The sequence below is a fragment of the Coptis chinensis genome, chromosome 9 (genome assembly GCF_015680905.1).
Source record: "Coptis chinensis isolate HL-2020 chromosome 9, ASM1568090v1, whole genome shotgun sequence".
NCBI lineage: Eukaryota > Viridiplantae > Streptophyta > Magnoliopsida > Ranunculales > Ranunculaceae > Coptis > Coptis chinensis.
Window position 1 is genome coordinate 37478450 of NC_141464.1, and position 63463 is coordinate 37541912.

The 63463-nt window shown below is 37.0% G+C and overlaps 3 long non-coding RNA genes across 5 annotated transcripts; 1 reads left to right on the forward strand and 2 right to left on the reverse strand.

Moving 5' to 3' along the window:
• The first annotated feature begins 25114 nt into the window (after positions 1-25114).
• On the forward strand, positions 25115-47648 carry LOC147475843 (uncharacterized). Its single transcript, XR_015209356.1, has 3 exons — positions 25115-25429; positions 25663-25757; positions 47149-47648. It is a non-coding gene; the product is annotated as an uncharacterized LOC147475843 (long non-coding RNA).
• LOC147475844 (uncharacterized) lies at positions 47487-49233 on the reverse strand. 2 transcript variants are annotated; one of them, XR_015209354.1, is made up of 3 exons: positions 49118-49233; positions 47789-47913; positions 47487-47718 (listed from the first exon to the last, which is right to left on the reverse strand). It is a non-coding gene; the product is annotated as an uncharacterized LOC147475844 (long non-coding RNA). The 2 variants fall into 2 exon arrangements; XR_015209355.1 differs by lacking the exon at positions 49118-49233 and adding an exon at positions 48037-48962.
• Positions 49234-52726: 3493 nt separating this feature from the next.
• On the reverse strand, positions 52727-56564 carry LOC147475845 (uncharacterized). Of its 2 annotated transcripts, XR_015209429.1 has the most exons (6): positions 56483-56564; positions 56329-56407; positions 55565-55793; positions 54438-54538; positions 53302-53409; positions 52727-53160 (listed from the first exon to the last, which is right to left on the reverse strand). It is a non-coding gene; the product is annotated as an uncharacterized LOC147475845 (long non-coding RNA). The 2 variants fall into 2 exon arrangements; XR_015209430.1 differs by lacking the exons at positions 56329-56407; positions 56483-56564 and adding an exon at positions 55899-55970.
• Between the last annotated feature and the right edge of the window lie 6899 nt (positions 56565-63463).

The following is a 63463-nucleotide window of genomic DNA, read 5'->3' on the forward strand; positions in this document are numbered from 1 at the left end:
CGCGCTTCTTTGTATGCGCGTTTTTTCTCGCGGATTTTTCCAAAACTGAAACGGCAAACTACAAGATGAATCAAACAAGGGTGGGTGGGTGAAATGGGACTTAAAATTACTAATTCTATTATGAAAACAATGATAAAGTGCAACTAAGACATAAGATGGCGCGCATTTGATAAGAGTGAAATGAGTAGTCTACCTACTTAAATGAACTATGAATTCACAACGTAAAGTAAACTAAACTTAGTCTTTTTTACGTTTCGAAGTTATCAAAGATTTATTTCTACTCTCAACCAATTGAGATATGGGGAGTAGATAGAGTTCGCTCCACTCCTAGTGCTCTAGCATGGATGTTTTCTAATCTAACTAGTCGCTTTTAAGTCTATGAGAGAGATTTACGGCGGTAATTAGACTACGATGCAACTACCCACAAGATGCAACTAGTCTATTCATCACCAACTAAGGGAATGCTACGTTGATTCTATGATAAGGAGTTAGAGGGGATTGATTCCACCTTAACTCAACTTAATCCACTAAATTTAATCGTCAGAATCCGAATTGAATCGCTTAAGCAGACAATTGGTTATTCCTAATTCCTAATTCCTAATCCGAAAAAATGACTAAGCTACCTACCTTAAATGCACTACTTAATCCAAAACGTAAGTAAACTAAACTTAGTCTTTACGCGGTTTCGAAGTTATCAAAGATTTATTTCTACTCTCAACCAATTGAGATATAGGGGAGTAGATAGAGTTCGCTCCACTCCTAGTACTCTAGCATGCTTGTTCTCTAATCTAACTAGTCGCTTTTAAGTCTATGAGAGGTTTATTTAAGGGAATTATACTATGATGCAACTACCCACAAGATGCAACTAGTCGGGTTATCGTAATACTAAGGGAATGCTACGTTGATTCTATGATAAGGAGTTGTTAGGGGATTGATTCCACCTTAACTCAACTTAATCCACTAACCAATTTAATCGTCAGAATCCGAATTGAATCGCCGCAGAACAATTGGTTATTCCTAATCCCTAATTATACATGGCATTTCTACCAATTCATAACTAGCATGTGAACAATTAAACCCATTCTCATGGTGAACTAATCATTTCTAGAGTGGAATGGAAAATTACGAATTTCTACGATAATCGAATCAAGCTTTCATCAAGGCTTCACAACCCCTCTAATGGAGGTTTAGCCTTGAATCATTCCAAGAATCATTTCCATTTATATTAAAACTAAACATAATATAAAGCATTGAAATTTATTTAATTAAACAATAATGAAATCTAATTTAATGACTAAATTGAACTAAGGACATGAATTGAAATGAGATCTAAAATTGGAATTGTCAAAATCGAAATGGATAAAGAATACTACTTTATTGATCTAATCAAATGAAGAACAAGATTCAAAGGTTTAATCTAATAAGGGATTTGAAACTAATTAAAGAAAAACAATTAAATCTAGATCTAGAAGCTATTTTAATGGCTACTTTCTATTCTAAGCTATGAACCCTAATTCTCTACTAATTAATCTACCATTAACAAAGACTTAAGCTTTTGTTCTTATACATTCAGATCCAAAATTCGTGCATGGGCTTGAGCCAGGGTTTGGGCCGAGAATCGTGCCCAAAACCCAATTTTTCAAATCCAAAAGGCCTCTTCAGCTGCAGTTGACTTCCACAGACTTTTCGTCCACTTCTGCTCCTCTGATTGGGTCAAGGCTTGACCATTGCAAAGCTCTTTCCGAGCCGGTCGTTTTGACATAAGGTATGCCCAATTCGAGGTCTGAGTCCAAAGATACGGCTTTCGAAGTTCCACTGACTTTTGCTCCTTTATCTCGCTAAAAGTTTGGTACATTTCTCGCACATAATGGACTTTGAAGCCCCGAAATGCATAAAAACGCGTAATCAGTGTTAACTCTTACTTATTATTCACATAATTGGTCTAACAAGATGATTATTAAGGGGTTAAAAACAGTTTTGGGCTCTTATCAAACCACCCCTAAACAAAGATTTTGCTTGTCCTCCAAGCAAAGATGAGAAATTAGAATGCTTTTGACCAAAAATGGAGTTCTACCTAATCTCGCTTTCATTGAGTGCGATTGCATTGACCATATGCAATATATCTTTAAACCACTAGGAATTCCCTAGTGGACGAAGTTATAGCCCCTGAGAGAGTTTTCCAGTGAAGGTACTCACAAACTTCATCTATATACTACAACGACTAAGAAAATAAAACTATTGTTTCCTTATTCATGCTCAACTATCTATACATCTCTCTAGCAATTATATAAGAATAACCAGTCAAAACCCTAAGTTAATATATGCATAATAATCAATCATCTACAATAAACATATATACAATGAGTAGTACTTATCAAATGTTTAGCGGTGTTTGTTTCGAGAACTCCTAATAAAGGCCCCCAAGAGGTTCTCACAATAATAGTCAAGAAACAACACTCTGATTTTTGCACTCAAGTTTCGCTACCAAAAACAAGTGGGCACACTTTACCTTACAACTTCAATGACAACAAGGAAGTCGGGTCAATCAAACACATCTGCCACTTACTATCACACTAACCTATTCCTAATCGAGCTAGAGGTCTTTATTAGGTGTTACAGGATTAGGAGATGGTTTAAGAAGGAAGGAAATGGATATTCAAAAGGACAAGTCCGAGATAATAGAGTCTTCAGATATGTAACTTAGAGAAAACCTTGTTATTTTCTTTTGCTTCTATACTTTGTTTCCATCCCTTAGCCATTTTTTTTTTTTTTTTTTTTGGCTTTTGACTCCTTTTATCTCATTTTTTTTGGAGTTTTTTATTTTATTTCTATTTTTCTTTTTCTTTGGATGGAAACTTTTTTTCTTTATTTTCTCAAGCAAGTAACAATTTTGTTTACACATGTTTTTTCTTCTTCTTCTTCACTCATTCTATTCCTCGAATTTATTCTAAATTGGGTAGGTTGATTTATTCTTTTTTTTTTTTTTTTTTTTTTTGTTTTTGTAAGGGTAAAGGAATCAGGTGGTGTATGGAAGGCTAAAGAAAAGGCTCGAGAGTGGTGACTAGCGGAAAATAATTCATAGGTTTGAATTTCTGGCTATATCGATCCAAAGAGATGCCTAAATTCTCTTAGGATATGGTATAGTGATCAAGCAAGTGGACGGTGATTTTCTATCCGATTTTACTTCTCCCTTGTGTCATTTCTCAACTTGTTTCACTCCATATAAGGCTTTTTAGGCTATATTCTCACAGGATTTGTAGAATAAGTACTCTAGCCTAGATTTCAAACTTATCGCCAAACAATCATAGATACTCATGTAATATATTTATAGATAGATGCAAAGATTATTACCTACGTGATAACCTAAGTTTCTAACAATTATTCCGATGCAACAGCCTATGTGAGACTTTTAGATTGTTAAGAGCATGGAGAAAGAACAATACCAATATTCCTAAGTGTATATAGCATAACTTATTTATTTATATTTTAAATTTTGAAATTTTTAACTAGAAACAAATGCATATTATATATTTATATCCTAGCAGATGTCTTAATTACACGCGGTTTCTATGCCCCCCAAAACAAAAGCATGCTTTGTCCTCAAAGCATTGTAAATAAAGAGGGTAGGAAAAATACCATCAAGCGCCAAGGAAATTCGTAAAACATCGCAAAACAATGTTAGAACGCACTAATATAGAAAATAAAAACTGACACAACTCTATAAGAGTTCCACCCATTATGGGGTTAACATAATTAAATTGCTTTGGGACATAAGGCACACAAACGAAACTAAAACTTACCTCCACTCCCCGCTGTTATTCGTCATCTTCGCCATCCTCTACTTCTATAAAGAAGTGAGGTTCCTTCAAGGCCCCGCCATGCTATGATAATTTGCCGTGCTTCACGCCATTTATCATCTATGGTTGCTAACCTATTAAGTGCCACTTGGTCCGATGGGGTGTGGTGCAACTCGGGTGAGGTCAGATCCGCCACCCATGCCAAGTCATTGCACGGAAAGATCGAATAATACTATTGGTGGGTCGACCGCGGTCTACCTTTAATCCAATCCGCGGAAACGCGGTACAAAAAAACAGGAAAGAAACATAGCATAATACGCGGAAATTAGAACAGGCATAAGAAGGTACTTATGCCTCATAAGATATAGGCTCGCTAAACTAGACATCAAAGTCCCGGGAAGGTCATAGAACCAAGGCGTCCGTTATTAAAGCAAGGAAAACGCCGCAAGTGGCGCCATTCACGTAAGAAAACGCCATTCCCCTAAAATGTTTAGCATTATCCAAAACATAACAGTCCTATGTTCATGGACAAAGCTACCAAGCGGCAACGCGTTATAGTCCCCTTGGTCCTCAACACGAAAATGCCTGCCCCATAAGCCTCGCGGCAAAGACTCATAAGTGTAGACATGCATATTATCGTAATCTAATAGCACCATGGGTCTTGTATCTCAAATGGGCATAGCAAGTCCAAGAACAAATGCTAGCAAGAACCGGTAATCTCCATTGGTTCATTGTCAATGTTGATGGAGAACACTTGTTCTCCATCCGTCTCTCAAAGAAAATGCAGTTATTATAAAAATAAGATGCAAGTCTTTGGAGAATAAAGTTCACCGGTCTTACCATAAGAGGTTCCCAACCAACATATGTGATCACTCACAAACCAAGCACCGTAGTAGTGCTTTTTGGAACAAATCTTCGAAAAGATCGTTCGTATCAATATTGAGATGTCATCTCTAAATTACGCTTTGGAATAGTCGCTAATGATTCGATACTACACGTAAAAAACCGGAAAATTTCTCGTCCAGAGAAGTCAGCGGGCTGGCGCCATTAACTTAAAAGGCGCTGGGCGCTTTTGTATTTTGATTTCCAAGAACTTAGCTGGTCGCGCAAATAGTAGGGCTGGCGCCTCGACCAAATTTTTCTCGAATTTTAGGGCTGAGGGGCCAACTAGAGGGCTGGCGGCCCGAAAGCTTAGAATCTGCGAAAATGAAGTCCTAAACGGGAATCGCGGGTTTGAAGGGTGAGTGATGGAGTTTAGGTGTAGTGTGAGTTGTGAGGATAGATTGTATCAAGTTTATATAGGCTTAAAGTTGCTAGAATGGATCGAAAGTTGCCAAAACTAATTTCGGCAGCTTTCGAAATCCTAAAATTTCCAAACTCGAAAAACGGAAACAACTCATCTCCCCGGATTCTAATTCAAACCCAGTATTCTTATTTGGATTTTATGACTGAATGTACCTATTTAATCTAGATTTCATCCTACAATGATTCTCAATCACAGATATGCCTAAACTTCCATATTTTCACCTTACTCCGCAGTAAATTCTAACACTAGGGTTTTTTATAAAAAATACAGCTTGAAATAATCAAACCACCCCCAAACAAGTTTGGAAGGTGTGGTCAATATGAAATAAGCACACAATATGAAAATAAACCCTTGTATTATAATTTCATTCGGAGTATTACTACAAAATTCAAATTACTGAAATAAAAGTTACATTACAATAAAGACAACAAAAGTAAATAAAACAACAACTACTAAAACATAAATAACAGGACTATCACTCCTCATCCTCTCTAAACTCCTCGCCAGTGGTGGCTGAGGGCACAGTCTCTAGTGGTGGCTCCTGGGCTCCAGAAGGTCCAGCAGCAGTCGTCCTCCGTCGACGACGCCATGCCATGCCTAGCAGCCTGTGGTCCTCGAGGCAGAGTCAGATGAGGTGGGAAGCGCATAGCATCTCTACTCTAAACCGACGATTGGCTTCCATCTCAGCCCCTCGCCGCTCCCATCTCTCATCCTCCCTCCGGCGGAGCTCGGTTGTGATGAATGGTCGCCGTCGAGTCCTGAGGTTCTGACAGAGTGTTGAGTGAACGATGCCCCAAACATAGGGGTCACCCGCGACAAAGGGAATACTCACCACTCATTTCACTCTTATCAAAATACCGCCATCTTAGTTGCACTTTATCATTGTTTTCATAATAGAATTAGTAATTTTTAAGTCCCATTTCACCCACCCACCCTTTGTTTGATTCATACCGTGGTTGCCGCTTTCAGTTTTGAAAAATCCTGCGAGAAAACGCGACTGAAGGCACGCTTCAAAGAGAGAGGCGACGCCGCTTATCTTTATCGACTTCTCGCTTTCAGACTGAAGGCCGCTGGCGCTTCAAAGAGAGCGCACCCGCCGCTTATCTTAATGGACTTCTCTTTCGCTTTTAATCGAAGCGCCAACAAGAGCCAATTCACCGCTTATCTTTATCGACCTCGACTTTGCCTTTGAAGCCGCCACGCTTCAAGATAGAGCCCGCTTCCCCGGAAAAATTCGGATTTCCACAGGTGATTCAAACTTCGAAGTTGTCAAGCTTTCAGTGTTCTATTCTCTTATAAACACCAACACGCTGCATCTCCAAGACGCTTATTCATAAGCGGGCAAGGACGAATCGTATTCCTTTCTTCCACACCTCGTGATCTCCCCGTTAGAGGTTTATACTAGTATATGAGAATTGTTTGGAGTGTTGCATGTGTAGTTAAGCTCGACTTAGTCTTGCATGAGATTAAGGTCCGGTCGCATAAAAACACCGAACGAAATACACAACAACATCAACAATCAAGTCTATCTAGTATACCACACACTACACCTCTAACTACTATCATCACACCATACCCGATATATAATGGGGAAGAAAAGAGACTCCTCTCTCGGACTTCTACAAAGCCTTGAGCGATAGCCCCAAATCTTGCATCGTTCTAGCAAACCCGGTGGGGATTTTAATCCCTCCAAATATTTTAATTTGTTACCCGCTTTTCATGGTTTAGACCATGAAAACCTTACAAAGATTACGCGTAGGGATTGAACAAGTCCTAACAACATTCCACCATCCTACGGTTGGTTCGAACAGATTAAATTAAGGGTATTCCCTTTCACCTTAGTCGATAAAGGCTGCCTTGGTGGTTAAAAGCCCCCAAGTTTAATTCTGTGGACTCGTGGGCTAAACTTGTTCAAATTGCTTATGGAACATTTTACCCACCCCTAAAGACGGATGAGATGCTTTCTAAGATTCATTTCTTTTCGACAAAATCCTCATGAAACATTTTCAGAGGCTTGGAATCGCTTTCACCGACCGCTTTATAGAGTGTCCACATCATAACTTAGCTTAAAAGACACGTTAGTTCGTGGTTTTTTCAAAGGACTTCAACATCACCATAAAGAAGTCCTTGACATAATGAATGGGGTAGTTTCTTAAACAAAGGAGCCCCTGAGGCTTATAAATTTTAGAGGACCAAACTAAGCGTAATAATAATGGGGGGGGTAGTGACGATTACTCCCGGCCCGCTAGTTAGTTTCTTCCACAGCTAAGGCTACCAAGATGTTTGAGGTTAAATCAGATCCCGAGCTTAAAACTCTAATTGAATCCCTCACAAAAAGGTAGATGCCATTTCTGTACAACAAAAGCCAATCCCCCGCTATGAATGTAAATTCAAATCCATGTAGTTTCGGTTGAGTCCCCGAGCATCCCTAATCCCATCGTCCTATTGCCTATGAACAAACTTGTTCCATTAATAGTGAACCTAACGCCTTTGGAGACAAAATCCCAACTTCGGGTTGGAGAAATAACCAAAACGCCACACCTCGCGGTACAATCATCAATATGATAGCCAACGCAGAGCTTTAACCAAGCTCCACTACGACAAGGATGTGGTCGGGTAATTTTAATAATTATAACAACCAAGTGCAACCCGACAAGGTCAAGCACAAGGTCAAGGTAATTATAATAATTATAATGCTAATAGAGGTATCGCTTAGGTAAATAATAACTATCAAAATCCACCAATAAATAATTCACGGAAATAGTTCCAAAGAACACCACCCGTGACCACTACACCCACACAAACGGATCGCCTAGACACCTTTATACAAGTGAGCCAAAAACTTTTTCCAAACCATGGCTCAATCCAACCAACAGCCTTCTACAATCCAGAACTAATTTAACCCAACAAAGTTGGCTCAAGATAAAGCCCAAACCAAAGGTGTGTTTCCTGTGTAACGCAATACCTAATCCTAAAACAACAAACACAACCTTTGAGGTAACGGATAATACTAGTAATGAATTTGAAAATGTAGGTGAGATAAATGCCATCACCACTTCTCCGCTCGGCAGAGTGGTTGATAACAAAGTAACTATGCCTATAGTTACCCCACCAAGAGTCCCCTACACCGCCGCTATATTACTAGATAATCGAAATAGAAACTCAAGAGCCTACCAATCGTAGAGGTACCCGCCACAACACAACCAAAGAAACGTAAAGCTACGGTAAAACATCCGTGTGATACAATTGCTAAATATAGACAGTAAAACCACCGCTTCCACAAAAAAATTAGCCATGTTAACTAAGGATACAAATTATGAGGAGATTAGGGATGTTTTTAAGAATTTAACTATAAACCTTCCCTTCCTCGAAGCTATTAAAAAGCTACCCAATCATGCTAAGTTTCTTAAGGAATTGTGTACTACTAGGCGTAAGACAAATATACCAAAAGACGCTTTTTTTGTAACAATTCCCAACCTTATCTGAACATAATGGAATTGTTAAGTACAAGGACCCCGGTCGCCCCATCGCACAATGCACCTTAGAGATTCCTATAATGACTACCAAGCGTTATTAGGACCGGGGCTAGTGTTAACTTACTCCCATTTTATTTGTATAGACAAATAGGTCTAGACAAAATGCAACCCACTAAAATGACGCTGCAATTAGTCGATCGGGTCTATTAAGTATCCTAAGGGTGTAGTCGAAAATGTGCTTGTAAAAGTGCGGATTTCTACTATCCCATTGATTTTGTAGTCCTCGATACGTAAGTCGCTAACCACTGGGTCTCCATCATTTTAGGGCGCCCTTTCTTGGCAACCGCCAATGCGCCATTAATTGCCGCGGATGGTTCAATGTCCATGTCTTTTGGCCATCTTGTTGTTGAAGTCAATGTTTTTAAAACAAGGACACGCCATCCGATTCGTCTATGGATGGAGAGGTTAGCATGATCGAGAGCTTTGCTCGAGATTATTTCAACAACACGTTCCCTGATAGTCATATGCCCAAAATTCTTTCCTTTGGAAAGTCAGACTCCAATATTTTCTTTCCTACACTAGTAGATACACATGTTATTGACGAGGATGGGATAGATGACTTTCTCAAAGACGTAGAGGACTACCATAGTAATGTGGATATGACCAATCTAGATGAGGAATTTGATGAGTTTCTTCGAGTAGGTGACAATTCACCCTATCAAGAACTAACTTGCACAACAACCACCTCGATGCCCCTCCTTCCACCCTTTCAAAGGAACCCCGAGTTTGCACTCGATCCTTTTGTTTCTTCAGGTTTCTATAATTTTTAAATCCTCCTAGCAAACAGATACTTCGTAAGGACAAACTTTGTGACACCTTCATTTTAGATTTGAGATACCCCTACACACACAATGAATGAAGTTCGGTGCTAAAACCACATCCCTCATTGTGGTAAGTCTGTCTTTCTAGAACTTATCCATATCTACCATATTTTCCACAACCATTCACTTTTCCACACTTATTTACAAGAACACCCACTCATTCAAAAATGAAAAATAAGGTGCATGATAGGTTACACAATAGGGTTGTCCGACTTCGCTTGATTCCACTAGGTCGTGGTCGAGGGAAATCTTGGTGTTTCATTGTGTTTGGATATGTTTCCTCCGATATTTATTTATGGAATGATCCACAACTATTTCGGGTTGTCGATATATGATCAACCGCATGTTCATACATATGTTTTAGATAAAGTCTTGAGTATCCGACTATAAACGACTCAAATTTCTGTGTTGGTGCATTTCCTTTCATTCCAATATATTGGTGAGTGCACCATTAAGGTAACCGGCCCTCCCTATGGAGTGTGGGTGTAAGTACCGGATCCTAAGTCCACGGTTCACATAGTTCACGCTTTTCCACTCTTGCATGTTTTTCTCGGATTTTGAGTCATGTTTCTCTATGGTGTGAATTATGTCTTTATTGCTTATTGTTTTTCCTTCTAAAACTAAAATAAAAAATAATAAAATAATAAAATAAACATAGTAATCTAGGAAGTCTCGAATCGACTTTAAAAGACCCATCGCTAAAACAAATTTTCTAAAGCTTTTTGTAAAAATTTGTTTTGGGGTGGGGTGTTCGTGGTTTCCATACTAAAATGTTTTATGTCCCATTAGAGTTGCTTAGGCCGCTTTTATTGTGTATTACGATCGGATTGACATAATCTATTAATTTAGATTTCATTCGCTCGCGATAACTTACGCCATGCACGCACTTCGAGGCGTTTTCCACTATCTCATATGTCATCCGAAGTCGGAATAGAGTGTTTTATGGATCATTGATAGGAAATTCTCTCCTGATCATTTCCATATCTCATTCGCAAATATCGGACCGGTAACGGCTGGAATTTTGATTTGAAATTCAAAAAAAAAAAAATCGAAAATATCGATTTTTGGGTTTGGGCCTAACTTAACGCCCACCAAGCGCTTCATGGAGAGAAGGCTTACATTTTACATTCTCACGACCAGTTCATCGCTTCATCTTCCATTAACGCCATTACCAAGCTCCAAACCTAAAAGAAAATCAAAATAAAAAGAAAATACAAACAACCCACGCCAAAAATCAAATCCAAACCTCAAATCGACTTCAAAACACCAACCATCACTACCACCACCGATTTCTATTATCAAAACCACCGAAATTAAAAAAAAAATTTTGGTGCTGCCGCCACCACGCCACCACCACCATTGTTCTTAAAGTCGGTCAAGCTAAACCACCACCACCACATCCTATATAAACCCCAATCGACATTTCAAAACTAGATGGCTCAACGCCAGATTATACCGAGCAGATTATCGCCGACCATTTTACCGCTTTACGGTGACGAAATGGCTAGTAGAGACCGGAATAGTCTCTCGGTACTCTAATCGAGGACTTCTATCATGAAGACTTGGTCGACGGTTCTACAACACCCGGAGTTGGAGGGGAGTAAGATTTTTGTGTTGGTGAGGAAGAAGAGGAGGAGTTGACTACGGGTTGGTTGGTTGAGATTCTAGGCATTCCGCCTAGAATCAACTGATGCAGAATACAGATCCCCAGTTTGATGGGGTTGAGCCGCTGATGGGCGCATCACATCAATGGGAGCTACAATCCAAACTCCCATTGTGTGCGCCAGTTTTTCGAGGACCAACCAACCGGGCTATGCCCAGTGGATTGGTCGGAATGTCCTTGGCAAGGACAAGGTCGCTGACATCGGTCCGACCTGCCTCCATCGCCCTATGGATACTCCAGAGAGGAAGCACGATTTCAGATCCCGGAGTTTTGCTCAACATAATCGAGGATCGGACGGCAGTTGCACCTCTTCCCCGCGGCTTATCACTAAGATCATGTGAAGATGAAGGCAACTCCCGCTTCCGAGAGGATTTACATTACCCCGCATCGGAACCCGCTGTGATCTATAGGAGTGTGTCCAACAAGTCTGGAAATTGCCGAGGATAGGAGCAGGAGGAAGAGGAGGAGCAGAGGGGGATGCCAGGATGAGTCGGAGGAGGATGAGGAGGATGGCACCGCTTTGATACGGATGCCTTCCAGAGGTGTTGGTCCGATGTCGAGCGCATGACTATGCTACATGGGCACGCTGCTCACTCAACACTCTTCGCAGACCTCCGGACTCGACAGCCACCATTCATCACAACTTCGAGCTCCCCGCACCGCAGAGGGAGGATGAGAGAGGGATAAAAGGGTCGAGATGGAAGCCCCGCCACCGCTTTAGAGAGAGATGCTAGCACGCTTCCCACCCTCATACGCATCGGCCCGGAGGACACAAATGCTAGGCATGAGCGCCGCCGACGGAGGACGACGCGTCGCCGGACCTTCCGAGCCCGTGAGCCACCACTAGAGATCAGGCTCCCTCACCACCACCGGGCGCAGGAGTTTAGAGAGGATGAGGAGTGATAGTCCAAGTTATTTATGTTTTAGTAGTTGTTGTTTTATTTACTTTTGTTGTCTTTATTGTAATGTAACTTTATTTCAAGAATTTGAATTTTGTAGTAATAATCAATGAAATTATAATACAAGGGTTTATTTTCATATTGTGTGCTTATTTCATATTGACCACACCTTCCAAACTTGTTGGGGGTGGTTTGATTATTTCAAGTCGTATTTTTTATAAAAACCCTAAAGTGTTAGAATTCATCATGAGTAAGGTGAAAATATGGAAGTTTAGGCATATATCCGTGATTGAGAATCATTGTAGGATGAAATCTAGATTAAATAGGTACATTCAGTCATAAAATCCAAATAAGAGATACCGGGTTTGAATTAGAATCCGTGAGATGAAGTTGTTTCCGCTGAAGTTTGAAATTTTAGGATTTCCTAAACTGCCAAATTAGTTTTGGCAACTTTCCATCCATTCTAGCAACTTTAAGCCTATATAAACTTGATACAATCTATCCTCACAACTCACACTACACCTAAACTCCATCACTCACCCTTCAAACCCGCTGATTCCCACGCTTCGACTTCATTTTCGCAATTTGCAACTCCCTGCCGCTACCAGCGCTCTAGTTGAGTCGACCGCGCGCTCTAAAAATTCTGTCGTAAATTTGGTCGAGCGCCCCGCTTCTATTTGAGCGATTACCGCGCTTAAGTTTACTGGAAATCAGAATACAAAGAGCGCCCGGCTGTTCTAAGTTGAGAAGCCCGCGCCTTCTCTCGACCAGAAATTTTCCAGTTTTTCAAAGTGTAGTATCCGAATCATTCGCAGCTATTCCAAAGCTGTAATTTAGAGATGACATCTCCAATATTGATACCGAACAGTCTTTCAAGATTTGTTCCAAAGCACTACTTTACGGTGCTTGGTTTCGCGAGGTGATCACATATGTTGGCGGGAACCTCTTATGGTAAGACCGGGCTGAACTTTATTCTCCAAAGACTTGCATCTTATTTTTATAATAACTGCATTTTCTTTTTGAGAGACCGGATGGAGAACAAGTGTTCTCCATCAACATTGACAATGAACCAATGGAGATTACCGTGTTCTTGCTAGCATTTGTTCTTCGACTTGCTATGCCCGCCGAGATACAAGACCCATGGTGCTATTGGGTCGATAATATGCATGTCTACACTTTACGAAGTCTTTGCACGAGGCTTATGGGGCGTGCATTTTTTCAGATTGAGGACCAAGGGGACTATAACGCTGCCCTTGGTAGCCCCGGGTCCATGAACATAGGAACTGTTATGTTTTGGATAATGCTAAACATTTTAGTGGGGAATGGCGCTTTTCTCGCGGAATGACGCCACTTGCAGCCGCTTTTCCTTGCTTTTAGCCAACGGACTTCGGTTCTATGACCTTCCCGTGACTTTGATGTCTAGTTTAGCACGAGCCTATACTTCATGAGGCATAAGTACCTTCTTATGCCCCGTTCTAATTTCAATGATTATGCTATGTTTCTTTCCTCGCTTTTTGTACACGCTTCACGGATTGGATTGGATTAAGGTAGACACGGCAACACTCCACCAATAGTATTATCCGATCTTTCCGTAAATGACTTGGCATGGGTGCGGATACAACCTCACCAGTTGCACCCTACACCCCATCGACCAAGTGGCACTTAATAGGTTAGCAACCATAGATGATAAATGGCGGAAGCCCGCAAATTATCATAGCATGGCAGACTGAAGGAACCTCACTCTTTTATGTAAGCAGAGGATGACCTAAGATGACTAATAACAACGGGAGTGGAGGTAAGTTTTAGTTTCGCTTGTGTGTCCGCTATGTCCCAAGCAATTTAATTATGTTAACCCCATAATGGGTGGAACTCTTATAGAGTTGTGTCGCTTTTATTTTCTATATTAGTACGCTCTAACATTGTTTTATAGATGTTTTCAATTTCACGCTTCAATGGTATTTTTCCTACCCTCTTTTATTTACAATGCTTTGAGGACAAAGCATGCTTTTTGTTTGGGGCATAGAAACACGGTAATTAAGACATCCGCTAGGATATAAATATATAATATGCATTTGTTTCTAGTTAAAAATTTCAAAAATTTAAAAATATAAATAAATAAGTTATGCTATACACTTAGGAATATTGGTATTGTTCTTTCTCCATGCTCTTAACAATCTAAAAGTCTCACACATAGTGCATCAGATCGTAATAATTGTTAGAAACTTAGGTTAATAATGAGGTAATAATCTTTGCATCTATCTATAAATATATTACATGAGTATCTATGATTGTTTGGCAAGAAGTTTCAAATCTAGGCTAGAGTAACTTATTCTACAAATCCTGTGGAGAATATAGCCTAAAGCCTTATATGAGTGAAACATTTGAGAAATGACACAAGGGAGAAGTAAAACCGGATAGAGAAATCACACGCCCACTTGCTTGATCACTATACCATATCCTAGCGAGAATTTAGCCGCTTCTTTGGATCGATATAGCCAGAAATTCAAACCTATGAATTATTTTCCGCTAGTCACCACTCGAGCCCGTTTTTAGCCTTCCATACACCACAATTCCTTTACCCCTTTACAAAACAAAAACAAAATAAAAAAAAAAAGAGAATAAATCAACCTACCCAATTTAGAATAAGTCCGAGAATAGAATGAGTGAAGAAAAGAAGAGAAAAAACGTGGTAAACAAAAAATTGTTACTTGCTTCCGAAAAATAAAGAAAAAAAGTTTCCATCCAAAGAAAAGAAAAATAGAAATAAAATAAAAACCAAAAAAAAAAAAATAGAATAAAAAGGAGTCAAAAGCCAAAGAAAAAAGAAAAAGAAAAATATGGCTAAGGATGGAAAAACAAAGTATAGAAGCAAAAAGAAAATAACAAGGTTTTTCTAAGTTACATAATAACTAAGACTCTATTATCTCGTGACTTGTCCTTTGAATATCCATTTCCTTCCTTCTTAAACCATCTCCTAATCCCCTCAGAACACCTAATAAAGACCTCTAGCTCAATTAGGAATAAAGTTAGTGTGATAGTAAGTGGCGATGTGTTTGATTGACCCGGCTTCCTTGTTGTCATTGAGATTGTAAGGTAAAGTGTGCCCACTGCATAACCGGAGTAGCTAAACTTGAGTGCAAAAATCGAGTGTTGTTTCTTGACTATTATTGTGAGAACCTACTTAAGGACGCTTATTCCGAGTTCTCTAAACAAAACCCGCTAAACATTTGATAGTACTACTCATCAGATATATATGTTTATTGTAGATGATTGATTATTATGCATATATTAACTTAGGGTTTTGACGGTTATTCTTATATAATTGCTAGAGATGTATAGATAGTTGAGCATGAATAAGGAAACAATAGTTTTATTTTCTTAGTCGCCAGAAGATATAGATGAAGTTTGGAAGTACCTTCATCGAAAAACTCTCACAGGTTATAACTCGGCCCACTAGGGAATTCCTAGTGGTTTAAGGCCTTGTTGCATATGGTCAATGCAATCGAATAGACAAATAAACGAGATTAGTTAGAACTCCATTTTGGTCACTTATTCTAATTCTCATATTTGCTTGAGGACAAGCAAAATGTCGCTTTTGGGGTGGTTTGATAAGAGCCCAAAACTGTAGTTTTAACCCCTTAATAATCATACTGTTAGACCAATTATGTGAATAATAAGTAAGAGTTAACACCGACACGCTGTTTTATGCATTTCAGCTTCAAAGTCCATTATGTGCGTAAATGTACCCATTTTAGCGAGATAAAGGAGCAAAAGTCACAGAACTTCCAAAGCCAGATCTTTGGACTCAGCACCTGAATTGGGCATACCTTATGTCAAAACGACCGCTCGGAAAGAGCTTTGTAATGGTCCAAGCCTTGACCCAATTAGAGGAGCAGAAGTGGACGAAAAGTCTGTGGAAGTCAACTGCAGCTGAAGAGGCCTTTTTGGATCGAAGAAACTGGGTTTGGGCCCGATTCTCCGCCCAAACCATGGCTCCAAGCCCATGCACGAATTTTGATCTGAATGTATAAGAACAAAAGCTTAAGTCTTTGTTAATGGTAGATTAATTAGTAGAGAATTAGGGTTCATAGCTTAGAATAGAAAGTAGCCATTAAAATAGCTTCTAGATCTAGATTTAATTGTTTTCTTTAATTAGTTTCAAATCTTTTTATTAGATTAAACCTTTGAATCTTGTTCTTCATTTGAATTAGATAATAAATTAGTTGTTCTTGATTCAATTTCGATTTGTCAATTACAATTCTAGATCTAATTTCAATTCATGTCCTTAGTTCAATTTAGTCATTAAATTAGATTTCATTATTGTTTAATTAAATAAATTTCAATGCTTTATATTATGTTTAGTTTTAATATAAATGGAAATGATTGCGGAATGATTCAAGGCTAAACTTCCATTAGAGGGGGTTGTGAAGCCTTGATGAAAGCTTGATTCCGATTATCGTAGAGTCGTCGTATTTTCTATTCCACTCTAGAAATGATTAGTTCACCATGAGAATGGGTTTAATTGTTCACATGCTAGTTATGAATTGGTAGAAATGCCATGTATAATTAGGGATTAGGAATAACCAAATTGTTTCAAGGGCTTTTCATTCGGATTACTTAATTTATTCGTCGTTAGTGGATTAAGTTGAGTTAAGGTGGAATCAATCCCCTCTAACTCCTTATCATAGAATCAACGAAGCATTCCCCTTAGTTGGATCGACAAACCGACTAGTCAGATCTTGTGGGTAGTTGCATCGTAGTCTAATTTCCCTTCGTGAAAACTCTCATAGACTTAAAACGACTAGTTAGATTAGAAAACATCCATGCTAGAGCACTAGGAGTGGAACGAACTTGTCTACTCCACTATATCTCAATTGGTTGAGAGTAGAAATAAATCTTTGATAACTCAAGCACGTAAAAGACTAAGTTTAGTTTACTTACGTTGTGAATTCATAGTTCATTTCGTAGGTAGACTACTCATTTCACTCTTATCAACAACCTTAAATAGAGTAATTCGTTAACGATGTTTCATCCAAGAGGGCATCGACACTCGCTCGATTGCCTAATTGTAGTCTACTTGTAAGAACAATCATGAAGCAAAAGGTCATAGATTAAAAGTATTTATGGATTCTAATATCTTGAATTCCCTCCCTTATAAATTCTCAATAGTTTAGTTAATTTAGTTTAGTTTAGCATTAGAATCTAAAATCTCTACAGTCATAGTTTTTAATCCCTTAAACCCCCTTTCCAGTCCTGTCTTTCACATAACATACACTTAAAAGTGGAACGATACCCTACTCATTCTTTACTCATTGAAGGATAATTAGGTTTTGATACGCTTCTATTTTGTTCAACCACCATCATCTATCTACATCATCCATATACCATCTCACACACAAAAGAGGCTTAGGTCAAAGCCCCAACTCTCTAAGCGATCAACAACTATCACAAACAAATAATAATAATGCAAAGAAAATAAAACATACTACAACAAAAGATGTAACGTGGTTCGGCCAATGATACCTAATCCATAAGAGCAAATCCTTTATAAGATTGGGAAGGAAGATTACAATCACTCCTCACAAGTATCTCCAACACTTAATAGATCTCTCTTCTACAAATCTCTCTCCCTTACAAGCTTTATCTCTTTGCAAGGGTTTTTCACAATTTTGGTTGCTCTCAAAATTGGTTTTCTCTCACTTCTGTGTTATACTAACATATGAGAATATATATAGACTCCCAAGTTCTAATTTAGTTTCCTAAAAGAATTAGAAACCCAAGTCCAATAGGCGACTCCAATTGGTTTCCAAACTAAACCAATTTCTAATACTCACGAGGTGAGGGACCCAACACCTACTACACATTCTATTCCCCGCCAAGTATTACAACCTATTATTCCTCAAATTTCTGACCAACCTATTCTTAATAACAATCCCCAATCTTCATTAAACCCCTCCTCCTCTACATCAAATGCATTAACTTCAAACTCCAACTCAAGCCATTCAAGCAACAATTTAGCTCAACTGCTTGCTCACACCATGCAAACACGAAGCTAAAAAATAATATTATCAAACCTACTACAAAATACCCTCTTAGTCATTATGTGATGAACACCACTCTCACTACTATCTCAACTCTAACTTGTTATACACAAGCCATCAATTCAAAGACCCAAATTGGAGAAATGTTATGGTGAGGAGTTTAGTGCTTTCTGAGAATAACAACACTTGGATTCTTGTACCATATGATCCTTCTTTGAATCTGTTGGAGCAAAATGGGTTTTAGAGTCAAATACAAGCCAACCTGGTGCTATTGATAAACTTAAAGCTAGGCTAGTGGCAAAAGGTTATCACCAAATATGGCTTTGATTATCTTGACACTTTCATCCCAGTAGCCAAGCCTACCACAATCAGACTTATTCTCTCAATTGCCCTAAATAATGATTGGTCAATCAAAAAATTGGATGTAAGTAATGCTTTTCTTCATGGCTCTTTAGAATAGCAAGTTTATATGATTCAACCCCCAGGTTTTGTTGATCCTCAAAAACCTTCCTATGTCTGTAAACTACAAAAATCCTTGTATGGCTTAAAATAGGCTCCTCGAGCCTGGTACTAAGAACTTTTCTCTACATTACTGGAACTTAGATTCATTTCTTCTCAAGCTAACACCTAATTGTTCACAAGGAAGGATTCCAAGAGTACTACTTATGTCCTCATCTATGTAGATGACATATTAATATATAACTGGCAGCTCTTCTTTAGTAATCTCTGAAATAATTCAACAGTTAAGTTTGAAATTCCCAATGAAAGAACTAGGACAACTGCATTACTTCTTAGGCTTGGAAGTAAAGAGAACCTCTCAAGCGATGTTTCTTACTCAGTAAAAGTACATCCTTGACTTGTTGAAGAAAGCAAACATTTAGGGAGCTAAACCATGCTCTACACTAGTCTCTGCAAGCCAAAAGCTCAATAATTCTTATGGCGATCCATTACAAAATGTAACTGAATATAGGTCATTAGTATTTTGACCTATATTTGAAAGAGAATCATAAGATATTTGAAAGGGACAATTGATCATGGTCTCAAATTTACAAAAGGATCTCCTTCTATCACCGTGATTCGCGGATGGATCGGGTAGGTTGTCTAATCGTGAAGGTCTACTAATGGCTTTATCATCTTCTAGTGCAAATCCTATTAGTTGGAGTGCTAAAAAGCAAAATATTGTCTCAAGATCTTCTACTGAGTCAGATCAGTACAGAGCCTTAGCTCACACTGCTGCTGAGTTGTATTGGCTTTGTAAAATCTTGCAGGATCTTGGTATTCCATTACATACTGCACCTATTCTATGGTGTGATAATATTGGGGCACTTGCTTTGGCTTCCAATCCTGTCTTCCATACACGCACAAAACACATTGAAGTTGACTACCATTACACAAGGGAATTGGTAACTAGTGGCACTATTCAACTCAAGTACATATGCACTCAAGATGTCACAGCCCGAATTTCTAAACAATTACAAAGTGAATATTTGAAATATAAATATCTCAAACATCACTTGGTTCAATTGTCTAAAAACCCAGGCTATGACGGGGTAGATACAGCACATGTCAAAACCTAAAACCCACATCATAAAAGAAACCACTTGAAAATAAATAAACCCCAGAAGTTTCCACCATCACTTTATTAAGCTATTTCCCGTCCAAACAAAACATCAAACAAACTCTCTGAATAATAGTCCTCACTACCATGCTCTCATGTTATCTTTGAAAAATATAAACTACGTTATTACATCCTTTCAATAAGAATCGGACCTAATAAAAGAACTAACGGATGCACCATGCAAGAATCCAAATCCTGCGCTTGCGGTTCCATCGCCTTCCACCTATGTTCCTAAGAACACACCCACGTTAGCCAAAACAAAGCAAAAACATGGGTGACAAAATGGAATTTGTTGGTATGAGTAAACTAACCACATATAAATATTTCCAATCTTCATTTATCCAACTAACACTTTAAATATATCATAATATAATCATTCTCAGCTTGGAAGACAGGTAGTTCCGTCATTTCAACCGGCATAGTTTCTTCCCAAGCAAGACTCCCATCTTATTAACTCGTTATAATAACTTGTTTTAATAACTAAGTAATTGAATTTAAAACTTACCGATATCCTTTGTTATATAAGGGTAGGAGGACAGCGCCCCTCAAGACAAAATATTATTAAATTCTACCCTCTTGCAAAAGAAAGTTAGAAATTTTATATAACATATGTAGATATCCTATAGGTATTCAAAAGTAAGCCCAAACATACTCGCATAAACAAATCAATTTCTCTTATCAATTAACCAATTACTTTTCTTATACACCCACCCTTTAGTACCTACTCCACAATTTGCACTCCACACATTTGCCAAATCACATATTTCTGTGTGCCTCTCTCCCACCGAATACCACAATATCATAGCCATCTCTGGACTTTGATACACATATTTCACAGCCTCTTCGGGCACAAAAACTCGGGTCATTCATGGCACATTCAATGAATACCTTAGGTCATTCCCGCCACATTCAAGGAATACCTATCATATCACTAATAGGCCATTCATGGCCATTCAATAAATGCCCTGGGTCATTCCCGCCACATTCAAGGAATACCCAACCCCACATTCCCGTACAATCAAGGAATACAACTAACCCGCAAGGCAAATACCTTAGTTCCTCTCTTGGGCAGTCCAAATAATCGGGTCATTCATGGCACATTCAATGAATACCCGGGTCATTCATGGCACATCCAATGAATACCCATTTATAACGCTAACGGGTCATTTATGGCACATTCAATAAATGTCCACCTAACATATGACATCATCAGTCATAAAACTCATTTCCAAAACTTGAGGCGTGGAGAGTTCTAAAAGGGTGCGGTAAATTTGTTTACGCATTATTAAACTTTATTGCATATATTATTTCAGAGAATGAAGGAATATCTTGTTTCTTGTATTTTTGGTTTACGTGTTATTATTTACATGGATGTCTAAGTGTCTTAGCGCCGTATATAAAACTGAAATATCACATAGTAGTTACTACACGTACACACATTTATATAAAGGTCTTAGCCTAAAGCCACGACGCTTAATAGCCCTAGACCTATCCTAATAATTTAATCATAATCCGAAGTTAAAAAAAGTCAAACTGGGTCAAGTGGTCAAAGTCAACCCCCGGTCAACAAATCAAAGTCAACCCGCCAATGGTCAACAAAGAATCAACCTACCCAATAGTCGGCAGTAAATCAACCAAACCTAAACTCCTCTAACCCAAAAGCCCAAAGCCTAAGGCCCAAAGTCTAAACTTAAGTCCAAAATGAAAATCTAAAATTTAAAAACACATAAGCCCACCCACGATTTGGCCCAAGCCCAATCGAAATTCACTATTAAACCTTCTTCTTCCTCACAGCACCTCTCCTCCACTTCCAACCACCATCGGCCATTCAACAAGATGAGTTGGTTCTACCCAAACCACAATAGGAATGGTTCGTCCAAATCTCCAACCCAACCAAAAAGAATTGTTGGTCATCTTCTTCCCCTCACAGCGCCTCCACCACCACAGCAGCCACCACCGCCCATCACTCGCCACCACTACTGAACCCAGCGGTTGGGTTCCTTGAGAAAACCCTTATATACCTATACCCACAAATCGTGATTCCCTTATACTGTGAAAAACTTAAATCGATGCCATTAATGCTCTGTAAAAGCTTCCCCTCACACTCTCCAGCACCCAATCAAACCAAACACCACTTCAAAACCCAACACTTCACCACAACAACCAAACATCACCAATTATAACCACAACAGTTTAACATCACCACAAAATCAAATAAAACACATTATTCAAACACAACAAAACACAGCAAAGAAATAGGACGATTTGGTGCTGATGGCGATGCCATTAACAACCGGTGTCAAGGCTTTGACAGTTCAATGCTCAAATTCGTCAGAATTTTTTTACTGTAGTATTTCAAAATGGTATCTAACAGCCGGCACTATTAACAGAGTTTACAAGATAATCAAATAAGAAAACCAGTATTACGGATATGATTAGTAGAAAACAAATATTTAAAAACATCGTCCGACTACTCACAGTTTATAAATCGAACAGCTTTCCGAAAGCGAAAAACCCCGAAAGACCGAAGTCGACTGTCACGCGAAAAAGACGATCTTCCTTGTTCAAAACCCTTTTCTTTTTTTACTCTCCAACATCAATCCACTAACTGGTGTTACTCTCCCTTCTGTCTCTTATTTTTTGTGTTAAACTCTCTGTGTTTTTTCCCAAAAACTCTACGTAAGAAAACTCCTTTTTTTATTAGTTTTTTAAAAAAAACTCACCGAAAAACAAAAATAACACTTATCTATTACTTACGGGACTTTTATCCCTAAGCTGATAGTTATCATATATTTAGTTTTATCTATTATCTTTTTATTATTATTATTATTATATTATTAAAATAAAATAAAAAGGCGGGTGTTATACAAGACCAAGTGGCGATGTCTTCACCAAAGGTCTTTCCAAGACAAGGTTTAATTTCCTAAAGTCCAAGCTTTTTTTGTCATTTGCTCAACCAAAAGCTTGAGACAGTGTAATAGAGTATTAACTCTGTAATGGTTAATGCCTTAGTTTAAATATTGACTCAGTCATTGTAAGTCAAAGCCAAGATTGTTTGGGTAGTTATGACTGCCAAACTAATAGATAGGTGTCAATGTAATAAGGTATCCTATAAATACTTGTACTCAGACAGAACAAACTAATTAAAATTTTCTATTTCCTCATTTCTTGTTTTCATTTTATTATCTTAAACAATTAAGACTCCCGCAATGCTTAGCAAGCAGCCTAGGAGAATCTAATTTTAATGCTTTGTTTAAATCCTAGCTCCTGTGTACGGACTTGGACAGTTGGACTTCTCAGTACCATGCCACGGACGAGAGCTCCACTCTTGCCTAATTGATTTTGTCAAATATATTTTGAGGAATACAAAAATAAGACATAGATCAACCTTGGCTAGCACTGTTCTATCAGCGCGCTTGATGAAACAGTACAGGACTTTATCCCTCTATTCCTTTACTTTTGAATCCACCAATAATCAAAATCCTCAGATCTCTAGAAATATTCCAAATATCTTTTATATTTTCGATGGACACGTACTTCTCTGCTACCAAAGATATTAGATTTGTCATAATTGACTATCAGCTGCCGAAATCAAGTTTTCTTCCAAAGTAAATCAAGTTTTAGATTTTAAGAGATATTAGATTTGTCATAAGCCTCTAATGTTTTCTTCCAAGGTAAATCAAGTTTTTTTACAACAATCCAAGATTTGATCCATTGACGTACTCTACGAATAAAAATGTTGAAAATGGATAAATGGATTTGCTAAAACAATAGTAACATCAATTGGCATCTGCTTAAATGATCAAACTAACAGTCATTCATCAAAATCTGTCCATTGAATCACAGTGGATTGTGTTAAAACCATTTAAGAGAAGATTAAAGTAGACAAACAACCATTCAACATTATTTACACTATACAGAAACACAACATCCAGTCCTTCTCGTCTTACATTTCCAACTCTATCAACGGTATCAAAAATGAGTTCGGCTTCGCTGAGCCAAACAGTAACTTGAACACTGAAGACCATTGAAAGAGAAGATAGCTGATAAAGAATGAGCCAAGCCTATAGCAATCCCAGCTTTAACTTGACCTCGTTTTGGTGTCGGACGGCTAGAAAACTGCTGGTCTTTCCCACAGTTGATTGTCATCGTCCTTCTTCTTCTTCTTCTTTGTTTTCCTTTGGAAGTGAGGTACGTATGTTTGTTTGAGAAGCACAAGTGGAGGAGGTTTATATAGAGGATATATTAAGTTATTAACAAGTGGCCTTGGGTTTCAGAAGCACTATGATTATGACCAGAATATATACTGAGTTGACTGTACTGCCCATGCTTTGTCATTTTATGAGGCTGTAAAGTAGTGGTAAGTGTCGTAAATTATGGTTTAAAGTTTAAACAAGGGTTTGAAACTGAAGAGAGGTTATTGAATATAATTGTATCTGTTAATCACGTGGACAATTCAACAAATTTTAGGTGCGATTAGAACTTTTGTCAAACTCACAATTTAAAATATAAAGATTGCTATCAGTTGTCGCCGTGTTGTATTGTAAATCTAGTACAAATTGGTTGGATTCTGTGCTTATTGGATTATCAAATTATTCGAATGGGAACCATTCCTAGCTGTTCAGTTATTTAATTTGAACAGTTGATTGAAACATAGACTGAAAGACATAGTTTTGGATTCAGTTTCAGCATTACTGGTTTTGGTAACAAAACCACCTTGCCTCCTTAGCATAGTACAAAATATCGGGATACTCAGCTTCGATATTCAAAACTGGATATGCTGGATATATCTTTGGGGATATACTGTTTCCTTATTTATATCCAAAATATCGAAAAAATAAATGGACGTTGACTTTTCGATATATTGTGAACATTATTTATATTTATTTGAAATATAACGTAAATATTAAATAAAATTATTATATACACAAAATATCAAATTGCAAAATACTGCCAAATTCGCGAAATATCGTTGAAATAAGCGATTTTCGATTAAATATATTTAAACATAAATTGAAATATACTTTTACGGAAATGGATAATATCACAATACGGGATATATCGGGATATTTACAATCCATGGCCTCAGTCCTTACATCACTTTGTATGGACTGCTGCTGGAAATATAGGAATACTGTGTCCTTATTTATTGGGACTCTCAAATAAATGGACGTTGACTATTTATTATTGTCAAAAAAACCAGTTGAAACGTACTTATTCAAATACCGGGCATCATTCAATGTGTTTTCATCGTTGACCAAGCGGTTTTCATATTTACATAAAAACACATTGAAAAAGTAACCTCACAAAGAACCAATCCATAAAACCTAACATCACTTCATGTTTCTCTCTCCTTAACTCCAATTGAAAATATTTGAAAAAATGAAATACACATTTTTAGCCTCCAGGTTTTTCATGTTACTCCTAAAAATTTTGAAAGTAAAATTACAAAGAACCAAATAAAACCCAAGATTCATGTTATGTATGTGCCGGTTCCCGCTTGGTAATTGGGCAAAAAATTCAACAAGCCCGCCTAACACTCAGGATTAGTTTAGTAAAAATCAATCTCTAAAAAGTTCAGCTCAATGTTTGCTCTCTACTCACCATCTCTCTCTCTACAATCTCCACTAATCCACTTCAAGCCCAGCTCTAGGTCTTCTAACTTTACCCAACTTATTAAAATTTCGCGCCGGTGATTTTCATTACATAACTCTCGTCTCTTTAATCATCCAATTAATTGCAATACAGGTATTCCCAAAGTTTGAATTTGTTTGTGCATGTTTTTTCTTCTTTTTTGATAATCGTTGGATTTGGATGGGATAAGTTTTTGCTTGTAGTTGAGGGGTTATTTTAATTTCAATTTCATACTATACCCATTTTTTAATTTTGAATTATAAGAAGTGGGTGCGCTCCATAGCCTAGTTGGCTATTTTTCCTCAAAAAAATTTGACATTTTTCTATGAATTTTTGTATGTTGTTAGTGTTTTGCGAAATCAGGTGATAAATGAGGAAACTTCCTTACGGTTATTGATCTGAATTTCATTATGAAGAAGGAGATGACTTGGTACATCCAAAGGTAACAAGCATCTTTAACTATTGAAGTTTTACTTTACGTTTCTTTTGAAGTGTAGAAATTTATGTGATTGCAAATGCAACATGTTTGTAGTCCACAAGCCCACTAGTAGTTGTAATGGGTCTAAAAATCTCTGGCATAGGTCGAAAAGGAAGAAGCAAACAGGCAACATCACTAATGTGATGCGCCAAATTTCAATTCTCTATTTAGGATTGCTTCTACTACGTAAGAAGTAGTGACAAGAGGATTCGGTAAACCGATTGAAATGTAGATCTTCCTTAATAAAAGAACTTCTATTGAGTTCATATGAATTATTACGACTTTTCATCAAAATTTTATAGAACTTGTACCATAACTAAGTATTTGGTCCAATGAACACATGAGCCAGTAGGTCTAAGACAAGATTTGGTGTTACATTTTGATGAGCTCCATTAAGTGTTTTACGAGACTGCGACTACAATGTCAAAGCGTTGTTCCAACTGCTCCATGTGTCCTATTTCGACCAAATATGATCAAAACACTAAGTGGTGATGAAAGAGACGAAGAACGTAGAAAAGTATAAAAGTGATGGTGATCAGGACATATCTTATCTTAACACGTAAACAAACTCAAAATCGTTAGGGCATTTATAAGTTTTGGATTAGGCTAATTTTTTTGTAGATATGATTTCCTAACTATTCTAAACATTGTCACAAATAAAAAAAAAAAATCAAAAAAAATTTAACTTGCCAAATATAGTATCAAAATTGGTGAAAATGACGGTCTACAATTAGCCAAATTTTGTAAATTGTTAACTACATTTGGCACGTTTGGAATTTTTTATTTTTTTTTATTATTTGTGACAATGTTTAGAATAGTTAAGAGATCATATCCTAATCCAAAACTTATAAATGTCCTAACGATTTTGAGTTTGTTTACGTGTTAAGTTAAAATATGTCCCTATAACCCCTCCCAAACTAAAATTCTCCTTCACCTGAGGGGCTCCAGCTCATTAGAAAGTTGAAAGTGTAAGAAACTGCCCAAGCTCCAAACCAGTTCACTAGAGTTACCGAGCTCCCTGCCACGCCCTTCACATTTATTGGGAATATCTGGAATGAAAATCAGTCAGTCTCTTATATCAAATCTTTGTTTTAATCTCCTCGTACTTGCATTAAGAAGGCCTATTTTATTAGAATAACAGATATCTTGAATGTGAAGTTATCTATGACATTATAACCTAAGGAACTAGTCCCATTCCAATTGAGAATAATCATGTGTAAGTCTAACACCATTGTGAAAACAAAGATGAGAAAGGACATACTAGAAGCTATAAACATATGATGTGTTTGTTCTGTAATAAAAGTAAACGCAAGCTAAATTACGCATGTTACCAGTACTCCTGCAATGGCTACTATCGGTACCCACTCAAGCAACATTCCATGGACTTGTTTGAAAAATGTATCTCCCTTTAGCTGTGAGGAAAAAAATATAGACAACTACTTAGTAAGTGAGAGATTTTAATAGATCGATATCCTATTGTTTACGTTGAGATAGAAAGAAACCCCAGTCATGAAACAACCTAGAAACGTTCCGCTTTCAGTGATGAGAAACTGAGCACTAGTATAGCCCGTCATAATAATTCTAGTCAAGGAATACAAAGATCTTCTTCATGTTACTCTCTCTTAATAGGATTTTCTCTTAAGTGTCCTTTGAACTTTAGTCAATGACAAATCAAGCATACATTTAATCAATCCGACAAGGAAATATGATGTACGAAGAAGTGGAGACAACAAAAAAAGGCACATATAAATCAACCCCCCTCCCTACACTATCCCACTATCCAATATGTTTATGCTTTGCTTGGAAATGTGCCATAGTGTTATAGACGACCAACCTCTTGAATCAATAAAGAACTCAAGCTCTCCAGCTTTGCTTTTGTTCGGTACATGAGAGCAATGCAGGTAAGAGCGACCCCCACCTTCGGATGATGTGAGCCTAAAGTAAATCACAATATTCTCTTACATGTGAATGGTTCATACAAAAATCAAGAAAATTTACTGGACATTCTAAATCAAATTCTCAATTAAAGTAGACCAAGTTATAAGAACAAAGCAAAATCCTCTCCAGCTTTGGGCAGTGCCATTGTCAATACCTCCTCCGCATCATTGAAGTTTATGAACAAACACATAGGTGAGAAGTGAGAATCCTTACCAAAGAAAGTAAACTAGACATTAAGCTCACCACTCAGGTTCTCACCACTAAAAGATTGGTATCTAAGAAAAAGTATTTATCAAAGGCAATACTTATGATCATGAATATCTTCAAAGCACTTCCCATCTGATTGAAAAAGCTTATTACACTTCAATAACATATACAAACACAACATCCGGATTACAACTTCCAACTAAAGAAACAATAAAATAAATAACTTTCATAAAACTCAAAACTAAAAACCGGTCACAAAACAATCATTAAACTATCAGATCCTTTCCCCTGTTAATTAGTCAAGATATAGATAATAAAATTAATGAAAATACATAAATGCATTGCCTTGAATCCTAAATTGCAATGTCAAAATAGCAGAACAAGTTACAGTTGCAAAGAATATCTATTGCAAATAAATTGTCGCAAGTCTAGACTACATTGTTGAAATACTACAATTGGTTACAATGCAAACAACGACGATCATCAGTACATTGTCGCTTTTCATTAACAGATTGTCATTTACTACATATTATTCTTTTTGGCTGTCATGTGTGAATTCTTAGTTGCCAAAGTAGTTCATTAAAGAACTTTATCATCAAATCAAAACCAAAATTAGAATACACCAACTTGCCCTTAATTCTAACATACCCACAACTTTAACCCACCACATTTAAAGTCAATATTCAAAACTGCAAAATGCAATTCGACAATGTAGTAGTGCAAAACCCCAATGTACAAATGTAATACAACACAAGTCCTAACAAGTAGCAACTAGTTTACTTTTTCACACGTACTAAGAAAAATTTATAAAATAAAATTATATACAATATTATCTTCTCAATGCTCAATAAACATATAACAGTACACCTGCCACATAGTCCCAAACTATACACCACTTACCAATTATCTTAGTATAGCTTACTTTGAATAAGTGGTTATATTTAAAAGGAACAAGTACACAATGACTTAAAACATTGCAATTAAGAGGTCTTAAAACCAAAGTCATTGTCTTAAACCGAAATCTAAAAAGTGAAAATTGAGCTTGAGCAAAAATTAAAGTTTCTGCACTGCGCAAACCACTAAACACAACTACATTACCAAAAGAGACTAATAGCATCACCCTGATGACCGGTGATCTCTATTGATCGAACTAATACATTAAAACAACATTCTCAAGTAGAATCATCAAACGAACACGGAATGGTGAAAAAAGATACTAGCCGAGAATAGTAGTAGGAAAAAAACAAAGAACCAAATAGTTAATTAAAGTTGTTGTCCATAATGTGACCAAAGCAGGTCCATGTTCTTCCTCTCTCACTCTTCAAAAAACACAAGCAAGCAATACAACTATACAAGTAACAAAAGTAGATAGTTCCAATTATCGAAACAGTCCACAATTCAACGCTATATTATGTAGATCATAAATGAAGGAATAATTTTGGGATTTGATCTGGTTCGACCCAAGGAGAAAATAAATCAGCCACATTATGATAACCGTGGTATTAACTGGACTTAAATTTGTGGATAGTTCCCTGATCCCCAAGAATAGAAGAGATATTAAGAGCATGAGATCCAGGAACCCAACTCACACTTCCAAGGTCAACAAGATTGAAAAATTCATTGCCTTGGGAGGGTTCCAAATCTAAGATCGAAAGCAATACTAACAAATAACAATCATAGTTCTTTTCTAAGGGCATCGAAAGGACATAAGAACCAGCCCAAAATTTTCTGGATGGAAACCCTCGAAATCAATTAAGGATGCATCTTCTCTTCTACTCCATCTCTTAGTCTTTTTCTTTCTTGCATCCGATTAGTAACAATGATACAATTTAACTCTAACAACGTCGACAACTTGAAAACCTAAGCAAACATATACTTGATCTTGAAATATTATTATTCAGTTGAACAGAGTTGGTGAATTCAAAAGTGACAATGTAAAGAATGTATTGTGTATCTCCTTAATGCTTAGACAATGTAATTTGGAAAAGGAAGACTAGACATCTAATGGTTCAAGAAGCTCAAGTATGTTGGACATAAACAAAATACATGCCAATGCACCACAAACATTAAAGGAATAAAGACGGAAATTTCATTGACCGTTTATCGACCGAGTCTAACATGAAAACAGCATCAGCAACTTAATGCAATAGACCAACTCAAAGAACAATAGTGCCATATATAAAGTACACTAAGAGTGACTCTAACCTGACTGTATCCTTGGAGAAAGGTCGACACAATCCCACCATGAGTAGCATACACCACTGACTTCCATGCACCTGCTTGAGTAGCAGCTTGGTTTTGTTCAAAAATTACAGTTGCCACCAATAGTAATAGCTTGGCTTTTAGTTTAGACATTTAGTCAAAGAGGACAGACCATATGAAACCAAAGATACCTAGTAAAGAAAAATATAAGACAACACATGAAATCAATGGTCACCAATATATATTCCAGGGTCCACAAGCATGTGCAACAGTAGAGCGAAAATATCACAAAGAATCTCATGGTTGATATGCACAGATTGTTGCATTTGATTTGAAAAAATAATAATTAAATAAATTCATACCTGAAAAGAAATAGAGTTGGTAAAGCATACCACATTTGAAAAAAGAACAAGGGAAATAATTTGGCCTAAACCCTTCCAACAACTAACTAGTAAAAGTAACATGGTTTGGTCAGAAACCTCCCAAACAAACAATCTTAAACACCATTATTAAAGATTTGTTGAAATACCCATTTCGAGTTCCCTCGTAATAGTTTTGTTAAATAAGACCACACTTCATTCAGGCATCTCGTCAAACATGATATTAGCATCTTTTTGAAAATAACCATTTAAAAAAACAAAGATGAAATATATATATATATAGGTTGACTCTAAAGCGAACGTACGTTAACGGACTTGACAAAAAAAAATAGTCACACATGTGTAGACACCCCATTTTTGCACCCCAGGCATAATTCATTCACAATTTTGCCTTGAATTAAATTTGATCATATAAGGTGATTTGCTTTCTAGAGTCTTTATTTCTACATCAAACTTCTTTCTTTTCATCTTCTTTTAGCATCTTTAGACTCTCCTCATCATGTTCTAGCTATGGCTGAAGTTTTGTTGCTTTCTGAGTTTTGAGCTGAAAATGACCAAAATGCCCCTATAACCCTTTGGAGCCCAAATCTCATTTTTTCCACTCTTTCTTTGGATGAGATTATTTCATATTTGAATTCCTCTCAGAAAATCCTTCGAAATGAGTACAAGCTTGCCTAGGTTCCTTTTGGATTTTGGAAACCCTAATCTTGCCCTATCCCGTTTCAACCCATTGTGCGCACTGTTGAGTGCAACAATTTTTTGGAGTAAGATTTCGACCCAAGGGTATTTTTAAGAGTTCATGGACCTTCCTAATGGATTAATGAACAATTTTTGTGAAGAAGAGTTTGCCTAATTTTGACCCAGTCAAAGGGAATTTGCAGTGTTCATAAAAAGGTCAAAATGGGCATTTTTGTGGATTTTGGACCCGTGCTCGTGGGCTGTGGATCTAGCTCGTATCAAATCTTTTCATTAGGGTTTCTAGACAATTCTCAAGCCTCCAAAAACCTAGAGAACCTTCTTTATTTGTTTGATTTGATTTGATCCCAAAAATCAAGAATATTCTAGAGAATATGCCATTTTGGAGCCATATTTGGAAACCCTGGATTATGGGCTCATTGAGAACGTGTAGGATTTGATTTTTTGCCCTAATACATCTAAAATATCCAAAAATTAAGGGCCAAGATCGCACCCTTTATCCCACCTCTTGAATCAAGGGCCAGATTTAGGAGGTGCAACCAAAAAGATATCAGGCCATTGGATTTTTCTTAATCAATACTCAGCCATTGGATCAAACTCATTACTATATTAAAATCCATCCCAAAAAGCTATAAATATGGCTCTCATTCACCCACAAAAAAACATCTGGAGCTAGTATTTCAGAGTTAATAATCTGGAACTAGTTATTCAGAGCTAATAGCCTAGCTAGCAGTCTTCTTTTCTTGAGTGTTCTTCTTTTTTCTTTTCTAGTTCATCATTTTAGGGTATAATTTCTTTAGTTTAATCTTGAGTTGAAGGTAAAATTTCGACTTTGAGGTTTTTCTAATGAAGTTCTTCGTCTTGAGTCTCTTTTTCTCCTAGTTCAATCCTGAATAGAAGCTCCATTTCACCAAAAGTTGTTTATTCTCCTAAATCACCTGTTTCAATCCAAAAATCAAAGTTGTCAATTCAAAATCAAATTCATCATTATCATTCATCAACAATCAATCAAGATCAACAATCAGTCAATCAATCTACAATCAAGTATGAGGCAACATTCCAAACAAGGTGACATCTTTCTTTTCTCTTTTGTTTCATTTAGCATTACATATTAGGTTATTTTTTTTAGTTTTATATAGCATATAGTTATTAGTCTTTAAATAATTTAATGAAGATCATCCAACTTGGTAGGTTAATTTTCAAGCTTTCTCCGTTCTCCTACCTCAAAACTTTACACCTCAATAGAAGTAAGGCTGGTTTTTACCATGCGAGTGTGGGTGCCTAACACCTTCCCACATCGTACCTTGACTCCCGAACCCAATAATCATCTAGTTTCAAGGGCTAGTCCTTCACATAGGTTTTACTCAACTTTTCCATAATATAGTTAGTGGCGACTCTAAAATCAATTGCATAGACCTAGGTACACATTTTTGTGCATGCATGTTTTTTGGCGACTCTACTGGGGATATCCCTAGAAAGTCAGACTTACATTTTCTTTTGAGGTGTTTCAGTTAAGATAGGAAAGAATAAGGCTTATCCGGAAGCCAGTTGGAATAGAAAGCTAGGGTTAAGGTTATCTCGTGCAACCGTTAACTCGCTTATTGAAATGGAGAATCTACCAGCTAATTCTCCTCAAGGGTCTCTTCCACTAGCATCTCAGCCAATGGTTAGTTCCCCACTTATCTCTCAAGGTGAACAATCACTGTCTAGCAATTGACAACCACCCCAAGGAGGTGGTCAGAGTCCAACATCACCCCATCTTGGATCAGAAGACTTATTAAAGCAAACTGTGGAAATGATGGTCCAAGAAGTACTATCCAAACTTATGAACCAGGGGAAAAGACAACAATCTCAAGGGCAATTCGTTCCACCACCACCACCAAGGTTTGATCTTAACCTACCTACTCCACAAGCTCAGCTGCCTACTAGGAATTTCACACACCAATCCACCCAGCTACAACTTCTTATATCATCTCAGACTCCAAACCAACCAATCTCTCATATCAACTCAACCTACATGGCTTAACCTACCGTTCACCATTCATACTACAACCCAAACCAATATACATCCACACCCATGTTCACCCCAAATATATCCCAACCCATGAGCTCCACACCATTCATGTTCCCTCCTCCATACATCACACAGACACCACAACCTACCACCTGCATGAACACCCAAAATCAAAATCCTATAAGCCAAGATCAATACCAAGGCCCAATGGTAGACAGATTGAAAAAGATTGAGGAAGCATTGACAAAGATCAAAGCGAATGAGTTTAACTTGGATAGTCTCTGTCCATATCCACAAATTAGGGTTCCACATGGTTTCAAATTTCCTAAGATGGAGAGATATGACGGAACTGGGTGTCCAAAAGCCCATGTGAAAATGTACGCTAGCTACTTGCAGCCTATGGGGATCGGGCCAGAACTATTAGTCCAATTGTTCCAGAGGAGTTTAAAGGGTGCAACACTGACTTGGTGGATGAACACAGATGCTCAGAAGATGAGAACGTGGGCTGAACTTGCAACAGCTTTTGTGACTCATTTTCATACAATATAGACATCCATTTGGGTCGAAGACAATTGGAGGCACTCAAGCAAGGTCCGACTGAGACATTCACCGAGTATGTAACCAGGTGGAGGACCAAGGCAACTCAGATTCTGGATAGGCCGTCAGAGACCGAACAGATTCGAATGGTGGTAAAAAGTTTGAACTCCAAATGTGCAAATCGATTGAGTCTCAGCTATCATCCATCTTTTCAAGCTTTGGTTTCGACAGGGACTCAAATTGAAGATGCTTTAGCTTGTGGAACTATGACCTCAATTGTATCTTTAGGTTCAAACGATGCTCAGAAGAAGAAGCCATCTTTAGTTACTGTTAACAAGGATAAGGACACACACGTCATAGCCACACAAGTCCAGTCTCAGCCACACGCAGAGATCCAGGCAGAGGTGATAGCTCATCCTTCTTCCAATCAAGTCATTTTCCCTCCAAGACAGCAAGACAGGGGTTTTCTCAGGCAACAGAGGCAGTTCACATAATTGGGCTACCCATTACAAGTTATTCTTAAGTCTTTAGTCCAACAAGGCATGCTTACTTTAAAGCAGCCAAGGCCTCCTCCAAATCCACTACCATATTGGTATGATGCTTCTAAACATTGTGATTTCCATCAGTCTATTGGACATCCTACAGAAAAGTGTGGAGCTCTCAAGCATGCGATACAAGATTTGATCAAATCAGGGAGAATTGATACATCACATCTTGGTACTCCAAATGTTGTGACGAATCCATTACCGTACTATAATGGAGAAGTTCACACATTAGACCCTGTCAAGAAAAGTCCGACCTCATTCATTACGCCACTCGAGCAAGCATCCAAGGTTAATGCCATGTCGCTCTTCAAGCCGTTCAGTTTTCAAGATGTAATTAAAGATTACAAGGCACAGACACAAGCAAGGCCCAAGGCCAAGGCCATATCATTGGATAAAAAAGTGGCACCTCTGTTTCCTGAATCACCAACTAAGAAGACACCATTACCGGCCCCACCTTTATTGTATGTTCTAGATAAGGAGTTTGATAAGCCCAAAGTAAAGGTATATACTTCACCATCTTCTTTACAATAGTTGAAGGATTGTGAGTCAAGTTTGTTAGAAGACCAAGAGGTCCAAGAAGTGGTACTTGAGAAGTCTACCAAGTCTATGTTAGAACCGGGTGACCAGGATTCTCAAAACATCTCCCTAACAGATGATGCAAAAGATTATGGTATCGAGCTCTTTGACATGTTTTGTCCTCCCATTTTTTATGAAGAAAAAGATTCCATTTCTGCTATCAAGATCACTTCACTAGAATACAATAAAGAGGACTATAGTGATGCTTTCGCAGCACTTTTCTCTGAAGACCAACTCATAATGGCTAAGCCGGATTCCAATGTTAGGCATTTTGAGAGTCTTACTCCTAGTCCCAAAGACTTGACATCTTCCTCACACTTGGAAGATCAGATGCCGAGCTCAAGAAAATCAAAGTCATTTTCCATTGCAATATTCTAGCAGGTTATTCTTCTAATGACCTTATTGGTATTTGGTGAACGAGACTACTCTATGTTGTCTCTTCAAGATCTAGTTCTTATCAAACCCAGAGCGAGTTGACAATAGAGAGGTTGGGAAACACCACCAACCATGGTCATATGAAATGGCCATTCGATCATCACCACTATTTTCAAGCTAGGGGCACGTCTAGGCACTCATGTGTCTTTGATGGCATTCATGCACTAAACCCAGGATGGAAAGCTGACTTCATAGGGTGTGTGGCGTATAAATCACAGAGCATCAAGAAATTTGATATGTTGCTCATGGAGATGCCGCATCATTCAGGAAATTCATCACTCATGCATGGAGCTGCAACATTGGTTGAGGGGTTCCGGATCAATGTATCTCATATATTTGATCCTGGTTCGTTGCTCGACACAGATAAGTTTTCTACTCTCAATTAGTTTGTTTTGTTCTTTTATTTGATGAAAAAAAAAATCAAATATTTCAAAAAAAAATAAAAAAAAAAAAGTTTTCAAAATCCCACAGAATATGAATTACCGACTTGCCTTAGTGCAAGATGATTGAATGACTTGTGCAGGCTATTATGATCCCCTCTCCCCCGACAATGATGAAGAAATGGACAATGAAGCTACTGAGTCTATTCTTTGTCATAAGCAATCTGAGGATTGACAGACACTAGTCATTATGGAGACAAAGACCATCAACCTTGGCACCACAAATGAACCACATTATATGTGCAGATTGGTATAACCGTGATCCCCTCTGAGTGTGGAGCCTAAACGAGTTATTGAATGAATTCAGTGAAGTGTTGAGAGCCACAACAACCAAATTATCTCAAGGTGGTATATGATTTCCATTGGTCGAAGATGAAAGAATCACTCACTAAGAAAAAGAAATTGATAAGGAAGCAAGTTTAGCAGTTATGTTTGAGAAGATTTTTCAAATGTCTAAGATCACCAGCATTAGCATCAGCATTCAACATTATGCATTTACCCTTGTTGGAGAGGGCAAAGCTCCACAACATCATTTGATAAACTACCCTACTGAATAAGGGGAAAATTCTACATTCCATCAATCAACGACTACTTAGCCAATCATCCAATCAGCTACCCTACCGTGGAGAGGGCAAACTCCATATTGCATCATCAGCATCCATTTGCATCCATCAAAGACATGAGAGCTATCTATCAAAGAAGTCAGCTGACTCGAATCTAACTACATCAAAGAGCGGAATGCTAAGAGGAGTTCATCAACGATCAACATTCTTAAGAGCCGAGATATATGAAGGAGGGCATTGATTTTCCACTGGGACTTAGATACCAATGGAGACAGATTGTGGCAAGTAAAGCTGAGCAAGTGGATCCAGACTAGAGTGGAATCAATGAACCAGAAAGTTTAAACCCAACAGTGAATGTCCATTCACTATGAAGATTCTACATGAAAAATCCTACCAATGTCGACCAATTAAAGAGATACTACTTTTTACCCAACTTTGTTTATTTTAAAGACGAAGAGTATAGTGGAAATCTTAGAGAGACGATGGAACAGGCCATCTTTTATCGTTTTATTTTTAGCCTCAAAAGCCCACCTAATATCATATGTTCCCGACTGAAGCCCATTTGAGCCTTAGCATATTCTTTTATTTCCCACAATATAAGCCCATATCTTTTAGGAAGCCTAATAAATCCTTTGCCTACCCATAGATTACCCATACCCACTCTTATAGAACATGTCATAGTCCAAGGGCATCATTCCATCCATCTTTGATCATGAAACAATCACCCCCATGTTATTTATCCCAAGAAGATGTTGAAGAAAATCCTAGTGCAAGCAAAAAAAAACCGTCAGAACTCAAAATGCTTAGAGTTGCACAAAATAATCAACACCAGTCTAAAATGGAAAACCAAAACAAGGGGCAGTTTCATTTGAGATTTGGGATTAGTATCATCATCTCACTACCATCATTCCAATTACTCATCCCTTTATATGACAAGTTCTACTCCAAAAATAATTTTGAATTTAACAGTCCAAAAAGAAATCTAACGGTCTAGAAATTTTGAATTTTTATAATCGTTTTTTGCCAATGTTAGAGGTTTCCAAATGAGCTGAAATTTTGTAGAGATGATCTTAATATTGAGTATATCATATCCACAAAAAAATAGGTGTAAATTCATTTTGTAGGTGAATTTTTACTTAGGTACTTATTTTAAAGTATACAATCTTTCTCTAAAAAGTAGCTACTTAAGTTAACTTAAAATAAGTACGTACGTAAAACTTCACCTACAAAATGAATTTAAACCTAATTTTTTGTGGTTATGAAGCACTCACTACAATGATTATCTTCCCAAAATTTCATCTCATTTGGAAATCTCTAACATAGATAAAAATTGTTGTCATCTTTAAAAATAAATCTAACCGTCTAGAAATTTTGAATTTTTGTAATCGTTTTTTGCCAATGTTAGAGGCTTCCAAATGAACTAAAATTTTGTAGAAATGATCTTAATATTGAGTATATCATATCCACAAAAAAATAGGTTTAAATTCATCTTGTAGGTGAAGTTTTACTTAGGTATTTATTTTAAAGTTAACTTAAGTAGCTACTTTGTAGAGAAGTAGCTACTTAAGTTAACTTAAAATAAGTACGTACGTAAAACTTCACCTACAAAATGAATTCAAACCTAATTTTTTGTGGTTATGAAGCACTCACCATAATGATTATCTTCCCAAAATTTCATCTCATTGGGAAATCTCTAACATATATAAAAATTGTTGTCATCTTTAAAAAGAAATCTAACGGTCTAGAAATTTTGAATTTTTGTAATCATTTTTTACCAATGTTAGAGGTTTCCAAATGAGCTAAAATTTTGTAGAGATGATCTTAATATTGAGTATATCATATCCACAAAAAAAATAGGTTTAAATTCATTTTGTAGGTGAAGTTTTACTTAGATACTTATTTTAAATTTAACTTAAGTAGTTATATATATAGCTACGGGCTCGCTACATCGACATACTAAATTGGCATACTAAATTGACATACGCATTCCAAAAACAGATTTTCACATTGAACTAAAGGCTGATTTTTGGTAGAGATGACTTACCTACTATGAAACATCCAATTGAGCTGATTTTTTGTGGCCAATTGAGCTGATTTTTTGTGGAGATACTATCCATAGTAGGTAAGTCATCTCTACCAAAAATCAGCCCTTAGTTCAATGTGAAAATCTGCTATTGGAATGCGTATGTCAATTTAGTATGTCGACATCTTTTAGCCCTGATATATATATATATATATATATATATATATATATATCTCGCATATATCTCGAAAGCAAGTTCCGCTTTTACCACACTTTTTTATACCATAGTTTACCACACCCCTACAAAATGAGTTAAGGGCTAATAATTTGTGGATATGATATACTAATCATAGATAGCATCTACACAAAAATTAATCTCATTTGGAAATCTCTAACCTAGTTAAAAATCATTGTCAACTTTGAATTTTTTTTTAACGGCTCAGATTATTCGATTTTGCAATCATCTTTTGACATAGTTAAACACTATCAAATGAGTTGAAATTTTATAAAGGTGATCTTCATGGTTAGTTAAACACATCTACAAAAAACTAGATTATAATTTGCGTTGTAGGTGAAGTTGTGGGGCATGGTATAAACTATGGTATAAAAAGTGTGGTAAATGGAACCTGCTCGTATATATATATATATATATATATATATTAGGCTATAGTGACACCCTTATTTTGCCACTCTTATCTCACACCCCTCCTGGTCCCTCAGATCTCATCCTGAGATCATCAGATCTAATTCTGATAAAAATCGCGAAAATTTGAAATTTCATAAACCAAAAAACCAAAAAATGCGAATTCCATCACTAAAACCCAATTGCATCACTCAAGAGAGAGCTCACTTGACGCATTAACTACCACCTGAGCTATAGTGACAGCACTCAACCAACGACCAAACCCCACCAAAATCGCTCGGTTTTAGCCCCCAACATTATGGTATAGCCAAAACTCGATTTCCCCACTCCTCATAAATCACAATTTGACTCCATTACTGCCTTTCAAAGCTTCACAGTACCTGTTTCGACCCCCCACCTATGTGGCAAACGTCCATTAGTAAGGGTCTCCACTTTATTCGTTTAATCGACAGGGCTAAAGCCCAATTTGCAATACCATGGATCAATGTACAGGCCCATTAACTCATGTGTCTAAGGCTGAACCTTAACCACATGGCTTGCCACTAATGTACATTAATTTATGTCCAGATTCGTTTCTTATCAAAGAGATAATTATCAGTTGAGAGTTATATTCAATTACAATTACTGGAGCTACAAGAAGTCTCTACTCTACCTATATAAATACCAAACTATTTTTCATATAGAACTACATTCTTGAGACTTGATCCCATCGATAATTTGGGTATGTAGGCAACCGAAAGGTACAGTCTCATCATTCACTCAATCACAATCACTTTTCTCACTACTTTTCTATGTTATTCATCTCTTTCATCACCATTTAGTGTTTTGATCATATTTGGTCAAAATATAATTGGCGCCGTCTGCGGTTCTTATTCAACACTCTCCATCACGTTCTGCAAAAATTATGACGAATACTAGAATAGCTCAAGTTCCTGATATAATTACTGACGATCATCGCGAACATGATGCTCAAGGTCAAGTTAGCGATAACGAACTAATCTTTCCTACTCCTTTTCAATAAAAGGTTGCACGTGACCCTACTGTCGTTCCACCGATGCACCAAATTATTCAGCGCGAAGTTATTGCCTCTGACGATTCTCTATCGTCTATTGTGGATAATGTAAGTTCAATGTCTCGCGAAGCACTTCTTTGATAGTTCAAGTATGTACGAAAACAAAACAATTACTACAAACGTCATTTGAAATGAACCATTCCTCTCGAAGATGATGTGAAATCTATTACACCATAACATAACACACGCCAATGACATTGTAGCGTGTGGGATCGTTTACATGGTGAGGATGAGATTCATGTTGTTCACAACGTACGGTCATTCATGAGTTCTCGAAAATGGTGTTGTATCTGTCACACCATAGCGTAACACACGCCCAACAACATAGTTCGCGGCGTGGGATCATTTATGTGGTGGTGATTAGATTCTCATTCGCAATGGTTACCCACAAGTTCAAGACAATACATACGGACTTCGCAGAATGGTTACTTTTTTGAAACATATCAATTCATATTTGTCCATTGCCGTTTGATAGTGTCGATAGTCGTCTCATATTCTTTGTTAGCAAGACTCTTATATCATTCTAAATCGAGGCGATCTTGCATTGAGAAAATTGCATTGGCCTTTGTTTCATCTTTGCCGGGCGTCTTAAGCTTATTTCGAGGAAGGAATAGTCAAAGTTTATACTGAATATCTCTTACGCAAGTTTTTTCGCAATGTCCACGGATCGAGTCGCAGAATGAAAAAGTTACCCGCGTTTACAACATTGTCTCGACACTCGTCTGATTCAACAGGGACAAACTTTGGTTTAAGCTAATGGCTGATTTTCTTATTGATGATATTCCTATGTCAATTGCATTACTTTCGATTAGAAAACGTTGATCCCTAATTGTCATTATCTCGAGGCGATGACTTGAAATACTTATTGGATGTATCGGTGATTGCTAGATTTACACCGATGGTTCGCATAATAAGTCTGGCTCCGGTCTTGGTTTAGTCATCTTGAAGCTAAATGAAGACATAATTGAGAGGTCTCTACGTTTGGGTTTTGACACTTCAGATAATATGGCCAGGTACGATACTATCATTTACGATATCGCACACAACTCTTGGTTGGGGAGACTAAGTTACAATTAATTCTAAGTTAGTCGCTAGCCATTTTGAATGATAATATGCGGCTCGTGATGATAGAATAGTCGTTTCTCTTGACTTAAGTCAACGAATTGCATGAAATTTTGCATCTATTAGTATTGTCCAATATCTGCATTATGATGTAAGGCATCATGATTCTATCGCATACTTATCGGTGGAAAATCAAGGCGTCATTGTCAAGAAAACACTAGATCAACAACTTATATATGTTGTCGCATGATCCCAACGAGCTTGGCACTGATAATGTCTCGGTATCTACCGTGGCTACCGACGACGATCATGCAGCTGACAATGCTCCGGAATTCTTGATGACCAAAAATTCTATTACAAAGGCACAAGTCTCAATTCTATCCTTCGTTATTTGGGCAGAACGAACGATTTACTAGGCCTCGAAAAAATTCATTCAGGACTATGTGAACACCACTCCCGGTGGCGAAGTCTCACTCACAGAGCAATGACACAATGGTATTGGTGGTCATACATGCAACAGGATGTTAAGCGTCTATCCGAGAAGTGTATGCCTTGTCAAAAACATAATGATATGGGTCAAACTTTCCGCGATGAAGAGTCATCTAATCCATAACCCTTGGTCATTTGTGAAATTAAGCCTTGATATTGTTGATTTATTTCCGACCCCTTGCAATGTTCGCGTTTCTTGCTTCGCGCAACAAATTATTTTACTAAGTGAGCAGAAGTCCAGATCCATGCTTTAGACATTCAAAATTTCTTATGGCGTGACATTATTTGCCATGTTGGTATTCCAGCATCGTTGATTTCTGACAATGGCAAATAATACGCCGTCATAGAAATTTAAAAATTTTGTTTTAACTTTAAGATTAGTCATAATTTCTTGTCACCGTACTATCCTTTAGAAAATAGACAAGCTGAAAGAAAAAACAGACAAAACTTCTATTTCTTTCATTTCAGTTCTAATGGTATAATTATGTTTCCATCGCAACCTTATTATCACTACGACAAAATCTGACAAAGTTACCACGTTTAGCTTCATCATTCTAAGTTTGAACAATTTTTCGCTCGCTTAGTTCGCTACTATCACTACGACAAAATCTGGCGAAGTTACCATGTTTAGCTTCGTCAATCTACGTTTGAACGCTTTTACGCTAGTTTATTTCGTTACTATCGCTACGACAAAATCTGACGAAGTTACGACATTTAGCTTCGTCAATCTAAGTTTGAGCGTTTTTTCATTTTTTAGTTCGTTACTCGCTATTTCACGACAAAATCGGCGAAGTTACCACGTTTAGCTTCGTCAGTCTAAGTTTGAACGTTTTTACGCTCGCTTAGTTCGTTACTATCGCTACAACAAAATCTGACGAAGTTACCACGTTTAGCTTCATCAATCTACGTTTGAACGTTTTTACGCTCGTTTAGTTCGTTACTATCGCTACAACAAAAAAACCCGAAGTTACCGTTTTAGCCGTCAATCTAAGTTTGAACGGCTTTTACGCTCTCTTAGTTCGTTACTATCGCTACGACAAAATCTTACAAAGTTACCACGTTTAGCTTCGTCAGTCTAAATTTGAACGCTTTTCTTTCGCTTAGTTCGCTACTATCGCTCACGACAAAATTTGAAGTTACCACGTTTAACCCGTCGATTATAAGTTTGAATACTTTTATGCTCGCTTAGTTAGTTACTATCGTTATGACAAAATCGATGAAGTTACCACGTTTAGCCCGTCGATCTAAGTTTGAACGCTTTTATGCTTGCTTAGATTACTACTATCGCTCACGACAAAATTTGACGGTTACCACATTTAACCCGTCGGTCTAAGTTTGAACGTTTTTACACTCGCTTAGTTCGTTACTATCGCTACGACAAAATATAACGAAGTTACCACATTTAGCTTCGTCAATCTAAGTTTGAACGTTTTTACGCTCGCTTAGTTCGTTACTATTACTACGACAAAATCTGACGAAGTTACCACGTTTAGCTCCGTCAATCTAAGTTTGAACCGTTTTTACGCTCGCTTAGTTCGTTACTACCACTATGACAAAATCTGACGAAGTTACCACGTTTAGCTTCGTCAGTCTAAGTTTGAATGCTTTTACGCTCGCTTAGTTCGTTACTATCGCTACGACAAAATCTAACGAAGTTACCACGTTTAGATTCGTCAATCTAAGTTTGAACGCTTTTACGCTTGCTTAGTTAGTTACTATCACTACGACATAATCTGATGAAGTTACCACATTTAGCTTCGTCAGTCTAAGTTTGAACGTTTTTACACTCACTTAGTACGTTACTATCGCTACGACAATTTCCGCCCAAGTTACCATGTTTAGCTTCGTCAGTCTAAGTTTGACAGATTTTATGCTCGCTTAGTCTAATTTTGCCAAGTTAAGTTAGCATTGGGGGCGTTTTTCTCTATATGGAGGCGTCTCGTTCTATTCCATTCCGTCAATGAACAACACTGTCAGTAGGTATGTTCTCTGACACAACAATAATATTCAATAGCAAATTCGTACTTTATTTTTATTTTTCATCAAAAAAAGTTTTAGCTCTATGGTATTACATTCACACAATTACCTAATCAATTGTCTCTGTCAATTGTCTTACGGTCGCTCGATTAAATCTTCGTTTTCTTCTTCGAAATCTGTATTTGTTTCGCTTAGCGCTTTCGGTTAACTATTTTCCGCATTCATTATTTTTTCTAAGGCATTGTGCCGATCTTTCTCAACGAAATTTCTGTCAGCTTCTTTAATTCTTCTACGGCATTAATTGACACCTTTATGTGCGAAATCTTTCTCAATGAAATCTTCGTTTTCTTACGGTCGCTCGATTAAATCTTCGTTTTTTTCTTCGAAATCTGCATTCGCTTCGCTTAGCGCTTTCGGTTAGCTATCTTCCGCATTTATTATTTTTTCTAAGGCATTGCACCGATCTTTCTCAACAAAACTTCTGTCAGCTTCTTTAATTCTTCTACGACATTAATTGACACCTTTCTGTGCGAAGCTTTTCTCTGTCGACTCTTTGTGAATATATTTTGCTCGTAATACTGTCGTTTCTCCGTGCGAAAACTTTCTCCAGCTTCTTTATTTTTTTCTAAGGCATTATGTCGATCTTTCTAAGAGAAATTTTCTGAGCCACATTTTTGGCGACTTCATTATTTTTTCTAAGGCATTAAGCCGAATTTTCTGAGCAAAACTTTCTGAGTTAAACTTTCCGATAGCTTTATTATTTTTTCTAAAGCATTAAGCCAAACTTTCTGAGCGAAACTTTCCGAGTTAAACTTTTCGACAGCTTTATTATTTTTTCTAAGGCATTAAGCCGACATTTCTGAGTGAACTTTTCGAGTGAAACTTTCCGTCAGCTCCATTATTTTTTCTAAGGCATTGGGCCGATACATCTGAGAAACACTTTTCGTCGGTTTTTATGAGCGAAATTTTCTCTAGCTTCTTTATTTCTTCTACGGCATTGCGGAGCGATCACCCTGAGCAAAACCTTTCTTCCGCTTCTTTATTTTTTTCTAAGGCATTGCGATCTTTCTGCTCGACATTTTTCGTCAATATCTTTTGCTTGTAATTCCTCCGTTTCAACCTACGACAAAAATACAAATCTTTTCATCAGTCTTTCAGACTTAACCAAAATTTTAAGAAAACTGATAACAAATAGTAATATACATGTTTCATACTGTCGAAAATCATTGACACCGTTTATAGTATTTTTTGAGCTCATCCACAGTGAACAACACTTTTTTTTAGCCATTGCTTTTCGAATGGTAGCCCTGACATTCTCTATCATTCTTTCCTTTACAATACGGTTCTTTTATTTTTCTCGCTCGCGCGCAAGGACCTTTTTTCTACACTCATTTCTTTTTTCAATTTTTTTTCGTCATCTCAACGATTTCTTCTCTAATTAGACACACGTTCGTTTGCAATGTGCTTGACTTTGTCAGTGATCTATAGTTCTCCTCGTCTAGCCCCAGCATTAAATATCTCAACCCCACCTATAAGTTTCATTAGCTCAGTATCGTGTACAAAACAATAGGAGAAGAAAATCTAACATCATGACTTTCAATGTGCATTACACTTGGACATATATAGCTTTTTCGATACTTACTTTTAGATTGCCTTGAGGATTGGCTTCAATGCTGCCTCGCTGACTAGCTTTTTCGATATTGTTTTCGTTATTGTTTGAAATCCGTAGCTGGTCCATTGGTTTTTGAGGCCTAGCTCGTCCAATTATCGGCAAAGACTTGCTTGATCTTCGTCGTTGAATCCTCTTGCCCATATGATGCCATGCAAACATTGGTCCAACTTCATTTGACTTCCAAAGCATGTTCCTTGAGTTGAGCTTTTTCGATACTTACTGAAAACGTCCAGTTCATATTTGTCCAGTTATTATCCAGTTATGAAAAGCGTACATTTCATATTTGACGTAACAATTCTTATCCAGTTATCCAAAACAATTTAAGGTAGCTTTACCTGTTATCTAAATCTATTATCCCAACCAAACCAGTCCGTATTCGTAGGTGACTTTTTTCTACTTCCAATTTCTCTCCCTTCATATCTTAGTAGAATCACGTGTTAGTCCAATATTCTAGTCATGTGCACTTACTATTCAAGTTCAACTTGTATGGACACTAGCTCTATATCTTTTCCAAACCGGTTTAATTTCTTAGCCACACCAATTCCAATCATTATTAGGCCCCACATGTTTTTGCCAAAATTTGTCTTTACTCACTATCATATTCCAAGCCCTTGTTGGTTAAGAACACCCTTATTCGCCAATTCTTTTTCTCTAAATGCCCTAGGCCACCAACTTAAATTATGCATCTCACTCAAATTAAATTAATTACAAAAAATTATATTACATTTATTTTATATTGGTTTCCCTTAATATTTTCGTTTCGTTCACGCGCATTTACAGAATTTATGTGTCAAACGCATAAATTTCCGTTTTTACATGCTCTCGTTTTTCTTAACTCATTTTTTTTTTTCTTTCTTTGTCATATACGAACTTCGTTCATATGCCAAAAGAAAGTGTTCGACCCCACCTACCTATGTTGTAAACGTCCATTAGTAGGGGTCTCTACTTTATACGTTTAATCGACAGGGCTAAAGCCCAATTTGCAATATCATGGATCAATGTATATGCCCATTAACTCATGTGTCTAAGGCTGAACCTTAGCCACATGGCTTGCCACTAATGTACATTAATTTATGTCTAGATTCGTTTATTATCAAAGAGATAATTATCAGTTGAGAGTTATATTCAATTACAATTACTTAAGCTACAAGAAGTCTCTACTCTACCTATATAAATATCAAACTATTTTTCATACAGAATTACGTTCTTGAGACTTAATCCCATCGATAATTTCGGTACGTAGGCAACCGAAATGTACAATCTCGTCATTCACTTAATCATCATCACTTTTCTCGCTACTTTTCTAAGTTATTCATCTCTTTCGTCACCACTTAGTGTTTTTATCATATTTTGTCGAAACAGTACCCAATCACATACCAATCAAACACAGGAAATGTACATGCTCCTACTATCTTATCAATTAATCTAGGTAGAAAAACACGTATATTGGGTTGGGAGCACGTATGGCTGATCACTGAAGAATTTGGTGGAAACTCTGACTTTGATGTGGATGATGCAGTCCAAAAGTTAGAGAAGATGGGTGTTGTTGCTCGAGTAAGCTTTTCATATATATTATTTTCATATCACTTTTCAGAGGACGACTCCAAGGAATGCAGGTCTGCCTAACTAGAGGTAGGCATCCTTCGTCCCAACTAGCTCGACGGTGCAACCTATCTTGGATAGAAATATGTTAATGGCTTCCTCTGCAATGTCTGGGAGAAGGTTGACTTCATTTGGTATTATGAAGTATTATGAAGACGTTGTTACTAAGAGGCCTGTTCACTGGCTCTTCTATACAGGTATTTTATAATATTCTATATAGAGTTGCATGTAATGAATTTGTCCAAGTTTATTACACCTAATCCTACATTTTAATCTCTACAGGGAGAGCTGCAGATGTGATGACATTTGAGGTGGGAGCGGTGCTTGAAGATGAAAAGTGGCAAGCCCCTGTGTACTGTTTTGAGAAGAAAGACGGATTTCAGAGTACACTGAAAGGAGTTCTGGGAGGTTCTTTCTTAAAGAATTCAATGTAATTCATTATCACTGAAAGTTTAAAAGGATGTTTCCGAGGTTCACTCCTTTCTTAAAGAGTTCAATGTAACTTCATCTCTGTTTGAACTGATGATGAGAAATAAACTAGGGTTTACTTAATCAATTCGTTCTCAGTGACAATGTTGCTTACTTGCATTGCTTTCTGTTTGAAAGAAAATAAAATAGACAATTTTAACATATTTTATTTCGGCTTTCTAGCAATACGTTCAATAACATTTGTAGTGCATGTAACACCAATACAAATCATTTCTGCCACAAGGTCTCGTTCCAAGGTTATACACACGCGATAGCTTCTTGATGCTTCAGAGACTAAAAATTCATTCCAAAAATTATATAACTCTGCATGATGGAAAGCCTATTATCTCTCTGCTTGACGAGCTGGAAGATGCAGCGTACGACCTGTAGATACCCTTAACAGTTAAATTACTCCAAAATGCTCGAGTACAAACATAGAAAACAAGTTTGTTACCTTTAAGGATGGCATCAAGTACTCATAGTACCCTGTGCTGCCTTCAGCACTAGTTCATCAGTGGTGGTGCCAATGGTCTCATTAGCACGCTTCAAACTCTGGCAGTAGCATCTCCCAATAGAATCCTAAGTGAAAGATTAGTGAATTAGAAATAAGGAAATCAAGCAGCCAAATGTTCAACTAACACTCTTAACAGACAAACTAGAGTTATATGGATATAAAATTTGAAAATGCGTAAAGTTTCTCACTTCACAGGTTTTCTTTTGACTATGTTTTGAGTATACATGCTGAAATGCATCTATCTTTCACTTGATAATGTCTACTCTTCTATGTACAACTATCAGAGTCTTCTTTTCTGTTTTGCCTTGTCCTAGATATATCTCGGATTGGCTGAATTTTCTTCCCCCAATTGTGTCCGCTACCATAGTTTCATAATTAAAGTTTGCCGAAAGCTGCCTAACCAACCAAAATCCTTGTTATCTCTGATCTACTTCTGGCTCTATCTTTCTTTTGATCAATAAACATGGTAATCTTATGAAGCTGAACTTGCAAACTTCTTTTATTTGGGGTAATTGGCTGTCTATGTTGTACATGGCCAACTCATCTCAATTTGAGGTCACCTATTGCCTATTGGGACAAGAACAGTGCATTTGATTCATACAACTACTGTGCTAAATTAAGACAAATAATACTGAGTGTTTTATTGGAACACTGTAAGAAAGTCAAGTACATTTTGAAAATCAACTGAATGAAGTACATATGACAAGAAAAGTTAGGAGAGAGATGGATTTAAATTATTTAGTATTCCTAATATGTGATGTAAATTAGATGCTATTATTAACTGAATTAACTAGATCATAATTCTACCTTGTTGTGTTGTATTATATATATGGGTGATTTTCAACTTAGTAAACATCATAACGTTATCAGTGTGAAAAATTAATACTTAATAGTCATTGTTTGTGTATATCATTCATGACTTTTTTTAATAAAATATTGTGTAAATCATTCATGAATCATGACTTAATAACTCATTATCAGTCCGTTCACTCCGTTGTAAACATTCAGTCCCTGCTGTTAAATATTTGGTTCAATGGTTTCCACATATAATAAGGTAACAATGTCAACCAGTCTGTAAAGTAGATGCATATAGCGAAATGGCTGCTGCTCCAATTCCTTTTCCTCTTTTTAGTTACTTTTTATGTGTAAGAGATGTTGGGATCCAACGTATTATCTTTCCATTTTCTAAGCTAAGTATAACGATATCAACTGACAATTTCAGAAAATTTAGGTAAAAGTAATAGAAAATAATATATATGAAAAGCTTACCCGAGCAACAACACACATCTTCTCTAACTTTTGGACTGCATCATCCACATCAAAGTCACAGTTTCCACCAAATTCTTCAGTGATCTAGGTAGAAAAACACGTATATTGAGTTGGGACCGCATTACATTTCTGTGTTTGATTAGTATTTGATTGAGTACTGCGAAGAAAGGCAGTAATGGAGTCAAATCGCGATTTGTGAGGAGTGGGGAAATCGAGTTTTGGCTATACCATAATATTGGGTTTTTGTTGGGGCTAAAATCGAGCGGTTTTGGTTGGGTTTGGTCGTTGGTTGAGTGCTGTCACTATAGCTCAGGTAGTCGTTAATGGCGTCAAGTGAGCTCTCTCTCGAGTGATGGAATTTGCGTTTTTTGGTTTTTTGGTTTCTGAAATTTCAAAATTTTACGATTTTTATCAGAATTAGATCTGATAATCTCAGGATGATTTTTATAGTTACGTACTTTGGTTGTCAAAATGCTCTTATGATTCATGCACAAAACTTCGAGGTTTAAACAAAATATCTAAAAATAAAAAAGAAGAATCAAACTTTGTTAACAAGTTTGTTTTTTTGGAGCTACATCGTTCTATTGATTTTATTAATGCAAACTTTTTCTTGAACTCTTTTCACTATTCTTTAAAGGCCAATGACAAGTGCTCAAATCATTTACATCGGTATTACAGAATGCTATTTCTCTACAATGATTGAAACTTTGTTAGATGAGTCCATAATCCCTATACACTTTCAGCCACTAAACTAACTGGAGAGATATACTGACAGTAGGGAGTTAATTATTACAGATTTTTTTGGACCTCCCACCAACTATATTTCATATTCTTGTGGGGTAACATCAAAACAAGCAAGAAATGGGCCTCAGCCCCCTCAATCAAATCCGGTTATATATAAACTCCTCAGTCACGAAGGTATATGTAAAACCTCCCTATTATTTAGGCCTTGCCAAATAAACTCCTCGCTTTTGAAATTGTAAGCAATTTACGGTCTAATTTTTATCCCCTTAAATTTTTGGTTTCCTATTATACCCTTTTCAATAAATCAAGATCGTTCAGAGACAAACTACCTTTTCCAATAAAGCAGCGAAGATTCTTCGTTACACTAAAAAAATAACACTGATTTCTTGTGATATAAAATGGGTTCATGGATAACCATATTTTATAGGTACAAATTTGAGTGGTATATATTCAAGGTGGGGGAGAAGTTGAATATGCTCACTACGTATTTGTGGAAATGCCCAAGAGGGAAATAAAATGAATGAAAGCAGTAGTGTTGCAAGAGGAAAATAAAAAAGCGCAAGCCGCAATTAAACTAGCAATTGGCACTGTACCAAATTTTTAAATTTGAACAAATATGACTTCTGATTTTTCCTGTGAAAATTTATATTTACATAGTTGGTTAACATGATTTATTTTTTTTACATATGAAAACTGTCATTTGCATAGTAGTTATTGAAACTGAACATGTCTGTAAATTTGAGATAGCGTATGAAAGTTTATATTTTCATAGTAGTTAACATATGCAATTTTATATTTACATATGCAAACATATATTGTCATACTAGTTAAACTATGTAAAATTATATTTACATATGAAAATTTATATTTTCATACTAGTTTAAACTATGCAAATTTGTATGTACATGTGAATATTTTGTTCTAGAAAATGGCTCTGAAAAGATGAGAAGATTAACAATAACACTTTCTTCCTATTTTATAATTTTTTTTCGACATTTGACTGCATTTATTTTCATACACGAAGATGAATAACGGATATCATTCATGCATTACCATTGTAATCAACTAAAATAATCATACAACATTAGCTAGATTGGTACTATGCAAACGTAAAAATGTATAGTAGTAGTACTATACAAACTTAAAATTACATAATACCACTATGAAAATTTTAATTTGCATAGTTTAACTCTCCAATCTTTGTGAAAGCTAGAACCAAAAGAAAAAGGTCAACTAGTAGATGTTTAAGCTAGCTTTGCTATCCAATTTAGCGATAGAGGATGAAATGGTAATCGGTTGTTTGGAGATTATGTGTTTGCGACGACAATAAATAGCTTCTTAATAACTACCATAATGAAGCATGTTATTATGACAAAAAGTGATTTTCAAGTAATCTTGGATTCACAAATATAGATAATTATATTGGTGCTTAACCTGATAGAGAAAGGGACTATGTACACATAATATTTCCAGAAAAGCTATAAACATTTCATCCATCATAATAAAATGTTTTGGCAAAGTAATTATACAAAAAAGTATAATCCGGCAAAAGACCTGAATATGCATAACATGAATACTAAACAACTCCAACACATTACTTGAATAGTACATCATAATCGAACACTCCCAAGTTAGAATGGCTCCAATATTTTACCACAAAAAAAACCTGGCGTAATCAACTAGAAATACGGAAAATCAGCTCTTCATTTCTTGCATTCTTCTTTTGGATCCCATTTTTCTTGTTGGCTTGATACAATCTCATATGTCAGTCAACCCCTCAATTGTCTCAAGTCTTCTACCGTTATATCTTGCATAACTTTTTCCACATATTATAGCATTCACGAACATAATGATGAATAATCTACAATCTGAACTGAAAATGCTAAAAAAAAGTTTCAAATAAGAGATAAGAGATTAAAAGACATTTAAGTTAGGAAGTGAAGTTCTTCGATGCTCCTTGTTGTGGGCATGCTCCAACTTTGATATCTTTCATCAAATTCACATCCGCAACCTTAGCTCCCGCCTACATCTAATAGATCCCACCACCCTCTCTTTGCCGTGATTCAATTGAACAAAAAATATCAAAACTATGTAAATGTATAAGAATGCAGAGTAACCACATACTACATCTTGGAGATTTTGTAAATTTAGTCCGCAAATATAAGAATGCAGATTAACCACGGACTACACATTCAACTTCAAGACTAAAACTACTATGCAAATATAAAAATACAGAGTAACCACGGACTACACATTCAACTTCAAGACTAAAACTACTAATATAAAATATAAGAATGCAGAGTAACCCGCCGGACTACATCTTGAGAGATTTTGTGAATTTAGTTTTTGCAAATATAAGAATGACTAACCACGGACTACCCATTCAACTTCAAGACTAAAACTACTATGCAAATATAAGAATGCAGAGTAACCACTGCACTACACATTCAACTTCAAGACTAAAACTACTACGCCAAATATAAGAATGCAGAGTAACCACGGACTACATCTTCGTGAGATTTTGTGAATTTAGTTTGCAAATATAAGAATTGACTAACCACGGACTACCCATTCAACTTCAAGAACTACTACACAAACATAAAATGCATAATGAAATTGCAAAACTATGAAAACTAGAAAATACATAGTAAAATCACTAAACAAAGCGTAAATTTGTATTTACAAACATATGAAAATTTAATTTTTTCATACAAATTTATAGAAATATGATTAAAGGTTGAAGATTCTCACGGATTTGGTTTGTTTCAGAAGTTTTTGGGCAGATCATTTTTCAATTTCATCTCCATCTCTTCTAGAACTTGAAAGTTTGATTTTTTTTTTTTTTTTTTTTTTTTTTTTTTTTTTTCCAGCTTTTTTTGAGATTGTAGAGTTCTTCATTTTTCTTTTTGTTGCTTTCATAGTTTTTGTTGGTGATTCAACCATTTTTTTCTTTTGTTTTGCCATCTTAACTATGTGAATTTAGATTTGTAGGAGAAGAAATTTTAGATCTAAAAAGCTAAAGAGAAAGAAGAGAGAAAATAGAAGAATTCACAGGTTCACGGGTCTCTTAAGTAGGAGGGTATTTTTGTCAGCTTATTATTTAAAAAAAAACAGGGAGGTTTTGTGAGTGGTTAGGATTTGAGGGGGTTTTAATGTACCTGTTTTTTAAGCAAGGAGATTAAACGCAATCACTACTAAATACAAACAAACCATGTCCCAAATGAGCTACGCCAATTAAAATCAACGCCCCCAACACCTTTTGATCCTCAACAAGTGATTGATCCTCCTCCAATACCTACCTGCATGGAGAACACAAAGGCTCAGTGCAATGAAGATGGCACAATGAGAATGAAATTGTGAACTCTAGGACCATACGTCATCATTACAAAGAAAACAAAATACAGACATAAACACGTAAAGAACTATAAGACATGCCTTACTTATGGCTCGTCGGAGAATCTTGAACCGTCCCCCTCATCTTTTAGTTGGGCTTGGGACCGACAACACATATCAACAGTTTTGCATTGGCAGAGTTACAACGGGTTTACCTGATTGAGAGAGTTGAGAATTAGAACTTAACAGAAATAGCCCAGTTGAGTATGCAAAAGTAATCAATTAGTTGTATGATCTACACTGGTAAATACCAAAATAAAAAGTGTTTAATACAACCACGGGACATTCTTTACTAATCAAGAAAATCAAGTGGTTGCTACCAGATTGCTTTGCAGATCGAGAATGGTGTAAAGGGACTAAGGAAGCACTGGAGAATCCATAGCCTTTTGCCATTCCAAATCATCTTTTCAGAGGACATTTTTTTTTTTCAAGAATTAAGCTGGATTTAGGCAGACCCCCTACCTGTTTATTTATCAAGAGAGTCTTACATAATTGGTCCCTGAGGCATCAGCCTCTACAATTTCAATTAATCTCTTATCTATTGGTGGATGAAAAACAAAAGTAGAACTAGGATACAAAGAACAACTCAGAGAAGCAAATAAGTCAGCAGCACTATTTGCTTTCCTATACATATGACTAAAGGAAACATAGTTGAAATCCATACAGATGCTATGTATAGAACTGACCAGGTCTACACAATACCAAGGATAACAATGTGAGTTGATCCGACAACATAGCTGTTCAAAAATGTTAGAGTAGTTCCCAGCCAACCCTCTTAAAATTGGGTGTCTATGATGTTAGAAATCATGCTTGCTGCAGAGTATTTTGCTACTATCAACAATAATCATTCTCTTGTTATTGTCATCAAGGGTCATTGATGCACAAGTCACTAACTACATTTGATGATTTTACATAAGTTTCGGTGATTTGACTACTTCCATGTCTCTGATGTGATGGCTAAGGTAGTGGACAGTATCAGCCTTGGCTGAGATCCATGAAGTTTTACAGGCCCAAGGTTTGGCTGTGTGAGAACCCTAACATGCCTAAGGCCTAGTCCTCAGTACGTCACAAATATCCATTTTACATAAGGGAAGAAACAACATACTTACAACTTTAGAAGTCAAACCCAATTACGTTTTCCAAAACCTAATAGCTTTAGGAACTAGTCAATTACTGAACCAACCTTTTTACTGTCACTTCCGGACTCTACCGGTGGGGATTGGTGAACCAAGGAAGCAGTCTTCCGATGTTTACTCAATGTTTTTTCAGAAATGATGCTTTTACCTACATTATTGTATTTCAATGGCACTATTAGTAAAAACAAAATGCTTGATTATCTATTTACAATGAAGAATGAAGATCACAATCATATTCCAATCAACATACGTTTACTAAATTACTAGCATGTTCTGGATGGAAGATTTTAGTAAGATCGGTTGCACTAAGACCATTAGCTCTTATGATATAAACGTACAAAAATGATGAAGGAGACGTAAAAATCAGGTGGCATTCATAACATAGATGAATACAACTAAACAAGCAGATAAAAAAGGGGGGTCATATTAAACATCCTTGAATGAAATTTAAACACACCTAGAGGACATAGAAACTTTTTCCCTTTTTTTGTGAAATCAAGAAACTTCTTTATAGTAGTGGGATAACCAGCTACCAACCTCCTTGGTCTGGCGGCATGAGCCTTTCGAAAGTCATGGCCACGTGGCAGCAGGTGTTTTTAAAGTATTATAACTCAATGGTTAAACAACTAAAATACCCCATAAGCACCCTTACAACTCCCCACATGCAAGGACACCACTTGAACTCAAAAACGTGGCCAAGGATGAGATCTGAAAAGGAATTCAAGGCTGTCTTTTGCAAGGATTTGACTCCTTGAAATGAACTTAAGCCAAATTTCCAAATAAAAAGAAACACATCGTAGTATACTTTTTCGTATACTCACGAAGATGATACTTTGGGACCTAAATTAGTTTAAACATAATCATCCCTGGCCCAAAGTTCATATTCTTAGTCCTTTATTTGACGTTGATAATAAAATGTAGATAGTTAAGAGGTGTGTGCTCCTAATCCTAGTCCCTCCGCCGAGCACAATCTACCGTTGTGTACTTGTGGAAACATTGTGTTATTAAAAAAGATGGCATGTTTCTTCCCCAAAACTAGTAATACCATTATTACTTATGCCATCGAAAGAGTTACTATATCTAGATTGGATGAACACAATATAAACACAGTTTAGGAATATCAAGCTATCAATATAATCATGGATAGGGTATTGCAAAACTGTCTAAACTGCACCTGAAATGTCTTTTCCTTAGCCAACTGGAAAACCAGATGCATAACTACCTCATTTCCTCCATCTTCTGCAGCCCTGTCACTCTGGTCATGTGTATTTTTATCCTCTTGCCAACTCATTGGAACAGTTATCCACATACAAGGGCTCTCAAAATTGATTGACCTTCATTGGTTCTTCTCTCAAGGTGACTGCCATGCTGGAAGATATAAGTTGGCTATCTTGGTGAATTTCCTCAGCCAAAGTCATGAATGATAAATACAATAATTACTACGTAAAGGCATTCAGTTATTCATATAGCTTAATTTTATCAAAGCGTGCAAAAAAAATGAAACCCACCAGTCTACATAGATAGAGGTTGCAAATCTTCAACTGGTCAATATTTCTGCCAAATTAATCTCAGCTTCTTTTTGATGTATGTGTGTTGTCTGATCAACATCATTAATGTCTCTGTTGGAAATGTCGAGTTTGGGATCTATGAAGCACTTTCCTCTTTCTTAGAGAGTTAAATCAATGCAAGTTAAGCCAACTAAGCAATAATTCTGAGGAAATATTATGGCATCGAACCAAACAAAATCTATATGGAAAAGGTTTTCAAGGGAGTGAAAAAGCTATGATGGACACAGGTTGAAAAAAGAACATATTTACTACTCACCATTCGTTCGAGTGGCTATGCATTTGTTAGAGGACCTTTGTTCTTCCTAAAGTTGTTTGCCCATTGATACTAATAAAAATTCATGTTTACAAAAGAATCTGACCTACTGCATACCTTCTGAAACATATTGACCTCCTGTTTCCAAATCGATAGTTGTTTGTTTTCCTATCCCTTCTTTCTGTTGATTGAATTTCTGCTCAAGGTAAAAAATCATATTATGACAAGATCATTCAGCTAAAGACAAACACTAATTGGAGCTTAAACTTACATTGCCACCCAAGCTGGTTATGCTATGTGCTCAGGAATGAACTGGAAGATTGTTTTGTATGTACTACAATTGAGTTTTAGACGTGAATCAGATGGTTCTATTCTGATATTGGAAAGAGATGAAAAGCTAGTGTCAGCAACTGGTCCTGTGAGTAACAGAGTTGTCACAACCAAAATCAATTTTAACTTCCTCTTTACAAATAAGCAGTGTAGGATGATGCTCGATCGACTGGTCTGATAGACATGTGAAGCTGTTATTAAAAAAAATTTGACTATCGCCTTTTTTTCAAAGAGAACTCCGTCTCCCTTTGTAGTTGGGCTGTTCAGATTAAAGAATGACTCTGACTTAGGCATGGTTCTGGTGGGCATTGCTCCTGTGGTATCTTCTATTAGAGACAAGGAGCCCAGTGTAACTTCTCCTTTATTTAACTTCTTGTTAGATGGTGGAAACTGGGAATTGCATGTTCATGGCGGAAGGATAACACATCGTTGTGTTCCCGATCGAGAATGCACGGCGGCCAGTCGCGGTGGATAAAAAACTTTTCGGTCATTCTGAGACCAAGATAAAGGAACTTCCTCGGTAACTAAGTAATTTACTATGTCCGGCGTACCAAGGGGACGAAAAATAGATACAAAAGTGTTCATCGGAAAGGAATCACGGATAGGATCGGTGTCGATTATCAACATCACTTACAAGTCTTGATAAATGAAATGCGCAACCACATTTTTAATGCTACCTTTTTTATCTCTAAATTTTGAGTAAACTCTTTTAAAAAAGGAGAATCCATCCGGATCAACCTTTGTTTTGCATCTTTTTTGGCTAATAGATATGCAAAGTGCATGTATGAGATGTGAGACGATAGTTGGAGAACCCACTCAGGTAAGGGCCGAAACTTATCAACGCCAGATTATCTGGCGAGAAACTCTTTCTCGGTGGTGGTATAGTTACGTTGAGCTTCATTAAGGGTTTTACTGCGCATAGTAAATGACAACCGGCTTATCTTCGGCGTTGCTAGTGCGGCTCAATAGCATAATTAAACTGCGTCCACATTAATTCAAAAGGTTTAGACCAATCGGTGGTTGAATTATAGGGCGGTAGTTAATGCGGTTTTAATACCTCAAAGGCTTGTTTGCGGCGAAATTGAAATCAAAAGCGGCATCTTTAAGCGAGGAGATTGGTTAAAGGTCTAGCAACCTTTGAGAAATCTTGAATAAATCTCCTATAGAAACCCTAATGTCCTAAGAATCGCGGCGAATGTCTCGAGCGGTTTTTGGTATAGGAAGTGAAGCAATTTTTTCTATCTTAGCTTTGTCTACCGATTCAGTCCTTTGAAGCGATATGTCCTAAAACTATTCCTTTAGTAACCATGAAATGGCATTTTTCCCAATTAAGAACAAAGGTTTTCTCTTCAAGAACGTGTAAAGACCTTTTCAAGATTTGATAAACAACTATTGAAAGAATCTCCATAAATTGAGAAATCGTCCATGAATACCTCCATAAACCGTTCAACCATATCAATCGAAAATATGAAGCATGCAGCGTTGGAAAGTACGGTGCATTGCAAAAGGCCAAAGGCATTCGGCCTATATGCAAATGTTCCAAATGGACCAATTGAGCGTTGTTTTTCTTGATCGGCCGGGATCTATGACTATCTGAAAATAACTTTGAATAACCATCAAGAAAACGATAATAGGCATGACCGGGTAAGCGTTCGAAAGCATCGATCGATGAATGGAAGTGGAAAGTGATCACTACGGTGGCGGCATTAAGTTTCGCGATAGTCATGCATATTAAGCCATTTCTTTGGGATCTGGCGGAAATGCATTCATCTTTATCATTTCGCTGGCCTTAATGCCGATTTCTTTGGAACTTCGTGTCGGGGACTCACCCAAAACACTATCGAGAGATAGGGTAAATAATACCGCATCTAGTAATTTTAACACTTCTTCGCATTACCCGCATCTTTCATGGTAGGGTTTAGGCGTTTGGTTCACGCCGACGTCTTAGCATTTTCTTCGGTGTATCGCGATGGGTGCACACATTAGGTTCAATGCCTTTAATGTCATCGAGGGACCATCCAATAGCGAGCGATGTTGTTGAATGACATTAATTAAACGAGCTTCCCCGATCGTCGGTCAATTGTGAAGAAATAATAACTCGGGTGGCGACCATCGGCATCAAAGTTCATGCGTATTTTAATTCGAAGGAAAGAGGTTTTAATTTCGGGGGGTGGGCGGAGTGGGTATTAAAGATTCTTGAGGAAGGTCATCATCCATGTAGTAAGCCGGAGGGATGATCATCAAGTTACTAGACATCACCGTTGTAGGGGTCAATTAATGAATGCCGACTCTAATAACTCATTTACTTAGTTTGTATAATCATCGTCCTCAAACTCGAATCGCTAAAGGAAAGAAATTGGTACACTTCATCCTCGGGGAAAAGAGTTTGAGAAATACTTTCTTGGAAATCATTAATCCCAATCTGTTGACTTCACCATCAATGTCAGGCTCTGGAATTTGTTTCATTAACTTGAACACATTCACCTCGACCGAAAGATTTCCGAAGGACATGGTCATGGAACCATCTCGACAGTTAATAAGAGCATTAGCAGTGGCAAGGAACGGACGTCCTAAAATGATAGGAATGGAATCACAAGCAACTTCTGTATCCAAAATAACAAAGTCTACAGGATAGAAGAAATCTTGGACTTTTACAAGGACGTTTTCCACAATTCCTTTTGGATACTTTATGGAACGATCTGCTAACTGTAGAGTCATGGTGGTAGGTTTGAGTTCATGAAGACCTAATTGTTTAAATAAATAATATGGAAGTAAGTTCACGCTAGCTCCTAGGTCTAATAGCGCAGTAGCCGTGTATTTGTCACCTAAGGTGCATGGAACCGTTGGTCGACCAGGGTCCTTGTATTTTACAATACCATTGTGTTCGGTGATGGAGGGAAACTGTTCAGTGAGGAACGCTTGTTGAGGAACATTAGTTCTCCTTTTTGTGGTGCAACATATCTTTCAGAAATTTTGCATGTTTTGGTAATAATTTTAAGGCATCGAAAAGGTAAGTTGATTGTTAAATTTTGAAAAGTCTCTCGAATTTCAAAGAAAATTGTCATCGGGTTTATTCTTTGCTAAAGCGTCTTTGAAAAAGCGGTGCCTTAGGGCGAATTTGGCAAAGGGTCTACTTGCTTGTTTCCTACATTCGGAGGTGTTGACTTTGTTGTATCGGGGAATCTTCCATAGGTTCATTATTAGAAATAGATTCCTTGGAACCCTCCTGCTCTTTTGGTTGATTATCGGCATAACATTATCGATTGTCGCAATGAGTTTTCCAGATCGTAAAGTAGTGATTGCATGCACCTCACCTTGGGTTGGGGTGCTTGTACTAAAGCATTAGTCAGTTCAAAGGTTTGTGTTTGCTTGGTTTAGGGTTTGGAACCTGCTTGTGAGAAACACGCCTTCGACTCTTTTCTTGCGCCAATTGCTGAAGTGATTGTTGGATAGGCGTTAAAATTTGAGGCTTGTTGGTTCATGTAAGCTAGGAAAGTCTCATTTGTTATATCCGTAATGGTTGGCGAGGTTGTCTGGCAGTAGTAGTTCTCGATTATTGCTTAGAAGTTGTTGATTGTAGTTGGGATTTGGATTAAATTTGGAACAAAGTTGCGGTTGATCGATAATTAGCATTATTTTGAAATTGACCTTGTTGGTATTGTTGATTATTTCCTTGGCGGTATGGAATAAAATTATTGGTAGGTCGAGCAGGTTGATTAAGCGAAACCGGGAGGAGCCCGGTTTGTTGGTTATTTTGGCCTTGGCGAAATTCGGATGTTGTCTCCGCGGTGCATTGGGAATGTTGAATGCACATGCCTCCTCCTCATTGTTGAGTAGGGAAGCATATAACAAAGGACAATATGCATCCGGGATGATCGGGACTAAGACAAAAGGACACAAGGGCGGTGTCAGCGTTCATGACCCGTTTTGGTAGTTGATCGTTTACTTGAACTGCAAGTGCATCTACTTTTAGTTAGGGATTCTATCAAATTTTTATTTTCGGGATCGGGTTTTACCTCAAAAATAGATGTGGCTTTTGTAGCGATATCCTTTGATGATCTAGGCGGCTCGGTGTTACCCGGTGTGTACCTTTTTTAAACTTGTTTTCAAGAAAAGTATAAAAACGGTAGCTCCTTTTGTCCATGAAGCAACCTCCGTTCATTATATCAAGAGTTTCTTTTTGATGATCGGACGGAGACCATTAAAGAATGAGCGAACAAGGGCGACTTTTCTAGTTGGTGGTGAGGACATTCCTAACAGGAAGATCGATAAAAGCGACTCCATGCTTCCGTAAAAGGATTCATGAGGATTTTGTGGAAGAATTGAATTTTCTGAAGCATTTGGTTGTTTTCTTCGAGTGTAAAGCTGAAGCATGAAAGCTTGAACTAGTTTATTCCATGTGTCTATGGATTGTGATTGTTGTCTGCTTTAGCCAGTTGGCGCTTTTCCGCTAAAGTGAATGGAAGCGATCGAAGCAAGAGTTGTTCCTTAGAGGCTGGCTGGATGATGAAATGTTGTTGCCACTTGTTGAAGTCCTACGAAGATGATTGTGCGGTTTTCGTGCTCCAAACCATGATATATTGGTAACAAACTGAAAACGCGTTTGGTGGGATCTGAAAATCACCGACAATGTCCTCAAGTTTGATCTTGGGAAGAAGGTCCTTCCTGTGTCGATATAGAAGTCCGAGAGGGGGCTTCTGCTGAGTGGGAGGATCGTCGGCCATAATGACCCGAAGTTGATGGCGGCGAAGGATTGTGATCAAAGGTAATTAGCGAAGAAGAAGAACAATTTTTATGTGAGAACTTACGCGAATTGCTTATCGTATTTTTTCGGCGATAGGTTTGTTCAATTTCTTTAGTGGAACCCGGACCTTAATCTCATGCAAGCATAAAATTAGATCTAACTTTTACGGAAGGAATTATGAGGACTCGAATTTTATTATTATCTTAAGCATTAGGGTTGAACAACATATGCCTAAGGCTGCTGCTAACATAGCGTTGAAACTAGGAATCGTGTGCATAAACCAACGGCCGGTCACAAGATAGATATGAGGGGAGGATTTCCGTGCAAGCACGCGTTCTCTAATTAAGTAACCTCAATCTTTCAAGTTTCCTAGACACCATTGGAATATGATTAAGATTTATGGAATTAAAATTTATGCAAAGGTGGTATTTAATTTTAATTTAATTTAATTTTTTTTTTTTTTTTTTTTTAAGATTTATGCAAGGTTTAAAATACAAACATACAAATCTGATCTACTCATACAATACTAGGTCGCGATGGCATGTGAAGGTACTCTACTCATCACGTTATAGCTATCTGAATAATAGCAAACTTGTGTCATCGATAAATATTTCCATACGCGGGGCAAATATACATCGATGTCATTATATATGCAGCTAATTTGTAAATCGATATTACGTAAATGTATATCAACAATAAATGGTAATTTGAATCACTCATACGTATCTAAATACCTTAGCATACGAATACAGTATACATACGCAGAATAGATGACAAAACTAAACATGCAAAGTTTTATACCTAAACTAAAATACGACTCTTGTATTGCATAATAAATCGATTTCGACAATACTCATTGAGATTGCGAATGTCCTATAGAGAGCGACTTTACCCGTAGGGTTTAGAAACAACTTACCCAACTAAGATTTTAACCCTCGTTGGAATGTTCTCCTCTTTCTTGACAAAATCGACTTAATATACAATACCGTGTACGTATACGTAGAGAAATATCAAACATTTAACAAGCAACATTTATACGTAGAAAGACATATACCCATGCAATACAATACCATTAATATGTAAATATACATTCATATGCAATTCATGTCCGTGTAATCGTATATAAAATATTTACCGGTATCTGAACTTGATTCATGCATAATTCGAGGGCTAAAGCTTAAATAATAATCCATAAATTTTTCCTAATACTATATACATGGCATTCATGCAGAAAAACATACTAATAATAATATAAATAAATTACAATAATACTGAAAATTGGAACTGTAGCTTCTTCGTTTTAAAGATATGAAAACAGGGCGTTCGATTAAATTACGCGAGTAATCCCAAAGGATTATCGACTTTTTCGATCTTGGACCAAATATTTAGGCACGGAAAAGGATCAAGGTGGATCGGGGAGATCTTTGGTGGCTGAAAATGAAGCGATAACGAGAAAAATTCACCCGAGAGGGCCCGGGTCCTTTCTCGCGCCGCTCCACCCAGCCTGAAGGTCGTTTTTTCGAATGACTTCAAATTTTCACAGAAGTCTTATAATTTGCTGAAATGATGTTTCCCAGTCCTAACTTTTGGAACCTGGCAGTGGAACGAAATTTTTTAGCTAAACGGGTTGTTTCTGAGGCAAAAATAAAAAAAAAAAACAAAAAAAACGCAAACGCAAATGAAACGTAAAGGAAGAAAGAGAATGGGGTTCCCCCTTGATGCAACTTCCGATCTTTAGCACAAGTTCTATGGCTTTAGAACAGCAGCGGCGCCATTTGATATTCGCTTTTTACGACCACTTAGAGTTTAGAACTCTCTAAATTGAAGCAAAAGAAATCAAGGTTCCTTACTCACGATCTTCGTTGAGTAGAGTTAGAATAAGGATTCGAACTACCTAAAGTATAGAACAACTACAAATTGGATGTTACAATAAGGGAACTAAGGAGTAAGGGTCTATTATAAATGTTAGATTTTTATCATTCCTACTTAAACATTAAGAAAACATTAAGTTGAAAACATGCACTTGATACTAAAAATAGAAATTTGGAAGAGAAGTTGGAGAGTTAATCCTCCTCATGTGGAGCTACCATTAGTGTTGATTTGAAATAGGTTTTATTCTTCCTAAACTCATAGACAAGTCCCTAACGGAAAAATATAATTGATCCCTAGCATGCATGG